Raw genomic sequence first — 72,089 nt, 5'->3', positions numbered from 1 at the left:
CAGTATAGACCTAGTCTGTTCATTATATACATCTACATGATGTATTGTTACACCATGTAGGAGCAGTATAGATCTAGTCTGTTCATTATATACATCTATATGATGTATTGTTACACCATGTAGGAGCAGTATAGACCTAGTCTGTTCATTATATACATCTATATGATGTATTGTTACACCATGTAGGAGCAGTATAGACCTAGTCTGTTCATTATATACATCTATATGATGTATTGTTACACCATGTAGGAGCAGTATAGACCTAGTCTGTTCATTATATACATCTATATGATGTATTGTTACACCATGTAGGAGCAGTATAGATCTAGTCTGTTCATTATATACATCTACATGATGTATTGTTACACCATGTAGGAGCAGTATAGACCTAGTCTGTTCATTATATACATCTACATGATGTATTGTTACACCATGTAGGAGCAGTATAGACCTAGTCTGGTCATTATATACATCTATATGATGTATTGTTACACCATGTAGGAGCAGTATAGACCTAGTCTGTTCATTATATACATCTATATGATGTATTGTTACACCATGTAGGAGCAGTATAGACCTAGTCTGTTCATTATATACATCTACATGATGTATTGTTACACCATGTAGGAGCAGTATAGACCTAGTCTGGTCATTATATACATCTATATGATGTATTGTTACACCATGTAGGAGCAGTATAGACCTAGTCTGTTCATTATATACATCTATATGATGTATTGTTACACCATGTAGGAGCAGTATAGACCTAGTCTGTTCATTATATACATCTATATGATGTATTGTTACACCATGTAGGAGCAGTATAGACCTAGTCTGTTCATTATATACATCTACATGATGTATTGTTACACCATGTAGGAGCAGTATAGACCTAGTCTGTTCATTACATACATCTATATGATGTATTATTACACCATGTTGGAGCAGTATAGACCTAGTCTGTTCATTATATACATCTACTTTATGTATTGTTATACCATGTAGGAGCAGTATAGACCTAGTCTGTTCATTACATACATCTATATGGGCGGCAGGTAGCTTAGTGGTTAAGAGCGTTGTGCCAGTAACCGAAAGGTCGCTGGTTCTAATCCCCGAGCCGACTAGGTGAAAAATCTGTCGATGTGCCCTTGAGCAAGGCACTTAACCCTAATTGCTCCTGTAAGTCGCTCTGGATAAGAGCGTCTGCTAAATGACCAATTATTTATTTATTATTTATATGTATTATTACACCATGTTGGAGCAGTATAGACCTAGTCTGTTCATTATATACATCTACTTTATGTATTGTTACACCATGTTGGAGCAGCATGTTAGATAGTTACTTATTTAGATTTTGTTTGACTTAATGAAACTGCCTTAAATGCAGATGTGCTGTAGTATAATTGTTTTTATTCTTACTCATTAAAAATCCGCACTAATCAATCAGCACATCCCTGTCTTTGTACGACTCAATATAATAGTATTATTTAATTATATACATTTAAAATAAACTTTGAAAATAAAATATTTTCCTCAACCGCGATACCCACTCCAGTCAGCAGATGGCGATGTGCGTCTTTCAGGCGATGCTGAAAGCGTGACGTATAATCTAGTGGACGGGAGGCAACAGTCAACCACCTCCGTAGCTGGTTAGCCAACAGCCGAAAGATTCAAGCACTAGACGCTTTCGGTGTATATTAGCTACTGTGTTTTAAACACACTTCGGTCGTATCTACTTGTTAACCTATTTAATTTAATATTAAGTTGTTATTAGTCAGCTAGCTGGCTGGTTAAGTTAGCACTAGCCTAGCTAGCTAACATCCCCGACCATGAGCTCACCAAGCTACTCTCTTCCTGCTAAAGAAGAGGAGGTCTGCTGGACGGAGAAAGAAGCTCTAGTGAAAGAGGAGGAGGAAGAGGAGGATGTTACAATACAAAAACAAGTAGAGGGTGAGGCTGTTACCGTGAAAGAAGAAGAGAAAGATGTTACAGTGAAAGAAGAGGAAGACGCGTTCAGAGTGAAAGAGGAGGAGGATGTTACAGTGAAAGAAGAGGAAGACGCGTTCAGAGTGAAAGAGGAAGAGGATGTTACAGTGAAAGAAGAGGAAGACGCGTTCAGAGTGAAAGAGGAGGAAGATTTTACAGTGAAAGAAGAGGAAGACGCGTTCAGAGTGAAAGAGGAGGAGGATGTTACAGTGAAAGAAGAGGAAGACGCGTTCAGAGTGAAAGAGGAGGAGGATGTTACAGTGAAAGAAGAGGAGGAAGAGATAGAGGAGGATGCAGATTTTGGAGTGAAGAAGGAGGGAGAGATTACTGTCACGTTGAAAGATGAAGAGGATGAGATAGGAGATCTGATTAACACCAGTAAGTACCGCCTTAAATGTGTTTTTCACTTTGGATATTTGGAGTTCGCTCGTCAATTCAATGGAGAGAGATGCTATGCTACTAGCATCATGTTATGAATTTGCAAAGTCATCTCCTATAGTGTTTTTTCTCTAAGTTGTCTTTATGTCACGTGTCCTACTTATCAGTACACTCAGAACAACTTAAGCATTACGAAACTTCTATTAGATCAAAGTAAACATCACGTAGCACGTAAGCCATTCATTTTGTTGACCAACTTGGACCAGCTCACAGACCTCCATACAAAAACTCCACCTGCTGGAAGGAGAGATATTCCCGTGAGTTGGTTCTCTCTCTTCCTCTAGGGCTACACTAGCTTGTGCTAGCTAGCTAGTAATCTCGTTCCCAGACACTTCCACGCAGTGTGGGGACGAGGTTAGCCAGCTAGCTACATTCCCTCGGCGTAAAGCAGTGCTCGGCAGGCCGGGGCTAAGGACACAGTGAAACACAGACTTGCCGTGCAGGCTGTTGTGCTGCTTACAACTTGGAGGAAAACATTTGGCCACGTTAACTACCGCCGGCGACACCGTGATACAGCTGCCCAGTGGGAAGCACCTCAGGCCGGCATGCACCTCGAACACCGGTGATTTGGTATTTTATTAGGTGTAATGGTCGTTCGCACGGCTCGTCTTCCTGCTCCTGAAATCAGTAACGTGTTGGTGCTTTCAAGAGAACTTCGGAACCTCATAGTTAAAGTGTATGGAAGTTTGTTGTGTAGAGCTTCCTGTTGGTCGATTCCGATATTTTCCAAGTGAGGAAACCAAGGAAATGTTTCTATGAGTGTTCAAGTCGGAAATGTCAGAATGACCGATTCCCCAGTTGTCTTGAAAGCGGAAGGAACTAATTGGTAAGTCACTGTGACATCCAGATGGTGACCAACTCTCGCTCGACCATCAAAATAAACACAACTCTTGAGTCACGGGATGTTGGGAAGCAAGGTGGTTGTCTGAAATGAGCCTCCCGATAAAACCCTCCCAGTTTCCTCAAAGTTCGATAGAATAGTCAATTTAGTATCATTGTTTTTTGAGGGATTTTGTTGTTTTATCTAAGTTTTTCAACAATGTCTGCATTGAATTCAGCTTCAACACACGTAGCACAATGGCTAACCGTCTACCTCTTGTTGCACTTATAATAATAATAATATGCCATTTAGCAGACGCTTTTATCCAAAGTGACTTACAGTCGTGCGTGCATACATTTTTTTTTTTGTGTATGGGTTGTCCCGGGGATCGAACCCACTACCTTGGCGTTACAAGCGCCGTGCGCTACCAGCTGAGCTACAGAGGACCACACTTCAGCCAGTATGACTTTGAAAGGGCAGAACATAGAACCCAGCTTGTTGTCGGCCTTGCAATCATCCCTGCAGAAGGCCATGGAAGAAATGGGTAGAGTCAAGCACCATTCTTGAATCTCTTGAGTCTGATGTTTTCTCAGGTCAAGCGATCTCAGATGAATATGCAAGAAGATGTATCGGTCCTATTACAGAGGCAATATGAGGCAGAGGGTCAGAGATCAACGCTGGAGGACGACAACGACCGACTGATTTAAGGAAGTCGAGAAGAACGCCAAACCGTATGAGGATCTCCACAGAAGCGTTCAAGATTCAGCTAACCGAGACAGGCTCCTCAATTTAAGACTTTTAGGGGTCTGGAGGATAGCAAGCCGCGGGAATGCGTGAGACAAATTATCTGGGAAGCTCTTGGGGTGGATCTGGACAAATCCGAGCTTCAACTGAGTCCACCGTTCCCTAGCAACAATACCACGGGAGAATCAGCCGCCTTAGACCGATCATCATCCGCTTTCTCAGGGATCTGGAGAGAGAGTACTGGCGGCTGCAGAAGGGAACGTATCGGGAGAAGAGAGGGGTGACTTGGAAGGACTAAAGCTTATGTTAGGGGCACAATAATAGCACACACCAGCAGAAAGAAAATGGAGAAAGAGTTGGAAAAAAACTAAAGTCTCAAATTTAAAGAGTTGGCGAAAAATAGTTCTCCGAGGAAAAATTCCTATTATGCAATAAAATGCAAATTAATTACTTAAAAATCATACAATGTAATTTTCTGGATTTTTGTTTTAGATTCCGTCTTTCACAGTTGAAGTGTACCTATGATAAAAATTACAGACCTCTACATGCTTTGTAAGTAGGAAAACCTGCAAAATCGTCAGTGTATCAAATACTTGTTCTCCCCACTGTATATATATATTTTTTTATACTGGCCCCCCGTGGGAATCGAACCCACAACCCTGGCGTTGCAAACGCCATGCTCTATCAACTGAGCTACATCCCTTTATCTCATGAATGTTTTGGCTTTCAGTTACAAAAAGTCACTTTCTTACCACTTCTTCCATAGGCAAACATGTAAGGAAAGCTTTTTTTAAATCAAAAGGGATGCTGTCAAAAATGTATTGAATTCAAATGGATTTACCCAGTGTACAAAGCACTACAGCCACTCTGTGATGACAAGCTCTGCTCTTTTATTTAGGGATCTAGTCTAGGTTAAACATCATAGGAAGACAGTTTTATCATGTGGAGGTTTCATTCAAGCCTCTGTTTAACTAAATACTCTGTTTGTCTTTGGCAGGAGAGAGACCAGACTCTCACTCTGACAGCGGGAAGAGCCCTTCAGCGGAACCAGACCCAGAGACGCCCAAACCAGCGAGACAACACCACTGCTTCCAATGTGAAAAGAGATTTTCCCGATCAGGGGACCTCAAAGCTCATGAGAGGACACACACAGGAGAAAAACCTATCCAATGTTCCCAGTGTGGAAAGAGTTTTACTCAGATAGGGCACCTAAAACAGCATGAGAGAATACACACAGGAGAAAAGCCTTATCAATGTTCCCAATGTGGAAATAGTTTTACTCAGATAGGGCACCTAAAACAGCATGAGAGAATACACACAGGAGAAAAGCCTTATCAATGTTCCCAATGTGGAAAGAGTTTTACTCAGATAGGGCACCTAAAACAGCATGAGAGAATATACACAGGAGAAAAGCCTTACCACTGCTCCCAGTGTAAAAAGAGATTTTCCCGATCAGGGGACCTAAAAGCTCATGAGAGTACACACACAGGAGAAGAGCCTTTCCAATGTTCCCAGTGTAGAAAGAGTTTTACCGTGTTAGCTAACCTGAAAAGGCATGAGAGAATACACACAGGAGAAAAGCCTTACCAATGTTCCCAGTGTGGAAACAGTTTTACTCAGTTAAGGATCCTGAAGGAGCATGAGAGGACACACACAGGAGAAAAGCCTTTCCAATGTTCCCAGTGTAGAAAGAGTTTTACCGCGTTAGCTACCCTAAAAGCTCATGAGAGGACACACACAGGAGAAAAGCCTTTCCAATGTTCCCAGTGTGGAAAGAGCTTTACCAAGTTAAGTAACCTGAAAAGGCATGAGAGGACACACACAAGAGAAAAGCCATTCCAATGTTCCCAGTGTGGAAAGAGTTTTACCAAGTTAAGGAGCCTGAAGGAGCATAAGAGAACACACACGAAAAAAGCCCTACCACTGCTCTCTCCCCGTGTGGAAGGACAATTTCCCAGTCAGAGAACCTGAAATCACATGAGAGAATAGAGAGGCTGTGTTCTGACTTATGCTTTTAACTGACAATTTGTGTTTTTGTTTATGCCACATGAAATCATTTTGTTTATATGAATTTTTACTCAAAAATAGGCATATTTTAGTTTTTTCACCTCGAGGCCTGATCATATCTAAAATCAGATTAAATACTATAAAATGTGTTTTTTGTTTTGGTTATGAACTTTAATGCATTGGTTACAGGTATAAACCCTCAGTTGTTCATTATATAATTTGGATATTGCTAAATGTAAATTATTATATAGATGAATGGAACTTTGCGTTTCTTGATTCTAACCTTGAAACCTATAGACTTTGATTTTATATATAAGATTAGGCTTTTGCTAAATGAATTTGATTGAAATTGATTGGATATATGATTTGGATATTGCAAAATGAATTTGATTACATGATTTGGATATTGCAAAATGTAAATGATGAACTAGATTCATAGCATGTGCATTTCTTGATTCTAACATTGAAACCTTTTGAATTGACTTGTTGTGTTTCATTGAGTTAGTTTGTGTTTCTAGTCATCAAGCTAAAGGTGTATGAAAATGTGATGTTCTGATAACATTGATAAGTTGTTGACATGAAGAACATTCACTACCTCATGACTGTTCCCATCAGTATTATTCCACCATGTCAGAGAGAACTGGTGCTGATTGTAAAAAGGATTTTATTAATGCAGTGTAATTTTATCTGAATAGAAATAAAATCACATGAGAGAATAGTGAGGCTGTGTTCTGACTTATGTTTTTGACTGAGAATTTAGTGTTTTTGTTCATGGCACATGAAATCATATTGTTTACGATTATACCTGTCTATATAAGGTCCCACAGTTGACAATGCATGTCAGAGCAAAAACCAAGCCATGAGGTCGAAGGAGTTGTCCGTAGCGCTCTGAGACAGGATTGTGTCTGGGGAAGGGGTACCAAAAAATATCTGCAATATTGAAGGTTCCCAAGAACACAGTGGCCTCCATCATTCTTAAATGGAAGAAGTTTGGAACCACCTAGACTCTTCCTAGAGCTGGCCGCCCAGCCAAACTGAGCAATCGGGGGAGAAGGGCCTTGGTCAGGGAGGTGACCAAGAACCTGATGGTCACTGTGACAGAGTTCCAGAGTTCCTCTGTTGGGATGGGAGAACCTTCCAGAAGGACAACAATCTCTGTAGCACTCTACAAATCAGGCCTTTATGGTAGAGTGGCCAGACGGAAGCCACTCCTCAGTAAAAGGCACATGACAGCCCGCTTGGAGTTTGCCAAAAGGTACCTAAAGGACTCTCAGACCATGGGAAACAAGATTCACTGGTCTGATGAAACCAAGATTGAACTCTTTGGCCTGAATGCCAAGCGTCACGGGTGGCGTAAACCTGGCATCCTCCCTACGGTGAAGCATGGTGGTGGCAGCATCATGCTGTGGGGATGTTTTTCAGTGGTAGGGACTAGTCAGGATCGAGGGAAAGATGAACGGAGCAAAGTACAGATGAAAACCTTCTCAGGACCTCAGACTGGGTTGAAGGTTCACCTTCCAATAGGACAACGTCCCTAAGCACACAGCCAAGACAACGCAGGTGTGGCTTCGGGACAAGTCTCTGAATAACCTTGAGTGGACCAGCCAGTGCCCAGACTTGAACCCGATCGAACATCTCTGGAGAGACCTGAAAATAGCTGTGTAGCGACGCTCCCCATCCAACCTGATAGAGCTTGAGAGGATCTGCAGATAAGAATGGGAGAAACTCCCCAAATACAGGTGTGCCAAGCTTGTAGCATCACACCCAAGAAGACTCGATGCTGTAATCGCTGCCAAAGGTGCTTCAACAAAGTACGTAGTAAAGGGTCTGAATACATACAGTGAGGGAAAAAAGTATTTGAATCTCTGTTGATTTTGTACGTTTGCCCACTGACAAAGAAATGATCAGTCTATAATTTTAATGGTAGGTTTATTTGAACAGTGAGAGACAGAATAACAACAAAAAAGTCAAGAAAAACGCATGTAAAAAATGTTATAAATTGATTTGCATTTGAATGAGGGAAATAAGTATTTGACCCCCTCTCAATCAGAAAGATTTCTGGCTCCCAGGTGTCTTTTATACAGGTAACGAGCTGAGATTAGGAGCGCACTCTTAAAGGGATTGCTCCTAATCTCAGCTTGTTACCTGTATAAAAGAAACCTGTCCACAGAAGCAATCAATCAATCAGATCCCAAACTCTCCACCATGGCTAAGACCAAAGAGCTCTCCAAGGATGTCAGGGACAAGATTGTAGACCTACACAAGGCTGGAATGGGCTACAAGACCATCACCAAGCAGCTTGGTGAGAAGGTGACAACAGTTGGTGCGATTATTCGCAAATGGAAGAAACACAAAATAACTGTCAATCTCCCTCGGCCCGGGGCTCCATTCAAGATCTCACCTTGTGGAGTTGCAATGATCATGAGAACGGTGAGAACGGTGAGGAATCAGCCCAGAACTACACAGGAGGATCTTGTCAATGATCTCAAGGCAGCTGGGACCATGGTCACCAAGAAAACAATTGGTAACACACTATGCTGTGAAGGACTGAAATCCTGCAGCGCCCGCAAGGTCCCCCTGCTCAAGAAAGCACATATACAGGGCCGTCTGAAGTTTGCCAATGAACACCTGAATGATTCAGAGGAGAACTGGGTGAAAGTGTTGTGGTCAGATGAGACCAAAATCGAGCTCTTTGGCATCAACTCAACTCACCGTGTTTGGAGGAGGAGGAATGCTGCCTATGACCCCAAGAACACCATCCCCACCGTCAAACATGGAGGTGGAAACATTATGCTTTGGGGGTGTGTTTCTGCTAAGGGGACAGGACAACTTCACTGCATCAAAGGGACGATGGACGGGGCCATGTACCGTCAAATCTTGGGTGAGAACCTCCTTCCCTCAGCCAGGGCATTGAAAATGGGTCGTGGATGGGTATTCCAGTATGACAATGACCCAAAACAAACGGCCAAGGCAACAAAGGAGTGGCTCAAGAAGAAGCACATTAAGGTCCTGGAGTGGCCTAGCCAGTCTCCAGACCTTAATCCCATAGAAAATCTGTGGAGGGAGCTGAAGGTTCGAGTTGCCAAACGTCAGCCTCAAAACCTTAATGACTTGGAGAAGATCTGCAAAGAGGAGTGGAACAAAATCCCTCCTGAGATGTGTGCAAACCTGGTGGCCAACTACAAGAAACGTCTGACCTCTGTGATTGCCAACAAGGGTTTTGCCACCAAGTACTAAGTCATGTTTTGCAAAGGGGTAAAATACTTATTTCCCTCATTAAAAATGCAAATCAATTTATAACATTTTTTTGTTGTTATTCTGTCTCTCACTGTTCAAATAAACCTACCATAAAAATTAAAGACTGATCATGTCAGCGGGCAAACGTACAAAATCAGCAGGGGATCAAATACTTTTTTCCCTCACTGTATGTAAATGATATATTAAAGTTTTTATTAATGTATTAATTAATTAATGTTAATATTAATATTTATGTAAATGTGATACTTCATTATTTCTTTATTTATATAAATTAGCAACAAAAACGTGTTTTTGCTTCGTCATTATGTGTATATTGATGAGGATTTGTATTTTATTTTAGTCTATTTTAGAATAAGGCTGTAACATAACAAAATGTGGGAAAAGCCAATGGGTCTGAACACTTTCCGAATGCACTGTATTGTTACACCATGTAGGAGCAGTATAGACCTAGTCTGTTCATTATATACATCTATATGATGTATTGTTACACCATGTAGGAGCAGTATAGACCTAGTCTGTTCATTATATACATCTATATGATGTATTGTTACACCATGTAGGAGCAGTATAGACCTAGTCTGTTCATTATATACATCTATATGATGTATTGTTACACCATGTAGGAGCAGTATAGACCTAGTCTGTTCGTTATATACATCTACATGATGTATTGTTACACCATGTAGGAGCAGTATAGACCTAGTCTGTTCATTATATATATCTATATGATGTATTGTTACACCATGTAGGAGCAGTATAGACCTAGTCTGTTCATTATATACATCTACATGATGTACAGTGGGGAAAAAAGTATTTAGTCAGCCACCAATTGTGCAAGTTCTCCCACTTAAAAAGATGAGAGGCCTGTAATTTTCATCATAGGTACACGTCAACTATGACAGACAAAATGAGAAAAAAAATTCCAGAAAATCACATTGTAGGATTTTTAATGAATTTATTTACAAATTATGGTGGAAAATAAGTATTTGGTCAATAACAAAAGTTTCTCAATACTTTGTTATATACCCTTTGTTGGCAATGACACAGGTCAAATGTTTTCTGTATGTCTTCACAAGGTTTTCACACACTGTTGCTGGTATTTTGGCCCATTCCTCCATGCAGATCTCCTCTAGAGCAGTGATGTTTTGGGGCTGTCGCTGGGCAACACAGACTTTCAACTCCCTCCAAAGATTTTCTATGGGGTTGAGATCTGGAGACTGGCTAGGCCACTCCAGGACCTTGAAATGCTTCTTACGAAGCCACTCCTTCGTTGCCCGGGCGGTGTGTTTGGGATCATTGTCATGCTGAAAGACCCAGCCACGTTTCATCTTCAATGCCTTTGCTGATGGAAGGAGGTTTTCACTCAAAATCTCACGATACATGGCCCCATTCATTCTTTCCTTTACACGGATCAGTCGTCCTGGTCCCTTTGCAGAAAAACAGCCCCAAGGCATGATGTTTCCACCCCATGCTTCACAGTAGGTATGGTGTTCTTTGGATGCAACTCAGCATTCTTTGTCCTCCAAACACGACGAGTTGAGTTTTTACCAAAAAGTTATATTTTGGTTTCATCTGACCATATGACATTCTCCCAATCCTCTTCTGGATCATCCAAATGCACTCTAGCAAACTTCAGACGGACCTGGACATGTACTGGCTTAAGCAGGGGGACACGTCTGGCAGTGCAGGATTTGAGTCCCTGGCAGCGTAGTGTGTTACTGATGGTAGGCTTTGTTACTTTGGTCCCAGCTCTCTGCAGGTCATTCACTAGGTCCCCCCGTGTGGTTCTGGGCTTTTGCTCACCGTTCTTGTGATCATTTTGACCCCACGGGGTGAGATCTTGCGTGGAGCCCCAGATCGAGGGAGATTATCAGTGGTCTTGTATGTCTTCCATTTCCTAATAATTGCTCCCACAGTTGATTTCTTCAAACCAAGCTGCTTACCTATTGCAGATTCAGTCTTCCCAGCCTGGTGCAGGTCTACAATTTTGTTTCTGGTGTCCGTTGACAGCTCTTTGGTCTTGGCCATAGTGGAGTTTGGAGTGTGACTGTTTGAGGTTGTGGACAGGTGTCTTTTATACTGACAACAACTTCAAACAGGTGCCATTAATACAGACAATGAGTGGAGGACAGAGGAGCCTCTTAAAGAAGAAGTTACAGGTCTGTGAGAGCCAGAAATCTTGCTTGTTTGTAGGTGACCAAATACTTATTTTCCACCATAATTTGCAAATAAATTCATTCAAAATCCTACAATGGGATTTTCTGGATTTTGTTTTCTCCATTTGTCTGTCATAGTTGACATGTACCTATGATGAAAATTACAGGCCTCTCTCATCTTTTTAAGTGGGAGAACTTGCACAATTGGTGGCTGACTAAATACTTTTTCCACCACTGTATTGTTACACCATGTAGGAGCAGTATAGACCTAGTCTGTTCATTATATACATCTATATATACATATATCAGTATGGATTTACAGTAGATAGTTACTTATTTAGATTTTGTTTGACTTAATGAAACTGCCTTAAATGCAGATGTGCTGTAGTATAATTGTTTTTATTCTTACTCATTAAAAATCTGCACTAATCAATCAGCACATCCCTGTCTTTGTACGACTCAATATAATAGTATTATATAATTAAATACATTTAAAATATACTTTGTCAATAAAAAAAGATCCTCAACTGCGTTACCCACTCCAGTCAGCAGATGGCGATGTGTGTCTTTCAGGCGATGCTGAAAGCGTGACGTATAATCTAGTGGACGGGAGGCAACAGTCAACCACCTCCGTAGCTGGTTAGCCAACAGCCGAAAGATTCAAGCTCTAGACGCTTTCGGTGTATATTAGCTACTGTGTTTTAAACACACTTCGGTCGTATCTACTTGTTAACCTATTTAATTTAATATTAAGTTGTTATTAGTCAGCTAGCTGGCTTGTTAAGTTAGCACTAGCCTAGCTAGCTAACATCCCCGACCATGAGGTCACTAAGCTACTCTCCTCCTGCTAAAGAAGAGGAGGTCTGCTGGACGGAGAAAGAAGCTCTAGTGAAAGAGGAGGAGGAAGAGGAGGATGTTACAATACAAAAACAAGTAGAGGGTGAAGCTGTTACCGTGAAAGAAGAAGATGAAGACGTTACAGTGAAAGAAGAGGAAGACGCGTTCAGAGTGAAAGAGGAGGAGGATGTTACAGTGAAAGAAGAGGAAGACGCGTTCAGAGTGAAAGAGGAGGAGGATGTTACAGTGAAAGAAGAGGAAGACGCGTTCAGAGTGAAAGAGGAGGAGGATGAGATAGAGGAGGATGCAGATTTTGGAGTGAAGAAGGAGGGAGAGATTACTGTCACGTTGAAAGATGAAGAGGAGGAGATGGGAGATCTGATTAACACCAGTAAGTACCGCCTTAAATGTGTTTTTCACTTTGGATATTTGGAGTTCGCTCGTCAATTCAATGGAGAGAGATGCTATGCTACTAGCATCATGTTATGAATTTGCAAAGCCATCTCCTATAGTGTTTTTTCTCAAAGTTGTCGGTATGTCACGTGTCCTACTTATCAGTACACTCAGAACAACTTAAGCATCACGAAACTTCTATTCGATCAAGTAAACATCACGTAGCACGTAAGCCATTCATTTTGTTGACCAACCTGGACCAGCTCATTGACCTCCATACAAAAACTCCACCTGCTGGAAGGAGAGATATTCCCGTGAGTTGGTACATTTTACATTTACGTCATTTAGCAGACGCTCTTATCCAGAGCGACTTACAAATTGGTGCATTCACCTTATAGCCAGTGGGATAACCACTTTACAATATTTTTATTTTTTTGGGGGGGTGGAGTAAGGGGGGGGGGGGGGGTAGAAGGATTACTTTATCCTATCCCAGGTATTCAAATCAAATCACATTTTATTGGTCACATGCGCCGAATACAACAGGTGCAGACATTACAGTGAAATGCTTACTTACAGCCCTTAACCAACAGTGCATTTATTTTAAACAAAAAAGTAAGAATAAAACAACAACAAAAAAGTGTTGAGAAAAAAAGAGCAGAAGTAAAATAAAGTGACAGTAGGGAGGCTATATATACAATAAAATAAAGTGACAGTAGGGAGGCTATATATACAGGGGGGTACCGTTGCAGAGTCAATGTGCGGGGGCACCGGCTAGTTGAGGTAGTTGAGGTAATATGTACATGTGGGTAGAGTTAAAGTGACTATGCATAAATACTTAACAGAGTAGCAGCAGCGTAAAAAGGATGGGGTGGGGGGGCAGTGCAAATAGTCCGGGTAGCCATGATTAGCTGTTCAGGAGTCTTATGGCTTGGGGGTAGAAGCTGTTGAGAAGTCTTTTGGACCTAGACTTGGCACTCCGGTACCGCTTGCCGTGCGGTAGCAGAGAGAACAGTCTATGACTAGGGTGACTGGAGTCTTTGACAATTTTGAGGGCCTTCCTCTGACACCGCCTGGTATAGAGGTCCTGGATGGCAGGGAGCTTTGCCCCAGTGATGTACTGGGCCGTACGCACTACCCTCTGTAGTGCCTTGCGGTCAGAGGCCAAGCAGTTGCCATACCAGGCGGTGATGCAACCAGTCAGGATGCTCTCGATGGTGCAGCTGTAGAATTTTTTGAGGATCTGAGGACCCATGCCAAATCTTTTTAGTCTCCTGAGGGGGAATAGGCTTTGTCGTGCCCTCTTCACGACTGTCTTGGTGTGTTTGGACCATGATAGTTCGTTGGTGATGTGGACACCAAGGAACTTGAAGCTCTCAACCTGTTCCACTACAGCCCCGTCGATGAGAATGGGGGCGTGCTCAGTCCTCTTTTTTTTCCTGTAGTCCACAATCATCTCCTTTGTCTTGGTCACATTGAGGGAGAGGTTGTTGTCCTGGCACCACACGGCCAGATCTCTGACCTCCTCCCTATAGGCTGTCTCATCGTTGTCGGTGATCAGGCCTACCACTGTTGTGTCGTCGGCAAACTTAATGATGGTGTTGGAGTCGTGCCTGGCCATGCAGTCATGGGTGAACAGAGAGTACAGGAGGGGACTGAGCACGCACCCCTGAGGGGCCCCCGTGTTGAGGATCAGTGTGGCAGATGTGTTCTTACCTACCCTTACCACCTGGGGGCGGCCCGTCAGGAAGTCCAGGATCCAGTTGCAGAGGGAGGTGTTTAGTCCCAGGATCCTTAGCTTAGTGATGAGCTTTGAGGGCACTATGGTGTTGAATGCTGAGCTGTAGTCAATGAATAGCATTCTCACGTAGGTGTTCCTCTTGTCCAGGTGGGAAAGGGCAGTGTGGAGTGCGATAGAGATTGCATCATCTGTGGATCTGTTGGGGCGGTATGCAAATTGGAGTGGACTGGGATTATGCTGTTGATGTGAGCCATGACCAGTCTTTCAAAGCACTTCATGGCTACAGACGTCAGTGCTACGGGTCGGTAGTCATTTAGTTAGGTTATCTTAGAGTTCTTGGGCACGGGGACTATGGTGGTCTGCTTGAAACATGTTGGTATTACAGACTCAGTCAGGGACATGTTGAAAATGTCAGTGAAGACACTTGCCAGTTGGTCAGCACATGCTCGGAGTACACGTCCTGGTAATCCGTCTGGCCCTGCGGCCTTGTGAATGTTGACCTGCTTAAAAGTCTTACTCACATCGGCTACGGAGAGCGTGATCACATAGTCGTCCGGAACAGCTGGTGCTCTCATGCATGCTTCAGTGTTGCTTGCCTCGAAGCGAGCATAGAAGTGGTTTAGCTCGTCTGGTAGGCTTGTGTCACTGGGCAGCTCGCGGCTGTGCTTCCCTTTGTAGTCTGTAATAGTTTTCAAGCCCTGCCACATCCGACGAGCGTCAGAGCCAGTGTAGTATGATTCAATCTTAGACCTGTATTGACTCTTTGCCTGTTTGATGGTTCGTCGGAGGTCATAGCGGGATTTCTTATAAGCGTCCGGGTTAGAGTCCTGTTCCTTGAAAGCGGCAGCTCTACCCTTTAGCTCAGTGCGGATGTTTCCTGTAATCCATGGCTTCTGGTTGGGGTATGTACGTACGGTCACTGTGGGGACGACATCATCGATGCACTTATTGATGAAGCCAGTGACTGATGTGGTGTACTCCTCAATGCTGTCTGAAGAATCCCGGAACATGTTCCAGTCTGTGCTAGCAAAACAGTCCTGTAGCTTAGCATCTGCGTCATCTGACCACTTTTTTATTAGCCGAATCACTGGTGCTTTTCCTTAAAGAGGTAGGGTTTCAAGTGTCTCCGGAAGGTGGTGAGTGACTCCGCTGTCCTGGCGTCGTGAGGGAGCTTGTTCCACCATTGGGGTGCCAGAGCAGCGAATAGTTTTGACTGGGCTGAGCGGGAACTGTGCTTCCGCAGAGGTAGGGGGACCAGCAGGCCAGAGGTGGATGAACGCAATGCCCTAGTTTGGGTGTAGGGACTGATCATAGCCTGAAGGTACGGAGGTGCCGTTCCCCTCACAGCTCCGTAGGCAAGCACCATGGTCTTGTAGCAGATGCGAGCTTCAACTGGAAGCCAGTGGAGTGTGCGGAGGAGCGGGGTGACGTGAGAGAACTTGGGAAGGTTGAACACCAGACGGGCTGCGGCATTCTGGATGAGCTGTAGGGGTTTAATGGCACAGGCAGAGAGCCCAGCCAACAGCGAGTTGCAGTAATCCAGACGGGAGATGACAAGTGCCTGGATTAGGACCTGTGCCGCTTCCTGTGTAAGGCAGGGTCGTACTCTCCGAATGTTGTAGAGCATGAACCTACAGGATCGGGTCACCGCCTTGATGTTAGCGGAGAACGACAGGGTGTTGTCCAGGGTGTTGTCCAGTTCTCGCCATGGATGAGAAGCCCCTGATTGATCATGCCCACCGGTCACTGCGCCCAAGGCCACAGGACAGTGAGAGGCCCCCGTGACATCATTCAGCACTTTTTCCATGAGAAGATGTCGATTCTCTGATCCCGCATTACCACTCTGAGCTTTCAAGGACAGAGCTTCTCTATCTACCAGGACTACTCCCCCCACTGTGTCCAGGCAGCGCTCAGCTTTCGGGCAGGCCAAACGACTGCTACGCGACCATCCAGGTGTGAAGTACGGACTGCGATTCCCGGCCCACCTGTGGCTTTCTCATGATGTAAAAGACTACACTTTTGACTCTCCACAGGGAGGCTATGGCTCACATCAAGAAGTCTTGAACTCATAGATCAGAAACAGTGGCTTGTTAATAGTGACACTAAGAAGCCGTAGCAGAACTATGTTTAGTTCTAACTGTATTATCCTGTACAGTTCGGGAGGAGGCGAACCCACTCAGGCTTATCTGATGTGATCCAATGTTTTGATCATCTAGTTTGCTTGCCTTACAAGCGTTCAGTCACTTTTATTGAATGTTATTAGGGTTTACGTCATTCCTGGAGGAAGGAGGTTGAATTGTTTAGTTCTAATGTTGTCATTCTGTCATTCTATTCAGCTTCTTTTTCCAAGTATCTTTATATTATATTACATCATATTATTATATAATATTATACATTATAACATTATATAGTAACATTATTACTCTGAGAATTATTCCTGGGGATTATTAGCAAATAAATCTAAAAACCTGTTTTTGCTTTGGCATTATGGGGTATTGTGTGTAGATTGACGAGGAAATTTTTTATATAATCAATTTTAGAATAAGGCTGTAACGTAACAAAAATGTGGATGATAATGTAATCCCTTACCCCCCCCCAAAAAAATAAAAATAAAAGTAATAATAATTGTAAAGTGGTTAACCCACTGGCTATAAGGTGAATGCACCAATTTGTAAGTCGCTCTGGATAAGAGCGTCTGCTAAATGACGTAAATGTAACGTAAATGAGAACATCCTTCAGCAGCCCGGAAACTAAATCTGTTTGCGCGAGGCATTTCTGCTGAATCTGGGACCGATACCAGTCTCAGGTTATTGGGGCAAGAAAATCCCTCTAAGCTCACACAGCTCTCCTGCACCTTTTTCAGATCCGCAGCCAGGCGTTTCACATCAGCCTCCAGAGAGGTAGTCAGGTCTCCCAGCCAGGCGTTTCACGTCAGCCTCCAGAGAGGTAGTCAGGTCTCCCAGCCAGGCGTTTCACGTCAGCCTCCAGAGAGGTAGTCAGCTCTCCCAGCCAGGCGTTTCACGTCAGCCTCCAGAGAGGTAGTCAGGTCTCCCAACCAGGCGTTTCACGTCAGCCTCCAGAGAAGTAGTCAGGTCTCCCAGCCAGGCGTTTCACGTCAGCCTCCAGAGAGGTAGTCAGCTCTCCCAGCCTGGCGTTTCACGTCAGCCTCCAGAGAGGTAGTCAGGTCTCCCAACCAGGCGTTTCACGTCAGCCTCCAGAGAAGTAGTCAGCTCTCCCAGCCAGGCGTTTCACGTCAGCCTCCAGAGAGGTAGTCAGCTCTCCCAGCCAGGCGTTTCACGTCAGCCTCCAGAGAGGTAGTCAGCTCTCCCAGCCAGGCGTTTCACGTCAGCCTCCAGAGAGGTAGTCAGGTCTCCCAGCCAGGCGTTTCAAGTCAGCCTCCAGAGAGGTAGTCAGCTCTCCCAGCCAGGCGTTTCACGTCAGCATCCAGAGAGGTAGTCAGGTCTCCCAGCCAGGCATTTCACGTCAGCCTCCAGAGAGGTAGTCAGGTCTCCTGCACCTTTTTCAGGTAGTCAGGTTGGAGTCAGGTGTAAAGGGCTGTAATCATCATGGTGTGGAACTCTTTTGTTGTTTTGAGTGATGCAATAACAGGCAGTCTCGTTTCGCAGATTAGTTGAATCTGCTTTGAAAAGTACCAGAAACCTCTTGCCCACAGTGGTCTAAAGTAGTGCACTATATAGGGAATATGATGCTTGTATTCAACTACATACATTTTCATCTTAACTTTCTCAGAGCGTAGAAGAAGAAGTGTAGAAGAAGCTTGATGGCCTCGAATGTTCATTTTAGCGCCCCCAGACAAAACCACACCACTGGGCAAAGTGCGAGTCTGTGGGCTTCCAGGCTCAGGAGAGGACAGTGATGAAACTGGGTCTTGTAGGCCGGGTTTTTCCTCAGTCCTGTTTTTGGCTTTATGTTTCGTGACATTTTGAAAGCAAAGTAGTCTTCTTGCGTACTCCAGAAAGGGATCACCAAAATAATATTTGAAAAGAAATCCGGTTTTACTGCTAAATTCACATTAACTTTAAGAATACTGCGGGAGCAAACGGAAAACACACTGCGACCGAAATGTTTGATGATTGTCTAGGTTGCCTTGGTGACCACTGTTCTTCACACTGGCTATTACTTTCATGAACTCCACCCCCAAACAAGACCAAATCTGAACCAATCATAGACGTCCGTTTCACAAGTTTGGACACACAGTAACTGGATACTCTGTTTGTCTTTGGCAGGAGAGAGACCAGACTCTCCCTCTGACAGCGGGAAGAGTCCTTCAGAGGACCCAGACCAGGGTCCTTCAGGGCAATCAGACCAATCAGAGGCTCCCAAACCAGCAGGACAACATCACTGCTCCCACTGTGGAAGGAATTTTACTAAGTTAGGGAGCCTGAAGAAACATGAGAGGACACACACAGGGAAAAATACTTTCCAATGTTCCGAGTGTGGGAAAGGTTTTCTTTGGTTATATCACCTTAAAAGGCATGAGAGGACACACACAGGAGAAAAACCTTTCCGGTGTTCCGAGTGTGGAAAGAGTTTTAACGAATTAGGGTACCTGTTAATACACAAGAGAATACACTCGGGAGAGAAGCCTTACCACTGCTCCAAATGTGGAATGACTTTTACCTGGTTAGGGAGCCTGAAAACGCATGAGAGAATACACACTGGAGAAAATCCTTTCCAATGTTCCCACTGTGGAAAGAGTTTTAGCCAGTTAGGGAACCTGAATAGGCACAATGGGACACACACAGGAGAGAAGCCTTACCAATGCTCTCAGTGTGGAAAGAGTGTTAGGGGTTTAGTGAGCCTGAAACAGCATAAGAGAATACACACAGGAGAGAAGCCTTACCACTGTCCCCAGTGTGGAAAGAGTTTTAGATGGTTAGGCACCTTGAAAATGCACGAGAGGACACATACAGGAGAAAAGCCTTACCAATGCACCATGTGTGGAAAGAGGTTTACCCAGTTAAAGTCCATGAAATTACACGGGAGGATACATACAGGAGAGAAGCCTTACCACTGCTCCCACTGTGGAATGACTTTTACCTGGTTAATAAACATGAAAACTCATGAGAGAATACACACAGGAGAGAAGCCTTATCAATGTTCCGAGTGTGGAAAGACTTTCAGGGGTTTAGTAAACCTGAAACAGCATGAGAGAACACACCCACAAGAAAAGCCCTACCAATGCTCCCTGTGTGGAAAGAGTTTTACCAAGTTAGGGGGCCTGACTAGGCATGAGAGGACACACACAGGAGGGGATAAGACCTACCACTGCTCCCAGTGTGGAAAGACATTCAACCGGTTAAGACATCTGAATAAGCATGAAAGAATACATACACAGGAGGAGAAGACATACCACTGCTCTCATTGTGGAAAGACATTTTCCCAGTCAGAGGACCTGAAATCACATGAGAGAATAGAGAGACTGTGTTCTGACTTATGTTTTTGACTGAGAATTTGTGTTGTTGTTGATGCCACATAAAATCATGTTGTTTAATGAAATCATTAAAAAATCGGTTGACTTAAAAACAAAAACATTGTATCATGTATAAATGAGATGTAAAAAAATAGGTGTATGACAGGTGTATGAAATCGAGCAATCTTCATAGAAAAACATTGGCAGTAGAATGGCCTTACTGAAGAGTTCAGTGACTTTCAATGTGGCACTGTCATTGGATGCCACCTTTCCAACAAGTCACATTTCTGCCCTGCTTGTGCTGCCCCGGTCAACTGTAAGTGCTGTTATTGTGAAGTGGAAACGTCTACAAGCAACAACGGCTTAGCCGCAAAATGGTAGACCACACAAGCTCACAGAACGGGACCGCCGAATGCTGAAGCGCGTGAAAATCGTCTGTCCTCGGTTGCAACACTCACTACCGAGTTCCAAACTGCCTCTGGAAGCAACATCAGCACAAGAACTGTTTGACGGGAGCTTCATGAAATGGGTTTCCTTGGCCGAGCAGCCGCACACAAGCCTAAGATCACCATGAGCAATGCCAAGTATCGGCTGGAGTGGTGTAAAGCTCGCTGCCATTGGACAGTGGAAACGTGTTCTCTGGAGTGAAAATGGGTCTCTGTTTCCCCCAACGGACGTACCTTTACGTTTTCACTGTACTGTTTACACCTGCTGTGTCCTGTGCACATGACAAACTTTGATTTGGTTTTTATTTGAGACAAAGCTATGAATGCAAGGACTGACCATCCATAAGATTGAAATGATAGTTTAAACCCATTACAGTCTAAGCCCTGTCTAAGGATAGGGGAGGGGGGGTCTACTGAGCTATATGGAATGGCTTTAGGAAGGTTATACCAAGGATCATTTTGGGGGGGGGGTCTACTGAGCTATATGGAATGGTTTTAGGAAGGTTATACCAAGGATCATTTTGGGGGGGGGTCTACTGAGCTATATGGAATGGTTTTAGGAAGGTTATACCAAGGATCATTTTGGGGGGGTCTACTGAGCTATATGGAATGGTTTTAGGAAGGTTATACCAAGGATCATTTTGGGGGGGGTCTACTGAGCTATATGGAATGGTTTTAGGAAGGTTATACCAAGGATCATTTTGGGGGGGGGGGGTCTACTGAGCTATATGGAATGGTTTTAGGAAGGTTATACCAAGGATCATTTTGGGGGGGGGTCTACTGAGCTATATGGAATGGTTTTAGGAAGGTTATACCAAGGATCATTTTGGGGGGGTCTACTGAGCTATATGGAATGGTTTTAGGAAGGTTATACCAAGGATCATTTTGCTATTTGATTTTGAATTGTAAGACCCCTTGAAGTATCAACAAAAAAATAATCAAAAGTTATTTCATGTCGAAAGGTTATTTGCCGATACTGCTAGTAGCCCATACAAACACATTGAATAACATATTCACTACATGGAACAACAGATAGTCCCCCCCAAAAAAATCTAAAGGACGATTGTTCTTAAATGTCTGTCCTATATCTGAGAGATATAAAAACACATTTTTTGTCCCTAAGCAGTTTCCATATCAAGTGCATTCGGAAAGTATTCAGACCCCTTGACTTTTTCCACATTTTGTTTCGTTACAGCCTTATTCTAAAATGGATTAAATTACACACAGTACCCCATAATGATAAAGCGAAAACAGGTTTTTAGAATTATTTTCACATTTATTAAAAATAAAAACAGAAATACCTTATTTACCTAAGTATTCAGACCCTTTATGAGACTCGAAATTGAGCTCAGGTGCATCCTGTTTCCATTGACCATCCTTGAGATGTTTCTACAACTTGATTGGAGTCCACCTGTGGGAAATTCAATTGATTGGACATGATTTGGAAAGGCACACACCTGTCTATATAAGGTCCCACAGTTGACAGTGCATGTCAGAGCAAAAACCAAGCCATGAGGATGAAGGAATTGTCCATAGAGCTCTGAGACAGGATTGTGTAGAGACACAGATCTGGGGAAGGGTACCAAAACATTTCTACAGCATTGATGTCCCCAACAACACAGTGGCCTCCATCATTCTTAAATGGTTTGGAACCACCAAGACTCTTCCTAGAGCTGGCCGCCCGGCCAAACTGAGCAATCGGGGGAGAAGGGCCTTGGTCAGGGAGGTGACCAAGAACCCGATGGTGACTCTGACAGAGCTCCAGAGTTCCTCTGTGGTGTTGGGAGAACCTTCCAGAAAGACAACCATCTCTGCAGCACTCCACCAATCAGGCTTTTATGGTAGAGTGGCCAGACGGAAGCCACTCCTCAGTAAAAGTCACATGACAGCCCGCTTGGAGTTTGCCAAAAGGCACCTAAAGGACTCTCAGACCATGAGAAACAAGATTATCTGGTCTGATGAAACCAAGACTCATTGACATGAATGCCAAGCGTCACGTTTGGAGGAAACCTGGCACCATCCTTACGGTGAAGTATGGTGGTGGCAGCATCATGCTGTGGGGATGTTTTTTAGCGTCAGGGACTGGGAAACTAGTCAGGATCGAGGGAAAGATTAACGGAGCAAAGTACATAGAGGTCCTTGATGAAAACCTGCTCCAGAGTGCTCAGGACCTCAGACTGGGGGCGAAGGTTCACGTTCCAACAGGACAACGACCGTAAGCACACATCCAAAACAACACAGGAGTGGCTTCAGGACAAGTCTCTGACTGTCCTTTAGTGGCCCAGCCAGAGCCCGGACTTGAACCCGATCGAACATCTCTGGAGAGACCTGAAAATAGCTGTGCAGCGACGCTCCCCATCCAACCTGACAGAGCTTGAGACGATCCGCAGAGAAGAATAGGAGAAACTCCCCAAATACAGGTGTGCCAAGCTTGTAGCATCATACCCAAGAAGACTCGATGCTGTAATCGCTGCCAAAGGTGCTTCAACAAAGTACTGAGTAAAGGGTCTGAATACGTATGTAAATGTGATATTTCCGTAAAAAACAACAACAGCTTTTGCTTTGTCATTATTGGGTATTGTGTGTAGATTGATGAGGAATAATCTTTTAAAATCAATTTTAGAATAAGGCTGTAACGTAACAAAATGTGGAAAAAGTCAAGGGGTCTGAATACTTTCCGAAGGCACTGTATTAGAGGGAAATCGTTGCTGTTTGGAGAGGAGAGGCCAACCAGCTTGTCTAAGGAGGAAACCGTTCCTGTTTGGAGAGGAGAAGCCAACCAGCTTGTCTAAGGAGGAAACCATTCCTGTTTGGGGAGGAGAGGCCAACCAGCTTGTCTAAGGAGGAAACCATTGCTGTTTGGGGAGGAGAGGCCAACCAGCTTGTCTAAAGAGGAAACCATTCCTGTTTGGGGAGGAGAGGCCAACCAGCTTGTCTAAAGAGGAAACCATTCCTGTTTGGGGAGGAGAGGCCAACCAGCTTGTCTAAGGAGGAAACCGTTCCTGTTTGGGGAGGAGAGGCCAACCCGCTTGTCTAAGGAGGAAACCATTCCTGTTTGGGGAGGAGAGGCCAACCAGCTTGTCTAAGGAGGAAACCATTCCTGTTTGGGGAGGAGAGGCCAACCAGCTTGTCTAAGGAGGAAACCGTTCCTGTTTGGGGAGGAGAGGCCAACCAGCTTGTCTAAGGAGGAAACCGTTCCTGTTTGGGGAGGAGAGGCCAACCAGCTTGTATGAGGAGGAAACCGTTCCTGTTTGGGGAGGAGAGGCCAACCAGCTTGTCTGAGGAGGAAACCATTCCTGTTTGGGGAGGAGAGGCCAACCAGCTAAGGAGGAAACCATTCCTGTTTGGAGAGGAGAGGCCAACCAGCTTGTCTAAGGAGGAAACCGTTCCTGTTTAGGGAGGAGAGGCCAACCAGCTTGTCTGAGGAGGAAACCATTCCTGTTTGGGGAGGAGAGGCCAACCAGCTTGTCTAAGGAGGAAACCATTCCTGTTTGGGGAGGAGAGGCCAACCAGCTTGTCTGAGGAGGAAACCATTCCTGTTTGGGGAGGAGAGGCCAACCAGCTTGTCTGAGGAGGAAACCATTCCTGTTTGGGGAGGAGAGGCCAACCAGCTTGTCTAAGGAGGAAACCATTCCTGTTTGGGGAGGAGAGGCCAACCAGCTTGTCTGAGGAGGAAACCATTCCTGTTTGGGGAGGAGAGGCCAACCAGCTTGTCTAAGGAGGAAACCATTCCTGTTTGGGGAGGAGAGGCCAACCAGCTTGTCTAAGGAGGAAACCATTCCTGTTTGGAGAGGAGAGGCCAACCAGCTTGTCTAAGGAGGAAACCATTCCTGTTTGGAGAGGAGAGGCCAACCAGCTTGTCTAAGGAGGAAACCATTCCTGTTTAGGGAGGAGAGGCCAACCAGCTTGTCTAAGGAGGAAACCATTCCTGTTTGGAGAGGAGAGGCCAACCAGCTTGTCTAAGGAGGAAACCATTCCTGTTTGGGGAGGAGAGGCCAACCAGCTTGTCTAAGGAGGAAACCGTTCCTGTTTGGGGAGGAGAGGCCAACCAGCTTGTCTAAGGAGGAAACCATTCCTGTTTGGGGAGGAGAGGCCAACCAGCTTGTCTGAGGAGGAAACCATTCCTGTTTGGAGAGGAGAGGCCAACCAGCTTGTCTGAGGAGGAAACCATTCCTGTTTGGGGAGGAGAGGCCAACCAGCTTGTCTAAGGAGGAAACCATTCCTGTTTGGGGAGGAGAGGCCAACCAGCTTGTCTAAGGAGGAAACCATTCCTGTTTGGGGAGGAGAGGCCAACCAGCTTGTCTAAGGAGGAAACCGTTCCTGTTTGGGGAGGAGAGGCCAACCAGCTTGTCTAAGGAGGAAACCATTCCTGTTTGGGGAGGAGAGGCCAACCAGCTTGTCTAAGGAGGAAACCATTCCTGTTTGGGGAGGAGAGGCCAACCAGCTTGTCTAAGGAGGAAACCATTCCTGTTTGGGGAGGAGAGGCCAACCAGCTTGTCTAAGGAGGAAACCATTCCTGTTTGGGGAGGAGAGGCCAACCAGCTTGTCTAAGGAGGAAACCGTTCCTGTTTGGGGAGGAGAGGCCAACCAGCTTGTCTAAGGAGGAAACCGTTCCTGTTTGGGGAGGAGAGGCCAACCAGCTTGTCTAAGGAGGAAACCATTCCTGTTTGGGGAGGAGAGGCCAACCAGCTTGTCTAAGGAGGAAACCATTCCTGTTTGGGGAGGAGAGGCCAACCAGCTTGTCTAAGGAGGAAACCATTCCTGTTTGGGGAGGAGAGGCCAACCAGCTTGTCTAAGGAGGAAACCATTCCTGTTTGGGGAGGAGAGGCCAACCAGCTTGTCTAAGGAGGAAACCGTTCCTGTTTGGGGAGGAGAGGCCAACCAGCTTGTCTAAGGAGGAAACCATTCCTGTTTGGGGAGGAGAGGCCCTTTTTATGGAACCTTTACTTTAACAGGGAAAATATATTGAGACCTAGGTCTCTTTTCCACATGTATATACAACATCAATATAAACATTATACCCAAACATATACTCATTAAAATACAAAAACACAGTCATGGGAAAATATATTGAGGTCTCTTTTCCACATGTATATACAACATCAATATAAACATTATACCCAAACATATACTCATTAAAATACAAAAACACAGTCATGGGAAAATATATTGAGACCTAGGTCTCCTTTCCACATGAATATACAACATCAATATACACATTATACCCAAACATATACTCATTAAAATACAAAAACACAGTCATGGGAAAATATATTGAGACCTAGGTCTCTTTTCCACATGTATATACAACATCAATATAAACATTATACCCAAACATATACTCATTAAAATACAAAAACACAGTCATGGGAAAATATATTGAGACCTAGGTCTCTTTTCCACATGAATATACAACATCAGTATACACATTATACCCAAACATATACTCATTAAAATACAAAAACACAGTCATGGGAAAATATATTGAGACCTAGGTCTCTTTTCCACATGAATATACAACATCAATATACACATTATACCCAAACATATACTCATTAAAATACAAAAACACAGTCATGGGAAAATATATTGAGACCTAGGTCTCCTTTCCACATGAATATACAACATCAATATACACATTATACCCAAACATATACTCATTAAAATACAAAAACACAGTCATGGGAAAATATATTGAGACCTAGATCTCTTTTCCACATGAATATACAACATCAGTATACACATTATACCCAAACATATACTCATTAAAATACAAAAACACAGTCATGGGAAAATATATTGAGACCTAGGTCTCTTTTCCACATGTATATACAACATCAATATAAACATTATACCCAAACATATACTCATTAAAATACAAAAACACAGTCATGGGAAAATATATTGAGACCTAGGTCTCTTTTCCACATGTATATACAACATCAATATACACATTATACCCAAACATATACTCATTAAAATACAAAAACACAGTCATGGGAAAATATATTGAGAACTCTTTTCCACATGAATATACAACATCAATATACACATTATACCCAAACATATACTCATTAAAATACAAAAACACAGTCATGGGAAAATATATTGAGACCTAGGTCTCTTTTCCACATGAATATACAACATCAATATACACATTATACCCAAACATATACTCATTAAAATACAAAAACACAGTCATGGGAAAATATATTGAGACCTAGGTCTCTTTTCCACATGTATATACAACATCAATATACACATTATACCCAAACATATACTCATTAAAATACAAAAACACAGTCATGGGAAAATATATTGAGACCTAGGTCTCTTTTACACATGTATATACAACATCAATATACACATTATACCCAAACATATACTCATTAAAATACAAAAACACAGTCATGGGAAAATATATTGAGATCTCTTTTCCACATGAATATACAACATCAATATACACATTATACTCAAACATATACTCATTAAAATACAAAAACACAGTCATGGGAAAATATATTGAGACCTATATCTCTTTTCCACATGTATAAACAACATCAATATACACATTATACCCAAACATATACTCATTAAAATACAAAAACACAGTCATGGGAAAATATATTGAGACCTAGATCTCTTTTCCACATGAATATACAACATCAATATACACATTATACCCAAACATATACTCATTAAAATACAAAAACACAGTCATGGGAAAATATATTGAGACCTAGATCTCTTTTACACATGTATATACAACATCAATATGCACATTATACCCAAACATATACTAATTAAAAGCAAACATCATGAATCACCCAGAAAAACAGTTACATTCCGCCACAAGTAAATTCCCAATCAATACTTTAAATTACCCGAACGGCACCAGAACATCAAGAAACAATTTATTTAGAACTTTGTTCCGGTAATACGGCGCATTTAAACAAAAAGCAGATTTACCTTTTAGCTCGGTGGAGACCCTAAGAACCTCAAGAGTTAACCAATCCTGTGAACGGGTTAAACAACTCAGGTGTCTATACTTCAACAGCAAAGTTAGATAAGACAGAAGGTTATGAAGTAGGGCCTTGGAAACAGAAAGGGGGTAATGTAGAGATCTACGGGTCTTTAGCGAAGTCCAGCCAACTTTTTGATACAGGATGCAGTGATGAGTATCAAACCTGTCGCCTGTAACAAAACAAAGGGCACTGTGGTAGATGGCATCCAAAGGTTTAGGAGTAGTAGCAGCTGGACTTTGATAAATAACATCACCATAATCAAGAACAGTTAAAAAGGCTGACTGAATAATCTGCTTCCTACTGCTTAGAGAAATGCACGATTTGTTTCTGTAGAAAAAGCCAACTTTAAATCTTAGCTTCTTAACCAGCTTATCTAAACTCAGCAAAAAAAGAAACGTCCCTTTTTCAGGACCCTGTCTTTCAAAGATAATTCGTAAAAATCAAAATAACTTCACAGATCTTCATTGTAAAGGGTTTAAACACTGTTTCCCATGCTTGTTCAATGAACCTTAAACAATTAATGAACATGCACCCGTGGAACGGTCGTTAAGACACTAACAGCTTACAGACAGTAGGGAATTAAGGTCACAGTTATGAAAACTTAGGACACTAAAGAGGCCTTTCTACTGACTCTGAAAAACACCCAAAAAAAGATGCCCAGTGTCCCTCCTCACCTGCGTGAACGTGCCTTAGGCATGCTGCAAGGAGGCATGAGGACTGCAGATGTGGCCAGGGCAATAAATTGCAATGTCCGTACTGTGAGACGCCTAAGACAGAGCTACAGGGAGACAGGACGGACAGCTGATCGTCCTCGCAGTGACAGACCACGTGTAACAACACCTGCACAGGATCGGTACATCCGAACATCACACCTACACAGGATGGCAACAACAACTGCCTGAGTTACACCAGGAACGCACAATCCCTCCATCAGTTGTATCATAGACCCATACAGTATGTTGTATCTTAGACCCATACAGTATGTTGTATCTTAGACCCATACAGTATGTTGTATCTTAGACCCATACAGTATGTTGTATCTTAGACCCATACAGTGTTGTTAGACCCATACAGTATGTTGTATCTTAGACCCATACAGTATGTTGTATCTTAGACCCATACAGTATGTTGTTAGACCCATACAGTATGTTGTATCTTAGACCCATACAGTATGTTGTATCTTAGACCCATACAGTATGTTGTATCTTAGACCCATACACTATGTTGTATCTTAGACCCATACAGTATGTTGTATCTTAGACCCATACAGTATGTTGTATCTTAGACCCATACAGTATGTTGTATCTTAGACCCATACAGTATGTTGTATTTTAGACCCATACAGTATGTTGTATCTTAGACCCATACAGTATGTTGTATCTTAGACCCATACAGTATGTTGTATCTTAGACCCATACAGTAAGTTAAGGTTTAGATCCTATTTTACAGGGTGGTGTCGTGGCTGAAACATTTACTAAAAGTTGAAATGTAAATGTTATTCACCTTTCAAATGGAACCACAAAGATCGTTGGAGGTCCACAGAGAATGTTGACTTGAAAATATGTGTTGTTTTAAATCCAGGACGGGCAGCTCCAGTCCTCGGGGACGGAGTGGTGTCACACTTTTCCCCCATCCCTAGCAAACACAGCTGATTAAACTAAATGCATTCTAAACTGAACATCATGATTAGTTGATTATTGGGGTCAGGTTTATTAGCTGGGATTGGGGCAAAAGTGACACCAATCAGGCCTTTATTAAAACACTTTTTTCTCAAGAAATAATCAAATAGTTTGACCACCCTGTTTGGAAGCTTTTAAATGATCTCAAACTCAACCGTTAATATTTTCCAGTGATGAAGACGATGGATGATTCATTGCATGGTGGGGTTTGCAAAAAGAGTCAACTTCGAGCACCTTTATCTCATGAATGTTTTGGCTTTCAGTTACAAAAAGTCACTTTCTTACCACTTCTTCCAAAGGCAAACATGTAAGGAAAGCTTTTTTTAAATCAAAAGGGATGCTGTCAAAAATGTATTGAATTCAAATGGATTTACCCAGTCTACAAAGCACTACAGCCACTCTGTGATGACAAGCTCTGCTCTTTTATTGAGGGATCTAGTCTAGGTTAAACATCATAGGAAGACAGTTTTATCATGTGGAGGTTTCATTCAAGTCTCTGTTTAACTAAATACTCTGTTTGTCTTTGGCAGGAGAGAGACCAGACTCTCACTCTGACAGCGGGAAGAGTCCTTCAGCGGAACCAGACCCAGAGACGCCCAAACCAGCGAGACAACACCACTGCTTCCAATGTGAAAAGAGATTTTCCCGATCAGGGGACCTCAAAGCTCATGAGAGGACACACACAGGAGAAAAGCCTTTCCAATGTTCCCAGTGTGGAAAGAGTTTTACCATGTTAAATAACCTGAAAAGGCATGAGAGAATACACACAGGAGAAAAGCCATTCCAATGTTCCCATTGTGGAAAGAGTTTTACTCAGATAGGGCACCTAAAAGAGCATGAGCGAAAACACACAAGAGAAAAGCCTTACCACTGCTCCCAGTGTAAAAAGAGATTTTCCCGATCAGGGGACCTAAAAGCTCATGAGAGGACACACACAGGAGAAGAGCCTTTCCAATGTTCCCAGTGTGGAAAGATTTTTACCCTGTTAGCTAACCTGAAAAGGCATGAGAGAATACACACAGGAGAAAAACCTTACCACTGCTTCCAATGTGAAAAGCGATTTTCCCGATCAGGTGACCTAAAAGCTCATGAGTGGACACACACAGGAGAAGAGCCTTTCCAATGCTCCCAGTGTAAAAAGCGTTTTACCGTGTTAGCTAACCTGAAAAGGCATGAGAGAATACACACAGGAGAAAAGCCTTATCAATGTTCCCAATGTGGAATGAGTTTTATTCAGTTAGGGAGCCTGAAGGAGCATGAGTGGACACACACAGGAGAAAAGCCTTTCCAATGTTCCCAGTGTGGAAAGAGTTTTATCGTGTTAACTAACCTGAAAAGGCATGAGCGAATACACACAGGAGAAAAGCCATTCCAATGTTCCCATTGTGGAAACGGTTTTACTCAGAGAGGGCATCTAAAAGAGCATGAGAGAATACACACAGGAGAAAAGCCTTACCACTGCTCCCAGTGTAAAAAGAGATTTTCCCGAGTAGGGGACCTAAAAGCTCATGAGAGGACACACACAGGAGAAAAGCCTTTCCAATGTTCCCAGTGTAGAAAGAGTTTTACCGTGTTAGCTACCCTGAAAAGGCATGAGAGAATACACACAGGAGAAAAGCCATTCCAATGTTCCCAGTGTGGAAAGAGTTTTACCTGGTTAAGGAGCCTGAAGGAGCATAAGAGAACACACACGAAAAAAGCCCCACCACTGCTCACTCTCTGTGTGGAAGGACATTTTCCCAGTCAAAGAACCTGAAATCACATGAGAGAATTGAGTGACTGTGTTCTGACTTATTTTTTAAACTGACAATTTGTGTTTTTGTTTATGCCACATGAAAACATTTTGTTTATATGAATTCTTACTCAAAAATAGGCATATTTTTGTTTTTTCACCTCAAGGCCTGATCATATCTAAAATCAGATTAAATACTATAAAATGTGTGTTTTGTTTTGGTTATGAACTTTAATGCATTGGTTACAGGTATACACCCTCAGTTGTTCATTATATTATTTGGATATTGCTAAATGTAAATTATTATATAGATGAATGGAACTTTGCATTTCTTGATTCTAACCTTGAAACCTATAGACTTTGATTTGATATATAAGATTAGGCTTTTGCTAAATGAATTTGATTGAAATTGATTGGATATATGATTTGGATATTGCAAAATGAATTTGATTACATGATTTGAATATTGCTAAATGTAAATGATGAACTAGATTCATAGCATGTGCATTTCTTGATTAACATTGAAACCTTTTGAATTTACTTGTTGTGTTTCATTGAGTTAGTTTGTGTACTAGTCCTCAAGCTAAAGGAGTATGAAAATGTGATGATGTTGTTCTGATAACATTGATAAGTTGTTGACATGAAAAACATTCACTCATGACTTGCTGTGCTGTGTAAAACAAACAAAAACAGCACAGCAAGTGAAGCGCGTTTCAGGAGGTGGATCCATGTGTATATATACAGTGGCATTCGGAAAGTATTCAGACCCCTTGACTTTTTCCACATTTTGTTACGTTACATCCTTATTCTAAAATGGATTAAATAAATACAAATCCTCACCAATCTACACACGTACCCCATAATGACAAAGTGAAAACAGGTTTTTAGAAATGTTTGCAAATGTATTAAAAATAAAAAAACTGAAAAAACGTATTTACATAAGTATTCAGACCCTTTGCTATGAGACTCGAAATTGAGCTCAAGTGCATCCTGTTTCCATTGATCATCCTTGAGACGTTTCTACAACTTGAATGGAGTCCACCTGTGGTAAATTAAATTGATTTTACATGATTTGGAAAGGCATGTACCTGTCTATATAAGGTCCCACAGTTGACAGTGCGTGTCAGAGCAGAAACCAAGCCATGAGGTCGAAGGAATTGTCCGTAGAGCTCCGAGACAGGATTGTGTCGAGGCACAAATCTGGGGAAGGGTATCAAAATATGTCTGCAGCATTGGAGGTCCCTAAGAACACAGTGGCCTCCATCATTCTTAAATGGAAGAAGTTTGGAACCACCAAGACTCTTCCTAGAGCTGGCCGCCCAGCCAAACTGAGCAATCGGGGGAGAAGGGCCTTGGTCAGGGAGGTGACCAAGAACCTGATGGTCACTCTGACAGAGTTCCAGAGTTCCTCTGTTGGGATGGGAGAACCTTCCAGAAGGACAACAATCTCTGTAGCACTCTACAAATCAGGCCTTTACGGTAGAGTGGCCAGACGGAAGCCACTCCTCAGTAAAAGGCACATGACAGCCTGCTTGGAATATGCCAAAAGGTACCTAAAGGACTCTCAGACCATGAGAAACAAGATTCTCTGGTCTGATGAAACCAAGATTGAACTCTTTGACCTGAATGCCAAGCGTCACGGGTGGCGTAAACCTGGCATCCTCCCTACGGTGAAGCATGGTGGTGGCAGCATCATGCTGTGGGGATGTTTTTCAGCGGTAGGGACTTGTCAGGATCGAGGGAAAGATGAATGGAGAAAAGTACAGATGAAAACCTTCTCAGGACCTCAGACTGGGTTGAAGGTTCACCTTCCAATAGGACAACGTCCCTAAGCACACAGCCAAGACAACGCAGGTGTGGCTTCGGGACAAGTCTCTGAATAACCTTGAGTGGACCAGCCAGTGCCCAGACTTGAACCCGATCGAACATCTCTGGAGAGACCTGAAAATAGCTGTGTAGCGACGCTCCCCATCCAACCTGATAGAGCTTGAGAGGATCTGCAGAGAAGAATGGGAGAAACTCCCCAAATACAGGTGTGCCAAGCTTGTAGCATCACACCCAAGAAGACTCTATGCTGTAATCGCTGCCAAAGGTGGTTCAACAAAGTACGTAGTAAAGGGTCTGAATACATACAGTGAGGGAAAAAAGTATTTGATCCCATGTTGATTTTGTACGTTTGCCCACTGACAAAGAAATGATCAGTCTATAATTTTAATGGTAGGTTTATTTGAACAGTGAGACACAGAATAACAACAAAAAAGTCCAGAAAAACGCATGTAAAAAATGTTATAAATTGATTTGCATTTTAATGAGGGAAATAAGTATTTGACCCCCTCTCAATGACAAAGATGTCTGGCTCCCAGGTGTCTTTTATACAGGTAACGAGCTGAGATTAGGAGCGCACTCTTAAAGGGAGTGCTCCTAATCTCAGCTTGTTACCTGTATAAAAGAAACATGTCCACAGAAGCAATCAATCAATCAGATTCCAAACTCTCCACCATGGCCAAGACCAAAGAGCTCTCCAAGGATGTCAGGGACAAGATTGTAGACCTACACAAGGATGGAATGGGCTACAAGACCATCACCAAGCAGCTTGGTGAGAAGGTGACAACAGTTGGTGCGATTATTCGCAAATGGAAGAAACACAAAATAACTGTCAATCTCCCTCGGCCTGGGGCTCCATTCAAGATCTCACCTTGTGGAGTTGCAATGATCATGAGAACGGTGAGGAATCAGCCCAGAACTACACGGGAGGATCTTGTCAATGATCTCAAGGCAGCTGGGACCATAGTCACCAAGAAAACAATTGGTAACACACTATGCCGTGAAGGACTGAAATCCTGCAGCGCCCGCAAGGTCCCCCTGCTCAAGAAAGCACACATACAGGGCCGTCTGAAGTTTGCCAATGAACACCTGAATGATTCAGAGGAGAACTGGGTGAAAGTGTTGTGGTCAGATGAGACCAAAATCGAGCTCTTTGGCATCAACTCAACTCGCCGTGTTTGGAGGAGGAGGAATGCTGCCTATGACCCCAAGAACACCACCCCCACCGTCAAACATGGAGGTGGAAACATTATGCTTTGGGGGTGTGTCTATGCTAAGGGGACAGGACAACTTCACTGCATCAAAGGGACGATGGACGGGGCCATGTACCGTCAAATCTTGGGTGAGAACCTCCTTCCCTCAGCCAGGGCATTGAAAATGGGTCGTGGATGGGTATTCCAGTATGACAATGACCCAAAACAAACGGCCAAGGCAACAAAGGAGTGGCTCAAGAAGAAGCACATTAAGGTCCTGGAGTGGCCTAGCCAGTCTCCAAACCTTAATCCCATAGAAAATCTGTGGAGGGAGCTGAAGGTTCGAGTTGCCAAACGTCAGCCTCAAAACCTTAATGACTTGGAGAAGATCTGCAAAGAGGAGTGGAACAAAATCCCTCCTGAGATGTGTGCAAACCTGGTGGCCAACTACAAGAAACGTCTGACCTCTGTTATTGCCAACAAGGGTTTTGCCACCAAGTACTAAGTCATGTTTTGCAAAGTGGTAAAATATTATTTCCCTCATTAAAAATGCAAATCAATTTATAACATTTTTGACATGCGTTTTTCTGGATTTTTTTGTTGTTATTCTGTCTCTCACTGTTCAAATAAACCTACCATAAAAATTATAGACTGATCATGTCTTTGTCAGCGGGCAAACGTACAAAATCAGCAGGGGATCAAATACTTTTTTCCCTCACTGTATGTAAATGATATATTAAAGTTTTTATTAATATATTAATTAATTAATGTTAATATTAATATTTATGTAAATGTAATACTTCATTATTTCTTTATTTATATAAATTAGCAACAAAAACGTGTTTTTGCTTCGTCATTATGTGTATATTGATGAGGATTTTTATTTTATTTTAGTCTATTTTAGAATAAGGCTGTAACGTAACAAAATGTGGGAAAAGCCAATGGGTCTGAACACTTTCCGAATGCACTGTATTGTTACACCATGTAGGAGCAGTATAGACCTAGTCTGTTCATTATATACATCTATATGATGTATTGTTACACCATGTAGGAGCAGTATAGACCTAGTCTGTTCATTATATACATCTATATGATGTATTGTTACACCATGTAGGAGCAGTATAGATCTAGTCTGTTCATTATATACATCTATATGATGTATTGTTACACCATGTAGGAGCAGTATAGACCTAGTCTGTTCATTATATACATCTATATGATGTATTGTTACACCATGTAGGAGCAGTATAGACCTAGTCTGTTCATTATATACATCTATATGATGTATTGTTACACCATGTAGGAGCAGTATAGACCTAGTCTGTTCATTATATACATCTACATGATGTATTGTTACACCATGTAGGAGCAGTATAGATCTAGTCTGTTCATTATATACATCTATATGATGTATTGTTACACCATGTAGGAGCAGTATAGACCTAGTCTGTTCATTATATACATCTATATGATGTATTGTTACACCATGTAGGAGCAGTATAGACCTAGTCTGTTCATTATATACATCTATATGATGTATTGTTACACCATGTAGGAGCAGTATAGACCTAGTCTGTTCATTATATACATCTATATGATGTATTGTTACACCATGTAGGAGCAGTATAGACCTAGTCTGTTCATTATATACATCTACATGATGTATTGTTACACCATGTAGGAGCAGTATAGACCTAGTCTGTTCATTATATACATCTATATGATGTATTGTTACACCATGTAGGAGCAGTATAGACCTAGTCTGTTCATTATATACATCTACATGATGTACAGTGGGGAAAAAAGTATTTAGTCAGCCACCAATTGTGCAAGTTCTCCCACTTAAAAAGATGAGAGGCCTGTAATTTTCATCATAGGTACACGTCAACTATGACAGACAAAATGAGAAGAAAAAAATCCAGAAAATCACATTGTAGGATTTTTAATGAATTTATTTACAAATTATGGTGGAAAATAAGTATTTGGTCAATAACAAAAGTTTCTCAATACTTTGTTATATACCCTTTGTTGGCAATGACACAGGTCAAATGTTTTCTGTATGTCTTCACAAGGTTTTCACACACTGTTGCTGGTATTTTGGCCCATTCCTCCATGCAGATCTCCTCTAGAGCAGTGATGTTTTGGGGCTGTCGCTGGGCAACACAGACTTTCAACTCCCTCCAAAGATTTTCTATGGGGTTGAGATCTGGAGACTGGCTAGGCCACTCCAGGACCTTGAAATGCTTCTTACGAAGCCACTCCTTCGTTGCCCGGGCGGTGTGTTTGGGATCATTGTCATGCTGAAAGACCCAGCCACGTTTCATCTTCAATGCCCTTGCTTATGGAAGGAGGTTTTCACTCAAAATCTCACGATACATGGCCCCATTCATTCTTTCCTTTACACGGATCAGTCGTCCTGGTCCCTTTGCAGAAAAACAGCCCCAAGGCATGATGTTTCCACCCCCATGCTTCACAGTAGGTATGGTGTTCTTTGGATGCAACTCAGCATTCTTTGTCCTCCAAACACGACGAGTTGAGTTTTTACCAAAAAGTTATATTTTGGTTTCATCTGACCATATGACATTCTCCCAATCCTCTTCTGGATCATCCAAATGCACTCTAGCAAACTTCAGACGGACCTGGACATGTACTGGCTTAAGCAGGGGGACACGTCTGGCAGTGCAGGATTTGAGTCCCTGGCAGCGTAGTGTGTTACTGATGGTAGGCTTTGTTACTTTGGTCCCAGCTCTCTGCAGGTCATTCACTAGGTCCCCCCGTGTGGTTCTGGGCTTTTGCTCACCGTTCTTGTGATCATTTTGACCCCATGGGGTGAGATCTTGCGTGGAGCCCCAGATCGAGGGAGATTATCAGTGGTCTTGTATGTCTTCCATTTCCTAATAATTGCTCCCACAGTTGATTTCTTCAAACCAAGCTGCTTACCTATTGCAGATTCAGTCTTCCCAGCCTGGTGCAGGTCTACAATTTTGTTTCTGGTGTCCGTTGACAGCTCTTTGGTCTTGGCCATAGTGGAGTTTGGAGTGTGACTGTTTGAGGTTGTGGACAGGTGTCTTTTATACTGATAACAACTTCAAACAGGTGCCATTAATACAGACATTGAGTGGAGGACAGAGGAGCCTCTTAAAGAAGAAGTTACAGGTCTGTGAGAGCCAGAAATCTTGCTTGTTTGTAGGTGACCAAATACTTATTTTCCACCATAATTTGCAAATAAATTCATTCAAAATCCTACAATGTGATTTTCTGGATTTTGTTTTCTCAATTTGTCTGTCATAGTTGACATGTACCTATGATGAAAATTACAGGCCTCTCATCTTTTTAAGTGGGAGAACTTGCACAATTGGTGGCTGACTAAATACTTTTTCCCCCACTGTATTGTTACACCATGTAGGAGCAGTATAGACCTAGTCTGTTCATTATATACATCTATATATACATATATCAGTATGGATCTACAGTAGATAGTTACTTATTTAGATTTTGTTTGACTTAATGAAACTGCCTTAAATGCAGATGTGCTGTAGTATAATTGTTTTTATTCTTACTCATTAAAAATCTGCACTAATCAATCAGCACATCCCTGTCTTTGTACGACTCAATATAATAGTATTATATAATTAAATACATTTAAAATATACTTTGTCAATAAAAAAAGATCCTCAACTGCGTTACCCACTCCAGTCAGCAGATGGCGATGTGTGTCTTTCAGGCGATGCTGAAAGCGTGACGTATAATCTAGTGGACGGGAGGCAACAGTCAACCACCTCCGTAGCTGGTTAGCCAACAGCCGAAAGATTCAAGCACTAGACGCTTTCGGTGTATATTAGCTACTGTGTTTTAAACACACTTCGGTCGTATCTACTTGTTAACCTATTTAATTTAATATTAAGTTGTTATTAGTCAGCTAGCTGGCTGGTTAAGTTAGCACTAGCCTAGCTAGCTAACATCCCCGACCATGAGCTCACTAAGCTACTCTCCTCCTGCTAAAGAAGAGGAGGTCTGCTGGACGGAGAAAGAAGCTCTAGTGAAAGAGGAGGAGGAAGAGGAGGATGTTACAATACAAAAACAAGTAGAGGGTGAAGCTGTTACCGTGAAAGAAGAAGAGAAAGACGTTACAGTGAAAGAAGAGGAAGACGCGTTCAGAGTGAAAGAGGAGGAGGATGTTACAGTGAAAGAAGAGGAAGACGCGTTCAGAGTGAAAGAGGAGGAGGATGTTACAGTGAAAGAAGAGGAGGAGGAAGAGATAGAGGAGGATGCAGATTTTGGAGTGAAGAAGGAGGGAGAGATTACTGTCACGTTGAAAGATGAAGAGGAGGAGATAGGAGATCTGATTAACACCAGTAAGTACCGCCTTAAATGTGTTTTTCACTTTGGATATTTGGAGTTCGCTCGTCAATTCAATGGAGAGAGATGCTATGCTACTAGCATCATGTTATGAATTTGCAAAGCCATCTCCTATAGTGTTTTTTCTCAAAGTTGTCGGTATGTCACGTGTCCTACTTATCAGTACACTCAGAACAACTTAAGCATTACGAAACTTCTATTCGATCAAAGTAAACATCACGTAGCACGTAAGCCATTCATTTAGTTGACCAACTTGGACCAGCTCATTGACCTCCATACAAAAACTCCACCTGCTGGAAGGAGAGATATTCCCGTGAGTTGGTTCTCTCTCTTCCTCTAGGGCTACACTAGCTTGTGCTAGCTAGCTAGTAATCTCGTTCCCAGACACTTCCACGCAGTGTGGGGACGAGGTTAGCCAGCTAGCTACATTCCCTCGGCGTAAAGCAGTGCTCGGCAGGCCGGGCCTAAGGACACAGTGTACCGATGCAAAATCGGCAGTGTATCAAATACTTGTTCTCAAACATATACTCATTAAAATACAAAAACACAGTCATGGGAAGATATATTGAGACCTAGGTGTCTTTTACACATGTATATACAGTGGGGAGAACAAGTATTTGCTACACTGCCGATTTTGCAGGTTTTCCTACTTACAAAGCATGTAGAGGTCTGTAATTTTTATCATAGGTACACTTCAACTGTGAGAGATGGAATCTAAAACAAAAATCCAGAAAATCACATTGTATGATTTTTAAGTAATTCATTTGCATTTTATTGCATGACATAGGTATTTGATACATCAGAAAAGCAGAACTTAATATTTGGTACAGAAACCTTTGTTTGCAATTACAGAGATCATACGTTTCCTGTAGGTCTTGACCAGGTTTGCACACACTGCAGCAGGGATTTTGGCCCATTCCTCCATACAGACCTTCTCCAGATCCTTCAGGTTTCGGGGCTGTCGCTGAGCAATACGGACTTTCAGCTCCCTCCAAAGATTTTCTATTGGGTTCAGGTCTGGAGACTGGCTAGGCCACTCCAGGACTTTGAGATGCTTCTTACGGAGCCACTCCTTAGTTTACCTGGCTGTGTGTTTCGGGTCTTTGGACTGATCCATTGTGGAGGCCTGTCTGAGTGGACTGATCCATTGTGGAGGTCTGTCTGAGTGGACTGATCCATTGTGGAGGCCTGTCTGAGTGGACTGATCCATTGTGGAGGCCTGTCCGAGTGGACTGATCCATTGTGGAGGCCTGTCTGAGTGGACTGATCCATTGTGGAGGCCTGTCTGAGTGGACTGATCCATTGTGGAGGCCTGTCTGAGTGGACTGATCCATTGTGGAGGCCTGTCTGAGTGGACTGATCCATTGTGGAGGCCTGTCTGAGTGGACTGATCCATTGTGGAGGCCTGTCTGAGTGGACTGATCCATTGTGGAGGCCTGTCTGAGTGGACTGGTCCATTGTGGAGGCCTGTCTGAGTGGACTGATCCATTGTGGATGCCTGTCTGAGTGGACTGATCCATTGTGGAGGCCTGTCCGAGTGGACTGATCCATTGTGAAGGTCGTGGGGATGGCACAGTCCATCACTCTAAGACATTGTATATGGTTAGAACAATGGTGCAAAACTAATAAAAATTATATTATTTCATAACAAATGCGCTTTCTCCCTCGTTGGATAGCAGTCGCTGTCCACGGTTCTGAAACAGTCTTCAGTGCGACGTTGAACAGGCGCCTTTCCTTAGACCATGTTGCATGTGCATAATAGGGCATCCAATGGTGGAAAACCAACGTTTTGGAAATACATAACGGCATCTAACCAAAATATCATAGAACGTTATCTATATGCAGTTATCTTAGCCAGCCAGCTAACTTTAGCTATGTAGCCAACTAGCTATGTTATCTATATGCAGTTATCTTAGCCAGCCAGCTAACGTTAGCTATTTAGCCAACTAGCTATGGTCTATATCAAATAATGTTATCTATATGCAGTTATCTTAGCCAGCCAGCTAACGTTAGCTATTTAGCCAACTAGCTATGGTCTATATCAAATCATGTTATCTATATGCAGTTATCTTAGCCAGCCAGCTAACGTTAGCTATTTAGCCAACTAGCTATGGTCTACGAGCTGGATACCAACTTCCGGAGACCCAGTTAGAACCCAACTAACAAAACCCAACTGAAACATAACTGCAGATCAAAAGAGCAGAGACATACAGAATGATGGCAGGGGAAAATCCCCAACATCCAAAATAGACAGATTCCAGATGTCAGTCAGCTAGCACGCTAGCAGTAAAGCCAAAAGTGGGAAAAAGTTACAAAAACTCCCGTAGTCTACTTCCCAGAGAACATGCTGAGAAGTAGTGATGAGGGGGAAACTAAGCTTCCTGTAGCATTGACGCTTTCCAGCCAAATGTGTCAAAAATAGGTTCATTACTCAAGGCTTTGAGCAACACAGAATTTAGAACAGCCACATTTTTATAGATGACATCCCACACGCCCTACTGACTGTGCAGCGTAGCCTTTATGTCTTCTACTAAACCACTGGCCGTGTTGGAGAGCATCAAATCCATGCTGCATTGTGGGTAAATGTTGACTGATTTATAAATAATATCATGAGTAGTTATTTATGATGCAAGGTGATTTGTAGATCAGTCAATCGGCAGTCGCCTGCATTTTGTCGGCTGCATTGTCGAACAAGCCTATTACTAAACCAATCAGGTGGTTGTTTGACGAAATGAAGCTTCAGACGTCATTGATCACGTGCTGCTGATAAAGTGATACAGGAATCGGCACACTGCTTTGAAGTATGCTGCTTAGGGATTTCAACGCATTCCTTGTAGCTCCGGTATCAAACCTAAGATCCCTACTGAAAAGTTAACAAAACAAAAAGGAACGAGCAGGTCTGATTTTCTCTTTGGTTTTGAGCCCACGGCAAGAAGGCAACAGAGCCTATTGTGGTAACAGGTTCACACTAGATAACACAACCACACAGTGCATGAAAAACATGAGGCGTGGCTAACGTTATCCAGCTTGAGCTAGCTTCCGAGCTAGCATACAAACTCGGTAGCACAGAGTAGATCCTCCATATGACGTTGAGAAATAGTGCATTGTGGGTAGTTTAGAAGATATCCGGAAATAAGTTAATAAATATGTAATAACGCAAAAACATAACTGTTTGTACTTAATAGGTAACCAGATCGTGACTACAACTAAGTTCCTAAGTCTTTAACCACACTGTGTTGTTACATTGGTGAGTAAAAACTCATGCTTCCTACCCTTTAACTTTTTGTCTGAAAATAAAATCTACATTTTACTCAACTTCGTTACCCACTCCAGTCAGCAGATGGCGATGTGGGACTTTAAGGCTATGCTGCTAGTGTGACGTATAATCTAGTGGACGGGACGCTTCTTTCAACAGCAGCAACAGTTAGTCAGACACCTCGGTAGCTTGCTAGACAAAATAGCCCAACCAATAAAGCTCTTTAGACGCTTTCGGTGTATATTAGCCACTGTGTTTTAAACCCACTTCTGTCGTCTAGTTAGTTATCCCATTTAATTTCATATTTACGGTGTTGTTGTTATTGGTCAGCTAGCTGGCTGGTTAAGTTAGCACTAGCCTAGCTAGCTAACATCCCCGACCATGAGCTCACTAAGCTACTCTCCTCCTGCTAAAGAAGAGGAGGTCTGCTGGACGGAGAAAGAAGCTCTAGTGAAAGAGGAGGAGGAAGAGGAGGATGTTACAATACAAAAACAAGTAGAGGGTGAAGCTGTTACCGTGAAAGAAGAAGAGAAAGACGTTACAGTGAAAGAAGAGGAAGACGCGTTCAGAGTGAAAGAGGAGGAGGATGTTACAGTGAAAGAAGAGGAAGACGCGTTCAGAGTGAAAGAGGAGGAGGAAGAGGAGGATGTTACAGTGAAAGAAGAGGAAGACGCGTTCAGAGTGGAAGAGGAGGAGGATGTTACAGTGAAAGAAGAGGAAGACGCGTTCAGAGTGAAAGAGGAGGAGGATGTTACGGTGAAAGAAGAGGAAGATGCGTTCAGAGTCAAAGAGGAGGAGGCTCCCGTGTTTGGAGTGAAAGAGGAGGAGGAGGAGATGACTGTCACATCGAAAAAGGAGGAGGAAGAAGAGGAGGAAACTGGATATCTGGTTCCGGTTTCCCAAAGGCATCTTAAGGCATCCAATGGTTCTAATGATGAACTTAGCAGTAAGATGCTTTTGAGAAACCGGGCCCTGATTAACACTAGTAAGTACTGTCTTAAAAACAGAAGCACAAACTCTGCAGTTGTTGAACTGATGTGTGGTGTTAAAGGTGAAATCTGCAGTTGCTACATCCATATTTGGACTTTTAAATTATTTATATATAGCCATTGATTCTTGAAGAATATAACACATGCCTCATGAGCTTAGTTCAACTGTCGTACCCCATCAGATCCCAAAATAAGCTTTTTTTACTCCAATGTTTAGAAACAGTGTAAATGTAAATCAACACTGTATAGCCTCAACATGGTTAAAACTATAATGTTGATATCATGGATGGTCAGTCCTTGCATCCATAGGTCTGTCTATGAATGTGACAGTAGTTACATTTCTCCAGCCCCATCCTCATCTTATTACCAAAACAGTGGTGGAATGACAGCTTTGTTATTGTTTGAACTGCAGATTGTTTGATTGATGTGTGGATTTTTTAAAGGGACAACCTAGGATTTAAACAGCAGCAAAATGGCTGCACAGAGACTTGGTTTGGTAAACAGCTGAGGGATGGGGGCTGGAGAAATGTAACCACTCTCAAATTCATAGAGAAAGCTATTGAAGCAACCTTAAACCAAAACCTAGCGACCTCATCAACAGTTCAGACATCTTGGTATAACAGTTAGAAGGTGTTGGCTTGACAGTCTCTGGACCCAGGTTTGAGTCCAGCTCAGGGCTAATTCAAAATTCTCACACAGGGTAATGAGTGGAGAACAGGAGGGCTTCATAAAGAAAAACTAACAGGTCTGTGAGAGCCGGAATTCTTACTGGTTGGTAGGTGATCAAATACTTATGTCATGCAATAAAATGCAAATGAATTACTTTAAAATCATACAATGTGATTTTCTGGATTTTTGTTTTAGATTCTGTCTCTCACAGTTGAAGTGTACCTATGATAAAATGTACAGACCTCTACATGCTTTGTAAGTAGGAAAACCTGCAAAATAGCCTAATGGTAGCTAGCTAGCTAACATTGAACCTAGTTGGTTAGCTTTTAGCTACCTGCAGATTCATGCAGGGTAGTAACGTAATGAGTTGGGATTATGGTTAATTGTTTAGCTAGCTAGCTAACATTGAACCTAGTTGGTTAGCTTTTAGCTACCTGCAGATTCATGCAGGGTAGTAACGTAATGAGTTGGGATTATGGTTAATTGTTTAGCTAGCTAGCTACATGTCTAAACAAAAGACTCCACTATGCAAGTAACCATTTCACTGTACCCGTTTACACCTTCTGTATCCTGTGCATGTGACAAATACACTTTGATTTTATTTGATATAGTGTGTGTTTACCAGCGACGGTAATGTGAAGAACGTTACCTGCACCAAAGTCAAATTCGGATATAACGTTAGGTTAGGATATAACGTTAGGTTAGGATATAACGTTAGGTTAGGTTATAACGTTAGGTTAGGTTAGGATATAACGTTAGGGTTAGGTTAGGATATAATGTTAGGTTAGGTTATAACGTTAGGTTAGGTTAGGATATAACGTTAGGGTTAGGTTAGGATATAATGTTAGGTTAGGTTATAACGTTTAGGTTAGGTTAGGATATAACGTTAGGTTAGGATATAACGTTAGGTTAGGATATAACGTTAGGTTAGGTTAGGATATAACGTTAGGGTTAGGTTAGGATATAATGTTAGGTTAGGTTATAACGTTAGGTTAGGTTAGGATATAACGTTAGGGTTAGGTTAGGATATAATGATAGGTTAGGTTATAACGTTTAGGTTAGGTTAGGATATAACGTTAGGTTAGGATATAACGTTTGGGTTAGGTTAGGATATAACGTTAGGGTTAGGTTAGGTTAGGATATAACGTTAGGGTTAGGTTAGGTTAAGATATAACGTTAGGGTTAGGTTAGGTTAGGATATAACGTTAGGGTTAGGTTAGGATATAATGTTAGGTTAGGTTATAACGTTTAGGTTAGGATATAACGTTAGGTTATGATATGGCAGGTAGATTAGTGGGTAAGAGCGTTGTGCCAGTAACCGAAGGTCGCTGGTTCTAATCCCCGAGCCGACTAGGTGAAAAATCTGTCGCTGTGCCCTTAAGCAAGGCACTTAACCCTAATTGCTCCTGTAAGTCGCTCTGGATAAGAGCGTCTGCTAAATGACTAAAATGTAAATGTAAAATGATATAACGTTAGGGTTAGGTTAGGATATAACGTTAGGGTTAGGTTAGGATATAACGTTAGGGTTAGGTTAGGATATAACGTTAGGGTTAGGTTAGGATATAACGTTAGGGTTAGGTTAGGATATAACGTTAGGTTAGGTTAGAATATAAGGTTAGGTTAGGTTAGGATATAACGTTAGGGTTAGGTTAGGATATAACGTTAGGTTAGGTTAGGTTAGGATATAACGTTAGGTTAGGTTAGGATATAACGTTAGGGTTAGGTTAGGATATAACGAATGTAGAATGCCCTGCTTTTATTTAGTCACATTCCAACCGTAAGCTATTTTCTGTAATTAGCTCACCATTAACTTGTAAATAATGATCTTGTTGTGAGTTTATTTTCATGTAATAATTAATACAAATTAGCTAAAGTAAAGACGACGTCAGCTATATGATATGGTTATTATTTGAACTGGCTAGCCAGCTAACTTAACGTTAGCTAGCTAGCTAACAAGCTAGAAACTAACCAAAACATTGTTTAGAAAGTTGCTTTTAATTGCCTAGTTTGCTAGATTGACATATACTAAATTCATTTTTAAACAGATGGGTTTATTGGTGTTTAAATACACTAGTTACAGTGAGGGGAAAAAAGTGTTTGATCCCCTACTGATTTTGTACGTTTGCCCACTGACAAAGAAATGATCAGTCTATAATTTAAATGGTAGGTTTATTTGAACAGTGAGAGACAGAATAACAACAGAAAAATCCATGTCAAAAATGTTATGAATTGATTTGCATTTTAATGAGGGAAATAGCTACTGTTATAGCTTGCCATTGTTTACAGAAGTCTTCTAAGTCCCTATAGCAACAAGCCATTGTTTACAGAAGTCTTCTAAGTCCCTATAGCAACAAGCCATTGTTTACAGAAGTCTTCTAAGTCCCTATAGCAACAAGCCATTGTTTACAGAAATCTTCTAAGTCCCTATAGCAACAAGCCATTGTTTACAGTCCCTACTAAGGTCAGGACAGAAATATGCTCTCAGGCTAGATTTTAATTTGTTCAACCAAAGTTCCTCAAAGGACCTGATGATACAGTGGGGAAAAAAAGTATTTAGTCAGCCACCAATTGTGCAAGTTCTCCCACTTAAAAAGATGAGAGAGGCCTGTAATTTTCATCATAGGTACACGTCAACTATGACAGACAAAATGAGGAAAAAAAATCCAGAAAATCACATTGTAGGATTTTTTATGAATTTATTGGCAAATTATGGTGGAAAATAAGTATTTGGTAAATAACAAAAGTTTCTCAATACTTTGTTATATACCCTTTGTTGGCAATGACACAGGTCAAACGTTTTCTGTAAGTCTTCACAAGGTTTTCACACACTGTTGCTGGTATTTTGGCCCATTCCTCCATGCAGATCTCCTCTAGAGCAGTGATGTTTTGGGGCTGTCGCAGGTCATTCACTAGGTCCCCCCGTGTGGTTCTGGGATTTTTGCTCACCGTTCTTGTGATCATTTTGACCCCACAGGGTGAGATCTTGCGTGGAGCCCCAGATCGAGGGAGATTATCAGTGGTCTTGTATGTCTTCCATTTCCTAATAATTGCTCCCACAGTTGATTTCTTCAAACCAAGCTGCTTACCTATTGCAGATTCAGTCTTCCCAGCCTGGTGCAGGTTTACAATTTTGTTTTTGGTGTCCTTTGACAGCTCTTTGGTCTTGGCCATTGTGGATTTTTGGAGTGTGACTGTTTGAGGTTGTGGACAGGTGTCTTTTATACTGATAACAAGTTCAAACAGGTGCCATTAACACAGGTAACGAGTGGAGGACAGAGGAGCCTCTTAAAGAAGAAGTTACAGGTCTGTGAGAGCCAGAAATCTTGCTTGTTTGTAGGTGACCAAATACTTATTTTGCACCATAATTTGCAAATAAATTCATTAACAATCCTACAATGAGATTTTCTGGATTTTCTTTTCTCAATTTGTCTGTCATAGTTGACGTGTACCTATGATGAAAATTACAGGCCTCTCTCATCTTTTTAAGTGGGAGAACTTGCACAATTGGTGGCTGACTAAATACTTTTTTTCCCCACTGTATAGGCCTAGATATTGTTTTTGTCTTTAAGTGTTTTAGGTTTTCCCTAATTGTAATCTACTCCCTTTAGTACTTGAAGTTAATAAAGTATTTTGTTGAAATCTTTTCTTTGTTATTTCAGCACTACTACCTCACTGCTTTAGCACACGGCCACATTCCCATGTTCCAATGTGAATTCTTTAATTATTTAAGAGATGGGGTTGGTCTACGGCTGGAGAGAACGATGCTAAATGGGCGTGAACAAAGAGCAGCACTGTAGCTATACAAACAAATAGGTAAAAAGTCATCTGGCAACACTGCTTAGGGTTTCAGCAACTTTAATAATGTATTTCTAGCCTACAATCATCCACTATACTACTGTGGAAAATTAAGACTAAATATGGCTGTTGTTGTTCACTTGACTGTCTTATTAAGACAATTGTCAAAACAGTTTGTAAAAGCGTTTCATTATCATGGACATCACCTTTTAGCTAAAATAAACAGTGGATTTCTGCTGTTGTGGGTCTTTAACCATCTGTCTGACTTTGTTGTTCACACAGGAGAGAGACGTGACTATTGTGGATCCTCTGGGGAACCTCAACAACATCATGAAGCTGACGAGGCAGAGAAGAGTCTCTCCAGATCAGAACACCTCAAGAAACACCAGCGGAAACCCACAGGGGAGAAATCTCACCATTGCTCTGACTGTGGGAAGAGATTCACCTTAAAAGCAGTACTTAACAGACATAAGAGAACACACACAGGAGAGAAATCTTATAGCTGTGATCAATGTGGGAAGAGTTTTCCACACTCAAGCAACCTGAGGGTACATCAGAGAATACACACTGGAGAGAAACCTTACAGCTGTGATCAATGTGGGATGAGTTTTTCTCAGTCAAACATCCTGATAACACACCAGAGAACTCACACAGGAGAGAAACCTTACAGCTGTGATCAATGTGGGAAGAGTTTTGTTGAATCTGGAGCTCTGACTATACACAAGAGAACACACACAGGAGAGAAACCTTACAGCTGTGATCAATGTGGGATGAGTTTTTCTCAGTCAAACATCCTGATAACACACCAGAGAACTCACACAGGAGAGAAACCTTACAGCTGTGATCAATGTGGGAAGAGTTTTTCTCAGTCAACCATCCTGACAAGACACCAGAGAACACACACAGGAGAGAAACCTTTTAGCTGTGATCATTGTGGGAAGAGTTTTGTTGAATCTGGAGCTCTGACTATACACAAGAGAACACACACAGGAGAGAAACCTTATAGCTGTGATCAATGTGGGAAGAGTTATGCTTATTCAAACATGATGATAATACACCAGAGAACACACACAGGAGAGAAACCTTATAGCTGTGATCAATGTGGGAAGAGTTTTGTTACATCTAGCCATCTGACTAGTCACCAGAGAACACACACAGGAGAGAAACCTTACAGCTGTGATCAATGTGTGAAGAGTTTTGTTAGATCTAGCTCTCTGACTATACACCAGAGAACACACACAGGAGAGAAACCTTACAGCTGTGATCAATGTGGAAAGAAATACTCCCATTCACGTTCTCTGATTAAACATCAGAAAATACATACATGAGTTGTTTCATGATATCAATAAAATAATGTCACAGTGTAGAATGTTTTTAACATTATAGTAGGACTATTTTAATTAATGTCACGATTCAGAATGATTTTAACATTTAAGTAGAAGGAGTATTTTAATGAATAATGTCACAATGTATGAATCACTCCAAAATATAGCTGACTGTCTTCTGCAGGTTGTCCTCTAACCAGTGAGGTAAAAGTTATCTCCCATTTCCATGTGTTTTTTTTGTTGTGTTAGTTTCAACATCACATACAACCTGATTTCCCCCATAATCGATATCAGTGATTTATTTCCACTTGTCAAAACAACACAAGTATTATGATTACTATTGTGTTTGTGTCGATAGTACATGTTATGTTTATGTTTTCAATAGATCACAAACTGTTTTTTCATATTGGTTATTGATTTGGACACATTAAAACTGTTTTGACATTGTGCTATCCCACCTAACAAAATGTTTTTTAAAAGAAGACTATGCCGGTCGTCCAATCATCCTTGATGAAAACCTGCCAATAGGACAATGACACTAAGCACACAACGCAGGAGTGGCCTCGGGACAAGTCCCAAGCCCGGACTTGAACCCGATCTAACATCTCTGGAGAGAGCTGAAAATAGCTGTGCAGCGACGCTCCCCATCCAACCTGACAGAGCTTGAGAGGATATGCAGAGAAGAATGGGAGAAACTCCCCAAATACAGGTGTGCCAAGCTTGTAGCGTCATACCCAAGAAGACTCAAGGCTGTAATCGCTGCCAAAGGTGCTTGAACAAAGTACTGAGTAAAGGGTCTGAATACTTATGTAAATGTAATCTTTCCGTTTTTTTAACTTTTATACATTTGCTAAAATGATTAAACGCATTTTGCTGTCTCATTATGGGGTATTGTGTGTAGATTGATGAGGAAATAAACAATTCAATCAATTTTAGAATAAGGCTGTAACGTAACAGTCATGGGGTCTGAATACTTTCCAAATGCACTGTATATACTGTATCCATGGTTGGATAGGTATACTTTCCACTGTATATACTGTATCCATGGTTGGATAGGTATACTTTCCACTGTATATACTGGATCCAGGGTTGGATAGGTATACTTTCCACTGTATATACTGTATCCAGGGTTGGATAGGTATACTTTCCACTGTATATACTGGGTCCAGGGTTGGATAGGTATACTTTCCACTGTATATACTGGATCCAGGGTTGGATAGGTATACTTTGTAAATGTAATCCATTAGTTACTAGTTACCTGTTCAACATTGTCATCAGTAACATACATGTTGGATTACCCTAACTCAGTAACGTAATCTGATTGCTTTTAGATTACTTTCCCCTTAAGAGCACAGGTTAGTACCACAGTCATAAAATCTGACTTTAAATCTAACCTTAACCACACTGCTAACCCTAATACCTAACCCTAACCTTAACCACACTGCTAACCCTAATACCTAACCCTAACCTTAACCACACCGCTAACCCTAATACCTAACCCTAACCTTAACCACACTGCTAACCCTAATGCCTAACCCTAACCTTAAATAACCCTAACCTTAACCACACTGCTAACCCTAATGCCTAACCCTAACCTTAAATAACCCTAACCTTAACCACACTGCTAACCCTAATGCCTAACCTTAACCACACTGCTAACCCTAATGCCTAACCCTAACCTTAAATAACCCTAACCTTAACCACACTGCTAACCCTAATGCCTAACTCTTACCTTAAATAACCCTAACCTTAACCACACTGCTAACCCTAATGCCTAACCCTAACCTTAAATAACCCTAACCTTAACCACACTGCTAACCTGAAATAACCCTGCTTGTCAACCTGCTTAAGAGGCATTAGAAGAAGACAAAAAATAAAATGACCAATTGAACATCAGGATAAATCAATGATAGAGTTTACATACAGTTGAAGTCGGAAGTTTACATACACCTTTGCCAAATACATTTAAACTCAGTTTTTCACAATTCCTGACATTTAATCCTAGTAAAAAATTCCCTGTCTTAGGTCAGTTAGGATCACCACGTTATTTTAAGAATGTGAAATGTCAGAATAATAGTAGAGAAAATGATTTATTTCAGCTTTTATTTCTTTCATCACATTCCCAGTGGGTCAGAAGTTGACATACACTGAATTAGTATTTGGTAGCTTTGCCTTTAAATTGTTTAATTTGGGTGAAACGTTTCGGGTAGCCTTCCACAAGCTTCCCACAATAAGTTGGGTGAATTTTGGCCAATTCCTCCTGACAGAGCTGGTGTAACTGAGTCAGGTTTGTAGGCCTCCTTGCTCACACACGCTTTTTCAGTTCTGCCCACAAATGTCCTATAGGATTGAGGTCAGGGCTTTGTGATGGCCACTCCAATATGTCCTTAAGCCATTTTGCCACAACTTTGGAAGTATGTTTGGGGTCATTGTCCATTTGGAAGACCCATTTGCGACCAAGCTTTAACTTCCTGACTGATGTCTTGAGATGTTGCTTCAATATACACACATAATTTTCCTTCCTCATGATGCGTTTTACTGTGTACATAGATACTTTTGTACATGTTTCCTCCAGCATCTTCACAAGGTCCTTTGCTGTTGTTCTGGGATTGATTTGCACTTTTCGAACCAAAGTACATTAATCTCTAGGAGACAGAACGTGTCTCCTTCCTGAGCGGTATGACGGCTGCGTGGTCCCATGGTGTTTATACTTGCGTACTATTATTTGTACAGATGAACGTGGTACCTTCAGGCATTTGGAAATTGCTCCAAGAATGACTTGTGGAGGTCTACAATTTTTTTTCTGAGGTCTTGGCTGATTTCTTTAGATTTTCCCATGATGTCAAGCAAAGAGTTACTGAGTTTGAAGGTAGGCCTTGAAATACATCCACAGGTACACCTCCAATTGACTCAAATTATGTCAATTAGCCTATCAGAAGCTTCTAAAGCCATCATTTTCTGGAATTTTCCAAGCTGTTTAAAGGCACAGTCAACTTAGTGTATGTAAACTTCTGACCCACTGGAATTGTGATACAGTGAATTATAAGTGAAATAATCTGTCTGTAAACAATTGTTGGAAAAATGACTTGTGTCATGCGCAAAGTAGATGTCCTAACCGACTTGCCAAAACTATAGTTTGTTAACAAGAAATTTGTGGAATGGTTTTAATGACTCCAACCTGTATGTCAACTTTCGACTTCAACTGTAGCTGGCCATAAATGGATGTTGCATTTAACTTATTGAGTTTGTTATGTAGGCATTTTCTAACCCATTGCTTTCTACTATAGATAATAATATGATTAGGTTATATCTTTAGGCCTACAGAAAAAACTGTCTGTCGGATTTCCAGTCTTCAAGAATAGGACTTGGAATTATGGAAGTATAGATTAGCCAAGTTGTTTTACCTGAGCATAACTCATAAACTAAGGACTTATTAACCTACTCTGTTGTTTATGATTTTGAAATCATTGGGCACATTGCTTCCAGTTGAAAAGGAAATGTTGCTCTCGGAAAGGCATGATTTATTTGAGCAGTACTGAAAAGTGCTATTTGCAGGGGGTCATGTCCCTCCCACATCTGAAATTGCAGTTTTATCATTGCAATGTGATACAACAAGCGGCACAACAGTGCTTCTGGAAGGCTGGCTGGACCAGCAGGAAGAGTTGAACAGAGGGAGCTGCTGTCAGTGTGTTCCACGCTTTTTTCCGAGTTGTAAAAGCAAGCAGAGCAGAAACTGGCAACTCTTTAGTCGATTGATGTAGCTGGCAAGGTAACTGCTGTTTAACTAACAGAAAAAAACGAAAGAAGTGTTTATTCCCAGTCCTATCAGCTAGTGTAATGACGTGTAACGACATGCAATGGGGAGAATTCTATTGTCCCCGTCAGGAGCCCAGGCTTTTATCATAGACGGTAATGTTCTCATCTCTGGACCACACAAGCTTTAGATTGCATTCTGCTAAGGCACTTGTCTCTCTACATCGGTCAGCTACATTGGTGACCAGGGGGGCATCTTTTCCATACACCTTTGGGGACTGGGCACACAAATGCTCCTAGAGAGAAGGGGGGAATACTGAAGCATATGTTTGACAGTTCTACAGCCTCCATCAGATGCCCAGGCTTTGGCATAGAGGGTAAAGCTCTCATTTCTGGACTGCAACATTGTAAGATTGTGCCCTCCATGGCACTTGATATACATTGATTGGTAGGTTGCACTATATTTAGATACTTCACATACTGCCTGAGACACCTTTGCTATTTGTCTCCCTACTCAATAAATGGTGAAACACTATTTGTGATGGTGTTCTTTGTTCACACCATGGGACCACGCAGCCGTCATACTGCTCAGGAAGGAGACGCGTTCTGTCTCCTAGAGATTAACGTACTTTGATGCGAAAAGTGCAAATCAATCCCAGAACAACAGCAAAGGACCTTGTGAAGATGCTGGAGGAAACAGGTACAAAAGTATCTATATCCACAATAAAACGAGACCAACATCGACATAACCTGCAAGGCCGCTCAGCAAGGAAGAAGCCACTGCTCCAAAATCGCCATAAAAATGCCAGACTACGGTTTGCAACTGCACATGGGGACAAAGATTGTACTTTTTGGAGAAATGTCCTCTGGTCTGATGAAACAAAAATAGATCTGTTTGGCCATAATGACCATCGTTATGTTTGTAGTAAAAGGGGGTTGCTTGCAAGCCGAAGAACACCATCCCAACCGTGAAGCACGGGGTTGGCAGCATCATGCTGTGGGGGTGCTTTGCTGGAGGAGGGACTGGTGCACTTCACAAAATAGATGGCATCATGAGGAAGGAAAATTATGTGGATATATTGAAGCAACATCTCAAGACATCAGTCAGGAAGTTAAAGATTGGTCTCAAATGGGTCTTCCAAATGGACAATGACCCCAAGCATACTTCCAAAGTTGTGGCAAAATGGCTTAAGGACAACAAAGTCGAGGTATTGGAGTGGCCATCACAAAGCCCTGACCTCAATCCTATAGAAAATGTGTGGCCAGAACTGAAAAAGCATGTGCGAGCAAGGAGGCCTACAAACCTGACTCAGTTACACCTGCTCTGTCAGGAGGAATGGGCCAATATTCACCCAACTTATTGTGGGAAGCTTGTGGAAGGCTACCCAAAACGTTTGACCCAAGTTAAACAATTTAAAGGCAATGCTACCAAATACTAATAAACTTCTGACCCACTGGGAATGTGATGAAAGAAAGAAAAGCTGAAATAAATAATTATCTCTACTATTATTCTGATATTTCATATTATTAAAATAAAGTGGTGATCCTAACTGACCTAAAACAGGGAATTTTTACTAGGATTAAATGTCAGGAATTGTGAAAAACTGAGTTTAAATGTATTTGGCTAAAGTGTATGTGAACTTGTGTAAATGTTTCATCATTACTATCTAACAGCTGTTGTTGGTATGGAAATGTTTTTGTAGCCTTTTTTTTCTCCCTTTTCAGAAGTAGATGAACTTTGCTAGCTTTTACCAGTTGATGTACCGTTACAAATTACCCCAACCTTAACCACACTGCTAACCATAATGCTATGCTATGCTAACCATAATGCTATGCTATGCTAACCATAATGCTATGCTATGCTAACCATAATGCTATGCTATGCTAACCATAATTCTATGCTATGCTAACCATAATGCTATGCTAACCATAATACTATGCTATGCTAACAATAATGCTAACATTAGCTATTCTTTTTTGCCTCAATCACACTAGACCTGAATCAAATGATGAAACCAGCGGCCGAACGATTGAAGACCGATATTCAGACGTTTTTTTTCAGGTCAATGTTGAGTTTTTATATTAGTCAGTATAGCAATGTAACGTTATTGGTCTGTCAGTTTCCCAAGCTAATTCCCTACCTTTCACACTGACACGGTAATAAACAGCTCTATGGGCTTCATGGTGCAGTGTCAGTACACAACGCTGTGCTCATCATGTCTTAGCAGGATCAGATGGTGTCCCAGCAGGGTCAGACAGCCAGGGAAGACCAGTCTGCGGAGCTCAGGTGAATTTTGCAGCGGTCTAAGGCACTGTGTCTCAGTGCTTGAGGCGTCACTACAGACCGAGTGGCGCCAGCGGTCCAAGGCACTGCGTTTCAGTGCTTGAGGCGTCACTACAGACCCCCCTGGTTCGATTCCAGGCTGTATCACAACCGGCCGTGATTGGGAGTCCCATAGGGGCGGCGCACAATTGGCCCAGCGTCGTCCGGGTTTGGCCGGTGTAGGCCGTCATTGTAAATAAGAATATGTTCTTGACTGACTTGCCTAGTTAAATAAAGATAAAATAAATAAATACATGTACACCAAGGTATTTATTTGTCATGCCTCATTTTAGGGGGGATCAGATGGTGACAGCAGGGTCAGGCAAAGTTAATTTACAAACTGTATCCAGGGTTGATAGAGGCTTTTCCCGATGACACAAAACATGTCAAACAAAAATGTGAGGAAGACCTGGTAGAAGCTATTGATGATCATGAATGGATACAGATATGTTTAAATGCCCAGTCATGTTCATGTAATCTCAGACATAGTTTGAGACCATCCATAGAATGTACTATGTGCCAGTGAAACTGAATTACATGCACTCAGAAATGTAATTCCTCTGCTGGAGGTGTAAAACACAAAAGGGGATATACAGTAATTGCATATTTTATGGTCTTGTGAAGGCTGGTGGAATTCTGGCAAAGAGTATGTTCTTTTATCTCAGCATGTCTACATATTCTCCCTTCTCCCTGCTTTTTGTTTGCTTGGAAATGTTGATACTGGAGACTGCTATCAGAAGAAACTGTGTAATCAAGCATTTATAGCGGCTAAGAAATGCATTGCCATTAATTGGAAGGTTGGTTATCCTCCCACAATGTCACAATGGATGGGAGAAATGTCAAGTTATGTATCACCAGATTAGATTTATTACACGATGAAGGGTCTACTGGGCATCTTTCATAAGGTCTGGAGGCCTTATATCAGATACTGGACGACTAAAGGAGTCTGTATTGAAAACATGCCCACATCAAGGGAGATACCTATTTAGGAAATCCCTAGCTGTTGGGCTGCTCAGTCCTGGCCCTGGGGGGTCTGCTGTACTGCTCCTGGCCCTGGGGGTCTGCTGGGCTGCTCAGTCCTGGCCCTGGGGGGTCTGCTGTACTGCTCAGTCCTGGCCCTGGGGGTCTGCTGGGCTGCTCAGTCCTGGCCCTGGGGGTCTGCTGGGCTGCTCAGTCCTGGCCCTGGGGGTCTGCTGGGCTGCTCAGTCCTGGCCCTGGGGGTCTGCTGTACTGCTCAGTCCTGGCCCTGGGGGTCTGCTGTACTGCTCCTGGCCCTGGGGGTCTGCTGTACTGCTCAGTCCTGGCCCTGGGGGTCTGCTGTACTGCTCAGTCCTGGCCCTGGGGGTCTGCTGTACTGCTCAGTCCTGGCCCTGGGGGGTCTGCTGGGCTGCTCAGTCCTGGCCCTGGGGGTCTGCTGTACTGCTCAGTCCTGGCCCTGGGGGTCTGCTGTACTGCTCCTGGCCCTGGGGGTCTGCTGTACTGCTCAGTCCTGGCCCTGGGGGTCTGCTGTACTGCTCAGTCCTGGCCCTGGGGGTCTGCTGTACTGTTGGTTGTCACTCTGGCCTTGGCTTAACACACTCAAAACCAATAATGAACGTTTCACTAACATCCTAAAGCTGAGTGGGGTGTGTTGGTTTGGAGCGCTGCAGGGCGGTGGACCCCCAGGGGGGCAGGACGATCCTAAAGAGCTCTACAGTACTACCATCCTAAAGCTGAGTGGGGTGTGTTGGTTTGGAGCGCTGCAGGGCGGTGGACCCCCAGGGGGGCAGGACGATCCTAAAGAGCTCTACAGTACTAACATCCTAAAGCTGAGTGGGGTGTGTTGGTTTGGAGCGCTGCAGGGCGGTGGACCCCCAGGGGGGCAGGACGATCCTAAAGAGCTCTACAGTACTACCATCCTAAAGCTGAGTGGGGTGTGTTGGTTTGGAGCGCTGCAGGGCGGTGGACCCCCAGGGGGGCAGGACGATCCTAAAGAGCTCTACAGTACTAACATCCTAAAGCTGAGTGGGGTGTGTTGGTTTGGAGCGCTGCAGGGCGGTGGACCCCCAGGGGGGCAGGACGATCCTAAAGAGCTCTACAGTACTAACATCCTAAAGCTGAGTGGGGTGTGTTGGTTTGGAGCGCTGCAGGGCGGTGGACCCCCAGGGGGGCAGGACGATCCTAAAGAGCTCTACAGTACTACCATCCTAAAGCTGAGTGGGGTGTGTTGGGTTGGAGCGCTGCAGGGCGGTGGACCCCCAGGGGGGCAGGACGATCCTAAAGAGCTCTACAGTACTAACATCCTAAAGCTGAGTGGGGTGTGTTGGTTTGGAGCGCTGCAGGGCGGTGGACCCCCAGGGGGGCAGGACGATCCTAAAGAGCTCTACAGTACTACCATCCTAAAGCTGAGTGGGGTGTGTTGGTTTGGAGCGCTGCAGGGCGGTGGACCCCCAGGGGGGCAGGACGATCCTAAAGAGCTCTACAGTACTACCATCCTAAAGCTGAGTGGGGTGTGTTGGTTTGGAGCGCTGCAGGGCGGTGACCCCCAGGGGGGCAGGACGATCCTAAAGAGCTCTACAGTACTACCATCCTAAAGCTGAGTGGGGTGTGTTGGTTTGGAGCGCTGCAGGGCGGTGGACCCCCAGGGGGGCAGGACGATCCTAAAGAGCTCTACAGTACTACCATCCTAAAGCTGAGTGGGGTGTGTTGGTTTGGAGCGCTGCAGGGCGGTGGACCCCCAGGGGGGCAGGACGATCCTAAAGAGCTCTACAGTACTACCATCCTAAAGCTGAGTGGGGTGTGTTGGTTTGGAGCGCTGCAGGGCGGTGGACCCCCAGGGGGGCAGGACGATCCTAAAGAGCTCTACAGTACTACCATCCTAAAGCTGAGTGGGGTGTGTTGGTTTGGAGCGCTGCAGGGCGGTGGACCCCCAGGGGGGCAGGACGATCCTAAAGAGCTCTACAGTACTACCATCCTAAAGCTGAGTGGGGTGTGTTGGTTTGGAGCGCTGCAGGGCGGTGGACCCCCAGGGGAGCAGGACGATCCTAAAGAGCTCTACAGTACTACCATCCTAAAGCTGAGTGGGGTGTGTTGGTTTGGAGCGCTGCAGGGCGGTGGACCCCCAGGGGGGCAGGACGATCCTAAAGAGCTCTACAGTACTACCATCCTAAAGCTGAGTGGGGTGTGTTGGTTTGGAGCGCTGCAGGGCGGTGGACCCCCAGGGGGGCAGGACGATCCTAAAGAGCTCTACAGTACTACCATCCTAAAGCTGAGTGGGGTGTGTTGGTTTGGAGCGCTGCAGGGCGGTGGACCCCCAGGGGGGCAGGACGATCCTAAAGAGCTCTACAGTACTACCATCCTAAAGCTGAGTGGGGTGTGTTGGTTTGGAGCGCTGCAGGGCGGTGGACCCCCAGGGGGGCAGGACGATCCTAAAGAGCTCTACAGTACTACCATCCTAAAGCTGAGTGGGGTGTGTTGGTTTGGAGCGCTGCAGGGCGGTGGACCCCCAGGGGGGCAGGACGATCCTAAAGAGCTCTACAGTACTACCATCCTAAAGCTGAGTGGGGTGTGTTGGTTTGGAGCGCTGCAGGGCGGTGGACCCCCAGGGGAGCAGGACGATCCTAAAGAGCTCTACAGTACTACCATCCTAAAGCTGAGTGGGGTGTGTTGGTTTGGAGCGCTGCAGGGCGGTGGACCCCCAGGGGGGCAGGACGATCCTAAAGAGCTCTACAGTACTACCATCCTAAAGCTGAGTGGGGTGTGTTGGTTTGGAGCGCTGCAGGGCGGTGGACCCCCAGGGGGGCAGGACGATCCTAAAGAGCTCTACAGTACTACCATCCTAAAGCTGAGTGGGGTGTGTTGGTTTGGAGCGCTGCAGGGCGGTGGACCCCCAGGGGGGCAGGACGATCCTAAAGAGCTCTACAGTACTACCATCCTAAAGCTGAGTGGGGTGTGTTGGTTTGGAGCGCTGCAGGGCGGTGGACCCCCAGGGGGGCAGGACGATCCTAAAGAGCTCTACAGTACTACCATCCTAAAGCTGAGTGGGGTGTGTTGGTTTGGAGCGCTGCAGGGCGGTGGACCCCCAGGGGGGCAGGACGATCCTAAAGAGCTCTACAGTACTACCATCCTAAAGCTGAGTGGGGTGTGTTGGTTTGGAGCGCTGCAGGGCGGTGGACCCCCAGGGGGGCAGGACGATCCTAAAGAGCTCTACAGTACTACCATCCTAAAGCTGAGTGGGGTGTGTTGGTTTGGAGCGCTGCAGGGCGGTGGACCCCCAGGGGGGCAGGACGATCCTAAAGAGCTCTACAGTACTACCATCCTAAAGCTGAGTGGGGTGTGTTGGTTTGGAGCGCTGCAGGGCGGTGGACCCCCAGGGGGGCAGGACGATCCTAAAGAGCTCTACAGTACTACCATCCTAAAGCTGAGTGGGGTGTGTTGGGTTGGAGCGCTGCAGGGCGGTGGACCCCCAGGGGAGCAGGACGATCCTAAAGAGCTCTACAGTACTACCATCCTAAAGCTGAGTGGGGTGTGTTGGTTTGGAGCGCTGCAGGGCGGTGGACCCCCAGGGGAGCAGGACGATCCTAAAGAGCTCTACAGTACTACCATCCTAAAGCTGAGTGGGGTGTGTTGGTTTGGAGCGCTGCAGGGCGGTGGACCCCCAGGGGAGCAGGACGATCCTAAAGAGCTCTACAGTACTACCATCCTAAAGCTGAGTGGGGTGTGTTGGTTTGGAGCGCTGCAGGGCGGTGGACCCCCAGGGGGGCAGGACGATCCTAAAGAGCTCTACAGTACTACCATCCTAAAGCTGAGTGGGGTGTGTTGGTTTGGAGCGCTGCAGGGCGGTGGACCCCCAGGGGGGCAGGACGATCCTAAAGAGCTCTACAGTACTACCATCCTAAAGCTGAGTGGGGTGTGTTGGTTTGGAGCGCTGCAGGGCGGTGGACCCCCAGGGGGGCAGGACGATCCTAAAGAGCTCTACAGTACTACCATCCTAAAGCTGAGTGGGGTGTGTTGGTTTGGAGCGCTGCAGGGCGGTGGACCCCCAGGGGGGCAGGACGATCCTAAAGAGCTCTACAGTACTACCATCCTAAAGCTGAGTGGGGTGTGTTGGTTTGGAGCGCTGCAGGGCGGTGGACCCCCAGGGGGGCAGGACGATCCTAAAGAGCTCTACAGTACTACCATCCTAAAGCTGAGTGGGGTGTGTTGGTTTGGAGCGCTGCAGGGCGGTGGACCCCCAGGGGAGCAGGACGATCCTAAAGAGCTCTACAGTACTACCATCCTAAAGCTGAGTGGGGTGTGTTGGTTTGGAGCGCTGCAGGGCGGTGGACCCCCAGGGGGGCAGGACGATCCTAAAGAGCTCTACAGTACTACCATCCTAAAGCTGAGTGGGGTGTGTTGGTTTGGAGCGCTGCAGGGCGGTGGACCCCCAGGGGGGCAGGACGATCCTAAAGAGCTCTACAGTACTACCATCCTAAAGCTGAGTGGGGTGTGTTGGTTTGGAGCGCTGCAGGGCGGTGGACCCCCAGGGGGGCAGGACGATCCTAAAGAGCTCTACAGTACTACCATCCTAAAGCTGAGTGGGGTGTGTTGGTTTGGAGCGCTGCAGGGCGGTGGACCCCCAGGGGGGCAGGACGATCCTAAAGAGCTCTACAGTACTATTAGGCAGTGTTGTAGTACGCGAGTCGGGTCTCCAGACCAAATATTGAGTGTCTCGGTCTTAATAATAATAATAATAACATGCCATTTAGCAGACGCTTTTATCCAAAGCGACTTACAGTCATGTTCGCATACATTTTTACTCATGGGTGGTCCCGGGGATCGAACCCACTACCCTGGCGTTACAAGCGCCGTGCTCTACCAGCTGAGCTACAGACGACCGGTGTCGGATACATTTATACTCTGAATTGACTCGGTCTCGGACGGTGAGGACTCCCGAGACCAGCCGAGACCAGCAGAGTAGAAAACTCATCATTATCAGCTTCCATTTAGTCAGTGCATAAAACCGCTTATCCAGGCCAAATATATACACTCCTTCATTGATACATTAATATCTTAACAACGTTATCTATTATAGACTTGTTTGATCAGTGGTGAACCTATAGGCCTTCAGTGGTGACAGTGGTAAACCTATAGGCCTTCAGTGGTGACAGTGGTGAACCTATAGGCCTTCAGTGGTGACAGTGGTGAACCTATAGGACTTCAGAGTGTGACAGGTTCGTGATTCTGAAAGAACAGCAACCATAATACCAGAGAACTCATGTAGGAGAGTTCACTTTTCGTAAACCCAAAGGGCCAGTGGTGTAGTGGAGGCTCTACGCAGGTATAAACCGTAAACCCAAAGGGCCAGTGGTGTAGTGGAGGCTCTACGCAGGTATAAACCGTAAACCCAAAGGGCCAGTGGTGTAGTGGAGGCTCTACGCAGGTATAAACCGTAAACCCAAAGGGCCAGTGGTGTAGTGGAGGCTCTACGCAGGTATAAAACGTAAACCCAAAGGGCCAGTGGTGTAGTGGAGGCTCTACGCAGGTATAAACCGTAAACCCAAAGGGCCAGTGGTGTAGTGGAGGCTCTACGCAGGTATAAACCGTAAACCCAAAGGGCCAGTGGTGTAGTGGAGGCTCTACGCAGGTATAAACCGTAAACCCAAAGGGCCAGTGGTGTAGTGGAGGCTATAGACCAGGTATAAACCGTAAACCCAAAGGGCCAGTGGTGTAGTGGAGGCTCTACGCAGGTATAAACCGTAAACCCAAAGGGCCAGTGGTGTAGTGGAGGCTCTACGCAGGTATAAACCGTAAACCCAAAGGGCCAGTGGTGTAGTGGAGGCTCTACGCAGGTATAAACCGTAAACCCAAAGGGCCAGTGGTGTAGTGGAGGCTCTACGCAGGTATAAACCGTAAACCCAAAGGGCCGGTGGTGTAGTGGAGGCTCTACGCAGGTATAAACCGTAAACCCAAAGGGCCAGTGGTGTAGTGGAGGCTATAGACCAGGTATAAACCGTAAACCCAAAGGGCCAGTGGTGTAGTGGAGGCTCTACGCAGGTATAAACCGTAAACCCAAAGGGCCGGTGGTGTAGTGGAGGCTCTACGCAGGTATAAACTGTAAACCCAAAGGGCCAGTGGTGTAGTGGAGGCTATAGACCAGGTATAAACCGTAAACCCAAAGGGCCAGTGGTGTAGTGGAGGCTCTACGCAGGTATAAACCGTAAACCCAAAGGGCCAGTGGTGTAGTGGAGGCTATAGACCAGGTATAAACCGTAAACCCAAAGGGCCGGTGGTGTAGTGGAGGCTCTACGCAGGTATAAACCGTAAACCCAAAGGGCCAGTGGTGTAGTGGAGGCTCTACGCAGGTATAAACCGTAAACCCAAAGGGCCAGTGGTGTAGTGGAGGCTCTACGCAGGTATAAACCGTAAACCCAAAGGCCAGTGGTGTAGTGGAGGCTCTACGCAGGTATAAACCGTAAACCCAAAGGGCCAGTGGTGTAGTGGAGGCTCTACGCAGGTATAAACCATAAACCCAAAGGGCTGGTGGTGTAGTGGAGGCTCTACGCAGGTATAAACCGTAAACCCAAAGGGCCAGTGGTGTAGTGGAGGCTCTACGCAGGTATAAACCATAAACCGAAAGGGCCAGTGGTGTAGTGGATGCTCTACGCAGGTATAAACCGTAAACCCAAAGGGCCAGTGGTGTAGTGGAGGCTCTACGCAGGTATAAACCGTAAACCCAAAGGGCCAGTGGTGTAGTGGAGGCTATAGACCAGGTATAAACCGTAAACCCAAAGGGCCAGTGGTGTAGTGGAGGCTCTACGCAGGTATAAACCGTAAACCCAAAGGGCCAGTGGTGTAGTGGAGGCTATAGACCAGGTATAAACCGTAAACCCAAAGGGCCAGTGGTGTAGTGGAGGCTCTACGCAGGTATAAACCGTAAACCCAAAGGGCCGGTGGTGTAGTGGAGGCTCTACGCAGGTATAAACCGTAAACCCAAAGAGCCGGTGGTGTAGTGGAGGCTATAGACCACATATAAACCGTAAACCCAAAGGGCCAGTGGTGTAGTGGAGGCTCTACGCAGGTATAAACCGTAAACCCAAAGGGCCAGTGGTGTAGTGGAGGCTCTACGCAGGTATAAACCGTAAACCCAAAGGGCCAGTGGTGTAGTGGAGGCTCTACGCAGGTATAAACCGTAAACCCAAAGGGCCAGTGGTGTAGTGGAGGCTATACGCAGGTATAAACCGTAAACCCAAAGGAACAGTGGTGTAGTGGAGGCTCTACGCAGATATAAACCGTAAACCCAAAGGGCCAGTGGTGTAGTGGAGGCTCTACGCAGGTATAAACCGTAAACCCAAAGGGCCAGTGGTGTAGTGGAGGCTATAGACCAGGTATAAACCGTAAACCCAAAGGGCCAGTGGTGTAGTGGAGGCTCTACGCAGGTATAAACCGTAAACCCAAAGGGCCAGTGGTGTACTGGAGGCTCTACGCAGGTATAAACCGTAAACCCAAAGGGCCAGTGGTGTAGTGGAGGCTCTACGCAGGTATAAACCGTAAACCCAAAGGGCCAGTGGTGTAGTGGAGGCTCTACGCAGGTATAAACCGTAAACCCAAAGGGCCAGTGGTGTAGTGGAGGCTATAGACCAGGTATAAACCGTAAACCCAAAGGGCCAGTGGTGTAGTGGAGGCTCTATGTAGGTATAAACCGTAAACCCAAAGGGCCGGTGGTGTAGTGGAGGCTCTACGCAGGTATAAACCGTAAACCCAAAGGGCCAGTGGTGTAGTGGAGGCTCTACGCAGGTATAAACCGTAAACCCAAAGGGCCAGTGGTGTAGTGGAGGCTCTACGCAGGTATAAACCGTAAACCCAAAGGCCAGTGGTGTAGTGGAGGCTCTACGCAGGTATAAACCGTAAACCCAAAGGGCCAGTGGTGTAGTGGAGGCTCTACGCAGGTATAAACCATAAACCCAAAGGGCCGGTGGTGTAGTGGAGGCTCTACGCAGGTATAAACCGTAAACCCAAAGGGCCAGTGGTGTAGTGGAGGCTCTACGCAGGTATAAACCATAAACCCAAAGGGCCAGTGGTGTAGTGGAGGCTCTACGCAGGTATAAACCGTAAACCCAAAGGGCCAGTGGTGTACTGGAGGCTCTACTCAGGTATAACCGTAAACCCAAAGGGCCAGTGGTGTAGTGGAGGCTATAGACCAGGTATAAACCGTAAACCCAAAGGGCCAGTGGTGTAGTGGAGGCTCTACGCAGGTATAAACCGTAAACCCAAAGGGCCAGTGGTGTAGTGGAGGCTATAGACCAGGTATAAACCGTAAACCCAAAGGGCCAGTGGTGTAGTGGAGGCTCTACGCAGGTATAAACCGTAAACCCAAAGGGCCGGTGGTGTAGTGGAGGCTCTACGCAGGTATAAACCGTAAACCCAAAGAGCCGGTGGTGTAGTGGAGGCTATAGACCACGTATAAACCGTAAACCCAAAGGGCCAGTGGTGTAGTGGAGGCTCTACGCAGGTATAAACCGTAAACCCAAAGGGCCAGTGGTGTAGTGGAGGCTCTACGCAGGTATAAACCGTAAACCCAAAGGGCCAGTGGTGTAGTGGAGGCTATAGACCAGGTATAAACCGTAAACCCAAAGGGCCAGTGGTGTAGTGGAGGCTCTATGTAGGTATAAACCGTAAACCCAAAGGGCCGGTGGTGTAGTGGAGGCTCTACGCAGGTATAAACCGTAAACCCAAAGGGCCAGTGGTGTAGTGGAGGCTCTACGCAGGTATAAACCGTAAACCCAAAGGGCCAGTGGTGTAGTGGAGGCTCTACGCAGGTATAAACCGTAAACCCAAAGGCCAGTGGTGTAGTGGAGGCTCTACGCAGGTATAAACCGTAAACCCAAAGGGCCAGTGGTGTAGTGGAGGCTCTACGCAGGTATAAACCATAAACCCAAAGGGCCGGTGGTGTAGTGGAGGCTCTACGCAGGTATAAACCGTAAACCCAAAGGGCCAGTGGTGTAGTGGAGGCTCTACGCAGGTATAAACCATAAACCCAAAGGGCCAGTGGTGTAGTGGAGGCTCTACGCAGGTATAAACCGTAAACCCAAAGGGCCAGTGGTGTACTGGAGGCTCTACTCAGGTATAACCGTAAACCCAAAGGGCCAGTGGTGTAGTGGAGGCTATAGACCAGGTATAAACCGTAAACCCAAAGGGCCAGTGGTGTAGTGGAGGCTCTACGCAGGTATAAACCGTAAACCCAAAGGGCCAGTGGTGTAGTGGAGGCTATAGACCAGGTATAAACCGTAAACCCAAAGGGCCAGTGGTGTAGTGGAGGCTCTACGCAGGTATAAACCGTAAACCCAAAGGGCCGGTGGTGTAGTGGAGGCTCTACGCAGGTATAAACCGTAAACCCAAAGAGCCGGTGGTGTAGTGGAGGCTATAGACCACGTATAAACCGTAAACCCAAAGGGCCAGTGGTGTAGTGGAGGCTCTACGCAGGTATAAACCGTAAACCCAAAGGGCCAGTGGTGTAGTGGAGGCTCTACGCAGGTATAAACCGTAAACCCAAAGGGCCAGTGGTGTAGTGGAGGCTCTACGCAGGTATAAACCGTAAACCCAAAGGGCCAGTGGTGTAGTGGAGGCTATACGCAGGTATAAACCGTAAACCCAAAGGAACAGTGGTGTAGTGGAGGCTCTACGCAGGTATAAACCGTAAACCCAAAGGGCCAGTGGTGTAGTGGAGGCTCTACGCAGGTATAAACCGTAAACCCAAAGGGCCAGTGGTGTAGTGGAGCTAACTCTCTCTCCTCTGCTCTTGTCCTTCTAGACCTGTCTGCTGCCTTTGATACTGTGAACCATCAGATCCTCCTCTCCACCCTCTCCGAAATGGGCATCTCCGGCGCGGCTCACTCCTGGATTGCGTCCTACCTGACCGGTCGCTCCTACCAAGTGGCGTGGCGGGAAGCTGTCTCCGCACCACGTGCTCTCACCACTGGTGTCCCCCAGGGATCGGTTCTGGGCCCTCTCCTTTTCTCCCTATACACCAAGTCACTTGGCTCTGTCATATCCTCACATGGCCTTTCCTATCATTGCTACGCTGACGATACACAACTAATCTTCTCCTTTCCCCCTTCTGATAACCAGGTGGCGAATCGCATCTCTGCATGTCTGGCAGACATATCAGTATGGATGACGGATCACCACCTCAAGCTGAACCCTGGCAAGACGGAGCTGCTCTTCCTCCCGGGGAAGGACTGCCCGTTCCATGATCTCGCCATCACGGTAGACAACTCCGCTGTGTCCTCCTCCCAGAGTGCGAAGAGCCTAGGCGTGACCCTGGACAACACCCTGTCGTTCTCCGCCAACATCAAGGCGGTGACCCGCTCCTGCAGGTTCATGCTCTACAACATTCGGAGAGTGCGACCCTGCCTTACACAGGAAGCGGCGCAGGTCCTGGTCCAGGCACTTGTCATCTCCCGTCTGGACTACTGCAACTCGCTGTTGGCTGGGCTCCCTGCCTGTGCCATTAAACCCCTACAACTCATCCAGAATGCCGCAGCCCGTCTGGTGTTCAACCTTCCCAAGTTCTCTCACGTCACCCCCCTCCTCCGCACACTCCACTGGCTTCCAATTGAAGCTCGCATCCGCTACAAGACCATGGTGCTTGCCTTTGGAGCAGTGAGGGGAACGGCACCCCTGTACCTTCAGGCTCTGATCAGTCCCTACACCCAAACGAGGACATTGCGTTCATCCACCTCTGGCCTGCTGGCTCCCCTTCCTCTGCGGAAGCACAGCTCCCGCTCAGCCCAGTCAAAACTGTTCGCTGCTCTGGCACCCCAATGGTGGAACAAGCTCCCTCACGACGCCAGGACAGCGGAGTCACTCACCACCTTCCGGAGACATTTGAAACCCCACCTCTTTAAGGAATACCTGGGATAGGCTAAAGTATTCCTTCTAACCCCCCCCCCCCCCCCCCCCAAATTGTAAAGTGGTTATCCCACTGGCTATAGGGTGAACGCACCAATTTGTGAGTCGCTCTGGATAAGAGCGTCTGCTAAATGACGTTAATGTGCCCTTGAGCAAGGCACTTAACCCTAATTGCTCCTGTAAGTCGCTCTGGTTAAGAGCGTCTGCTAAATGACTAAAATGTAAATGTAATGTAAATATACACCAGGTATAAACCGTAAACCCAAAGGGCCAGTGGTGTAGTGGAGGCTCTACGCAGGTATAAACCGTAAACCCAAAGGGCCAGTGGTGTAGTGGAGGCTCTACGCAGGTATAAACCGTAAACCCAAAGGGCCAGGGGTGTAGTGGAGGCTCTACGCAGGTATAAACCGTAAACCCAAAGGGCCAGTGGTGTAGTGGAGATTCTACGCAGGTATAAACCGTAAACCCAAAGGGCCAGTGGTGTAGTGGAGGCTCTACGCAGGTATAAACCGTAAACCCAAAGGGCCAGTGGTGTAGTGGAGGCTCTACGCAGGTATAAACCGTAAACCCAAAGGGCCAGTGGTGTAGTGGAGGCTCTACGCAGGTATAAACCGTAAACCCAAAGGGCCAGGGGTGTAGTGGAGGCTCTACGCAGGTATAAACCGTAAACCCAAAGGGCCAGTGGTGTAGTGGAGATTCTACGCAGGTATAAACCGTAAACCCAAAGGGCCAGTGGTGTAGTGGAGGCTCTACGCAGGTATAAACCGTAAACCCAAAGGGCCAGTGGTGTAGTGGAGGCTCTACGCAGGTATAAACCGTAAAACCCAAAGGGCCAGTGGTGTAGTGGAGGCTATAGACCAGGTATAAACCGTAAACCCAAAGGGCCAGTGGTGTAGTGGAGGCTCTATGTAGGTATAAACCGTAAACCCAAAGGGCCGGTGGTGTAGTGGAGGCTCTACGCAGGTAAAAACCGTAAACCCAAAGGGCCAGTGGTGTAGTGGAGGCTCTACGCAGGTATAAACCGTAAACCCAAAGGGCCAGTGGTGTAGTGGAGGCTCTACGCAGGTATAAACCGTAAACCCAAAGGGCCGGTGGTGTAGTGGAGGCTCTACGCAGGTATAAACCGTAAACCCAAAGGGCCGGTGGTGTAGTGGAGGCTCTACGCAGGTATAAACCGTAAACCCAAAGGGCCAGTGGTGTAGTGGAGGCTCTACGCAGGTATAAACCGTAAATCCAAAGGGCCAGTGGTGTAGTGGAGGCTCTACGCAGGTATAAACCGTAAACCCAAAGGCCAGTGGTGTAGTGGAGGCTCTACGCAGGTATAAACCGTAAACCCAAAGGGCCAGTGGTGTAGTGGAGGCTCTACGCAGGTATAAACCATAAACCCAAAGGGCCGGTGCTGTAGTGGAGGCTCTACGCAGGTATAAACCGTAAACCCAAAGGGCCAGTGGTGTAGTGGAGGCTCTACGCAGGTATAAACCATAAACCCAAAGGGCCAGTGGTGTAGTGGAGGCTCTACGCAGGTATAAACCGTAAACCCAAAGGGCCAGTGGTGTAGTGGAGGCTCTACGCAGGTATAAACCGTAAACCCAAAGGGCCAGTGGTGTAGTGGAGGCTATAGACCAGGTATAAACCGTAAACCCAAAGGGCAAGTGGTGTAGTGGAGGCTCTACGCAGGTATAAACCGTAAACCCAAAGGGCCAGTGGTGTAGTGGAGGCTATAGACCAGGTATAAACCGTAAACCCAAAGGGCCAGTGGTGTAGTGGAGGCTCTACGCAGGTATAAACCGTAAACCCAAAGGGCCGGTGGTGTAGTGGAGGCTCTACGCAGGTATAAACCGTAAACCCAAAGGGCCGGTGGTGTAGTGGAGGCTATAGACCACGTATAAACCGTAAACCCAAAGGGCCAGTGGTGTAGTGGAGGCTCTACGCAGGTATAAACCGTAAACCCAAAGGGCCAGTGGTGTAGTGGAGGCTCTACGCAGGTATAAACCGTAAACCCAAAGGGTCAGTGGTGTAGTGGAGGCTCTACGCAGGTATAAAACGTAAACCCAAAGGGCCAGTGGTGTAGTGGAGGCTATACGCAGGTATAAACCGTAAACCCAAAGGGCCAGTGGTGTAGTGGAGGCTCTACGCAGGTATAAACCGTAAACCCAAAGGGCCAGTGGTGTAGTGGAGGCTCTACGCAGGTATAAACCGTAAACCCAAAGGGCCAGTGGTGTAGTGGAGGCTATAGACCAGGTATAAACCGTAAACCCAAAGGGCCAGTGGTGTAGTGGAGGCTCTACGCAGGTATAAACCGTAAACCCAAAGGGCCAGTGGTGTAGTGGAGGCTCTACGCAGGTATAAACCGTAAACCCAAAGGGCCAGGGGTGTAGTGGAGGCTCTACGCAGGTATAAACCGTAAACCCAAAGGGCCAGTGGTGTAGTGGAGGCTCTACGCAGGTATAAACCGTAACCCCAAAGGGCCAGTGGTGTAGTGGAGGCTCTACGCAGGTATAAACCGTAAACCCAAAGGGCCAGTGGTGTAGTGGAGGCTCTACGCAGGTATAAACCGTAAACCCAAAGGGCCAGTGGTGTAGTGGAGGCTATAGACCAGGTATAAACCGTAAACCCAAAGGGCCAGTGGTGTAGTGGAGGCTCTATGTAGGTATAAACCGTAAACCCAAAGGGCCGGTGGTGTAGTGGAGGCTCTACGCGGGTATAAACCGTAAACCCAAAGGGCCAGTGGTGTAGTGGAGGCTCTACGCAGGTATAAACCGTAAACCCAAAGGGCCAGTGGTGTAGTGGAGGCTCTACGCAGGTATAAACCGTAAACCCAAAGGGCCGGTCGTGTAGTGGAGGCTCTACGCAGGTATAAACCGTAAACCCAAAGGGCCAGTGGTGTAGTGGAGGCTATACGCAGGTATAAACCGTAAACCCAAAGGGCCAGTGGTGTAGTGGAGGCTCTACGCAGGTATAAACCGTAAACCCAAAGGGCCAGTGGTGTAGTGGAGGCTCTACGCAGGTATAAACCGTAAACCCAAAGGGCCAGTGGTGTAGTGGAGGCTATACGCAGGTATAAACCGTAAACCCAAAGGGCCAGTGGTGTAGTGGAGGCTCTACGCAGGTATAAACCGTAAACCCAAAGGGCCAGTGGTGTAGTGGAGGCTCTACGCAGCTATAAACCGTAAACCCAAAGGGCCAGTGGTGTAGTGGAGGCTCTACGCAGGTATAAACCGTAAACCCAAAGGGCCAGTGGTGTAGTGGAGGCTCTACGCAGGTATAAACCGTAAACCCAAAGGGCCAGTGGTGTAGTGGAGGCTATAGACCAGGTATAAACCGTAAACCCAAAGGGCCAGTGGTGTAGTGGAGGCTATACGCAGGTATAAACCGTAAACCCAAAGGGCCAGTGGTGTAGTGGAGGCTCTACGCAGGTATAAACCGTAAACCCAAAGGGCCAGTGGTGTAGTGGAGGCTCTACGCAGGTATAAACCGTAAACCCAAAGGGCCAGTGGTGTAGTGGAGGCTATAGACCAGGTATAAACCGTAAACCCAAAGGGCCAGTGGTGTAGTGGAGGCTCTACGCAGGTATAAACCGTAAACCCAAAGGGCCAGTGGTGTAGTGGAGGCTCTACGCAGGTATAAACCGTAAACCCAAAGGGCCAGGGGTGTAGTGGAGGCTCTACGCAGGTATAAACCGTAAACCCAAAGGGCCAGTGGTGTAGTGGAGGCTCTACGCAGGTATAAACCGTAACCCCAAAGGGCCAGTGGTGTAGTGGAGGCTCTACGCAGGTATAAACCGTAAACCCAAAGGGCCAGTGGTGTAGTGGAGGCTCTACGCAGGTATAAACCGTAAACCCAAAGGGCCAGTGGTGTAGTGGAGGCTATAGACCAGGTATAAACCGTAAACCCAAAGGGCCAGTGGTGTAGTGGAGGCTCTATGTAGGTATAAACCGTAAACCCAAAGGGCCGGTGGTGTAGTGGAGGCTCTACGCGGGTATAAACCGTAAACCCAAAGGGCCAGTGGTGTAGTGGAGGCTCTACGCAGGTATAAACCGTAAACCCAAAGGGCCAGTGGTGTAGTGGAGGCTCTACGCAGGTATAAACCGTAAACCCAAAGGGCCGGTCGTGTAGTGGAGGCTCTACGCAGGTATAAACCGTAAACCCAAAGGGCCAGTGGTGTAGTGGAGGCTATACGCAGGTATAAACCGTAAACCCAAAGGGCCAGTGGTGTAGTGGAGGCTCTACGCAGGTATAAACCGTAAACCCAAAGGGCCAGTGGTGTAGTGGAGGCTCTACGCAGGTATAAACCGTAAACCCAAAGGGCCAGTGGTGTAGTGGAGGCTATACGCAGGTATAAACCGTAAACCCAAAGGGCCAGTGGTGTAGTGGAGGCTCTACGCAGGTATAAACCGTAAACCCAAAGGGCCAGTGGTGTAGTGGAGGCTCTACGCAGCTATAAACCGTAAACCCAAAGGGCCAGTGGTGTAGTGGAGGCTCTACGCAGGTATAAACCGTAAACCCAAAGGGCCAGTGGTGTAGTGGAGGCTCTACGCAGGTATAAACCGTAAACCCAAAGGGCCAGTGGTGTAGTGGAGGCTATAGACCAGGTATAAACCGTAAACCCAAAGGGCCAGTGGTGTAGTGGAGGCTCTACGCAGGTATAAACCGTAAACCCAAAGGGCCAGTGGTGTAGTGGAGGCTATAGACCAGGTATAAACCGTAAACCCAAAGGGCCAGTGGTGTAGTGGAGGCTCTACGCAGGTATAAACCGTAAACCCAAAGGGCCAGTGGTGTAGTGGAGGCTCTACGCAGGTATAAACCGTAAACCCAAAGGGCCAGTGGTGTAGTGGAGGCTCTACGCAGGTATAAACCGTAAACCCAAAGGGCCAGTGGTGTAGTGGAGGCTCTACGCAGGTATAAACCGTAAACCCAAAGGGCGAGTGGTGTAGTGGAGGCTCTACGCAGGTATAAACCGTAAACCCAAAGGGCCAGTGGTGTAGTGGAGGCTCTACGCAGGTATAAACCGTAAACCCAAAGGGCCAGTGGTGTAGTGGAGGCTCTACGCAGGTATAAACCGTAAACCCAAAGGGCCAGTGGTGTAGTGGAGGCTCTACGCAGGTATAAACCGTAAACCCAAAGGGCCAGTGGTGTAGTGGAGGCTCTACGCAGGTATAAACCGTAAACCCAAAGGGCCAGTGGTGTAGTGGAGGCTATAGACCAGGTATAAACCGTAAACCCAAAGGGCCAGTGGTGTAGTGGAGGCTCTACGCAGGTATAAACCGTAAACCCAAAGGGCCAGTGGTGTAGTGGAGGCTCTACGCAGGTATAAACCGTAAACCCAAAGGGCCAGTGGTGTAGTGGAGGCTATAGACCAGGTATAAACCGTAAACCCAAAGGGCCAGTGGTGTAGTGGAGGCTCTACGCAGGTATAAACCGTAAACCCAAAGGGCCAGTGGTGTAGTGGAGGCTCTATGCAGGAATAAACCGTAAACCCAAAGGGCCAGTGGTGTAGTGGAGGCTCTACGCAGGTATAAACCGTAAACCCAAAGGGCCAGTGGTGTAGTGGAGGCTCTACGCAGGTATAAACCGTAAACCCAAAGGGCCAGTGGTGTAGTGGAGGCTCTACGCAGGTATAAACCGTAAACCCAAAGGGCCAGTGGTGTAGTGGAGAATCTACGCAGGTATAAACCGTAAACCCAAAGGGCCAGTGGTGTAGTGGAGGCTATAGACCAGGTATAAACCGTAAACCCAAAGGGCCAGTGGTGTAGTGGAGGCTCTACGCAGGTATAAACCGTAAACCCAAAGGGCCAGTGGTGTAGTGGAGGCTCTACGCAGGTATAAACCGTAACCCCAAAGGGCCAGGGGTGTAGTGGAGGCTCTACGCAGGTATAAACCGTAAACCCAAAGGGCCAGTGGTGTAGTGGAGGCTCTACGCAGGTATAAACCGTAAACCCAAAGGGCCAGTGGTGTAGTGGAGGCTCTACGCAGGTATAAACCGTAAACCCAAAGGGCCGGTGGTGTAGTGGAGGCTCTACGCAGGTATAAACCGTAAACCCA

The 72,089-nt window shown here is 44.9% G+C and overlaps 2 protein-coding genes across 2 annotated transcripts; both read left to right on the top strand.

The window, feature by feature from the left end:
• Window positions 1–12,228: 12,228 nt before the first annotated feature.
• Window positions 12,229–29,151, top strand: LOC311123577 (uncharacterized protein; the record flags this gene model as incomplete). Its single annotated transcript, XM_084197818.1, has 4 exons — window positions 12,229–12,637; window positions 18,625–18,832; window positions 18,965–19,105; window positions 29,133–29,151. 4 exons carry the CDS (start codon window positions 12,229–12,231, stop codon window positions 29,149–29,151), a joined length of 777 nt encoding a protein of 258 aa, XP_084053944.1.
• Window positions 29,152–37,610: 8,459 nt separating this feature from the next.
• Window positions 37,611–49,036, top strand: LOC311123584 (uncharacterized protein). Its single transcript, XM_084197822.1, has 2 exons — window positions 37,611–38,065; window positions 47,061–49,036. Exons 1-2 carry the CDS (start codon window positions 37,681–37,683, stop codon window positions 48,104–48,106), a joined length of 1,431 nt encoding a protein of 476 aa, XP_084053948.1. The 5' UTR covers window positions 37,611–37,680; the 3' UTR covers window positions 48,107–49,036.
• The last annotated feature ends 23,053 nt before the right edge of the window (window positions 49,037–72,089 follow it).

The sequence above is a fragment of the Coregonus lavaretus genome (genome assembly GCF_964263955.1).
Source record: "Coregonus lavaretus genome assembly, contig: HAP1_SCAFFOLD_135, whole genome shotgun sequence".
Classification (NCBI taxonomy): Eukaryota; Metazoa; Chordata; class Actinopteri; order Salmoniformes; family Salmonidae; genus Coregonus; species Coregonus lavaretus.
This window is presented reverse-complemented; position numbering and strand designations above follow the sequence as displayed.

Excerpts from the sequence above, each read along its gene's own strand:
- LOC311123584 (XM_084197822.1), top strand. The coding sequence starts at position 37,681 with ATGAGCTCACTAAGCTACTCTCCTCCTGCTAAAGAAGAGGAGGTCTGC. Across the intron at positions 38,066-47,060 it reads AGGAGATCTGATTAACACCA|GAGAGAGACGTGACTATTGT; the intron begins GTAAGTACCGCC and ends TTGTTCACACAG.